The sequence below is a fragment of the Cryptomeria japonica genome, chromosome 7, assembly GCF_030272615.1.
Source record: "Cryptomeria japonica chromosome 7, Sugi_1.0, whole genome shotgun sequence".
In the NCBI taxonomy this organism is placed as follows: Eukaryota; Viridiplantae; Streptophyta; class Pinopsida; order Cupressales; family Cupressaceae; genus Cryptomeria; species Cryptomeria japonica.
Window position 1 is genome coordinate 676728248 of NC_081411.1, and position 72089 is coordinate 676800336.

Consider the following 72089-nt stretch of genomic DNA (forward strand, 5'->3'; position numbering starts at 1 on the left):
ATTTCAATAAATCAATTTGAAAAAATAATTAATTAATTTAACAAATATTAAAATTTAATGCCTGGAGGGTCATTTGAAAATTTCCCAAGTTTTAATGCTTTTACACCTTTCACGAATTTAGTTGTTCCTTGCAATTTCGGGCAAGAGGGGCGTTCGAAAAGTTTTAAAAACTTTGACATTTCACCCCTTAATGGTGAATTTTGGGATTTTGGGCACTTTTGCAAACTTTGGGATTTTGGAGTGTTTTGCCAACTTTCACTTTTTCAAATTTTCACTTAAAGGCCCAAATTCGGCCCTTTGGGCACTTTTTGCAACTTTTTCACTTTTCAAATTTTCACTTAAAGGCCCAAATTGGGCCCTTTGGGCACTTTTTGCAACTTTTTACTTTTCAAATTTTCACTTAAAGGCCCAAATTCGACCCTTTGGGCACTTTTTGCAACTTTGGACCTCTAGCCAGTTTTTGCAACTTTTAGCATTTTCGGACCTTATGGGCATTTTTGCAACTTTTTGCAATTTCGGACCTCTAGCCAATTTTTGCAACTTTTTGCAATTTCGGACCTCTAGCCAGTTTTTGCAACTTTTAGCATTTTCGGACCTCTAGCCAATTTTTGCAACTTTTTGCAATTTCGGACTTCTAGCCAGTTTTTGCAACTTTTAGCATTTTCGGACCTCTAGCCAGTTTTTGCAACTTTTTTTAACTTTTCTCTTCAAGAAGTGCAAGCTTGGGCACTTGGGCGAGTTTGTCAACGTTGGTACTTCGCATATTTTATCTCCTTTGTATCCCTTGGCGAGAATCGACATTTCAACGTCATTGCAAGCCTTAACTTTTTCTTCACATTTTAGACGATTTTGCGAGAATTGGGGAGTTTTAAGTTCGCAATATGGCCCTTTGAGGCATTTGGTTTTAGCGGCACTCGACCCTTCATATCCCCTTCCTCTTCCGCAAGGACAGAAAGGCACAAACTGGGGGATCCCTGTCCAAGACGGGGATGGGTGTGCAATTCGCACAACAAATGGCGACTCGGCTGGGAAATGTTCCTGAACATTTCAAGGATGACTATCCAGATCAAACCCGAGAATCTCTGGTATATACCCCACAAAACAACCCAAATGACAGAAGAGAGATTCAAAGTAAAAATGAGGTCGCAAACTGAATCAAGTCACCAACCTTGAGAAATCGAGTGTGTGCAGTGAAGTTCATTCAAGCCTAAAGAAGGTTGAGATATCATTGTTTAGTTAATGCAAGTTACGTAGAGCGACTCTAACTCCAAAAGCAACCTGGATAGAGCCCCGCTGCCAGCAGGCGTCTATAGCCCCGGCACAGTTATCGCCTGTAAGCTCACAGAGATTGCTCTGTTTCCGATAAATTTTCTTGTTGAAAACCGACAGAGGTGTCTGCATTCCCAAAGCCAAGCAACTTGATATTTCTTTGCTTTTCAATTTCTTTTCTTTTGATTTTTCTCTTTTATTTTCACCTTTTCACTTTGGCTGGTAAGCAATGAAGCCTACTTGGGATTGAGCGTTACAGTGGTCGCTGAAGCAGAGCTTCAAAAAATTTTCACTTGCAGTGACCTCCCTTTGATAAAACGACAGACTTAAGCATTTTTAAGTGCAATGATCACAACATTGGCGACAAGACGTAGTAAGCAACTAAATTTTTAGACTGACTAAGCCTTAAACCAAAATGGATTGACTACGGGGGCAACCGTCAATTAGGCGCTCTACCAAAGTCGTCATCCAAGAAATGAGCCGGAAAAAATTTTCCAACTTCGTACACCAGAGTTGGGAAAAGCAAACAAACCCCTTCAAAAACTGACAGGGAGACAACCCCTTCCGAAAGGACACCTACACTACGGAAAGCAAACTAAACTAAAGCAAAAAATAGGAAATCTAAGCTAAAAGAACAGAAAACGAACAAAAACCTAAACTAACTATGTACAAGAAGAGACCGATTGTACAAAAGGTGGACTATATGCATGCGTTCCTGACCCAGGGTGATTTTTCAGTATATGCAGCAGTAACAGGGCAGTGGGAACAGTTCTCAGTTTGGCTGGTTTGTCTTTATATTCTGAAAATAAAATTTTCAGTTGGCCACTCTCAGGTTTAACCAGGACGTCGGGTAGAATTATTAATTGAGGGAGTTCAGTAGGTCCGTGGTTAATCCATTTACAAGTTGTTTTTCTAGAATATTGAAATTTAAACGGAAAATTTTCAGAATTAATAGCAGGAGGGAAAGAAACAACCTGGCAGGTTTCTGAGTCATGCAGAGTTTTGTACGGTGGGTTGTGCGGCGAGAAGGCTTGAGCAGCTGTATCAAGAGGTGGCCATTGGTGGTGCAGCATCTCGATAGCGTTTGGTGTATGCAAATCAGCATCACATTCCACATTAGGCTTGAGCAGCTGTATCAAGAGGTGGCCATTGGTGGTGCAGCATCTCGATAGCGTTTGGTGTATGCAAATCAGCATCACATTCCACATTAGGTTGCGTAGGCTGAAAATTAGTCTTGAAACCGAACTCGAACTTAGGAAAGAGAGGCGCATCATCTGTCAGTGAATCCTTGGGGTGTATGAACAATGCGGCCTTATGCACTTGTATCAATATTTCCTCAAACAGCAAAGACTCTTTGATTGATTGACTCTTAAAAACATCCTCGACGGACTCTTGGACTGCATCGTCCATTTGTTGGGCTGCTGCAAACTGCTCTTCAACCTGTGGCTGATCCACAAAGCTCCCTTGATCGTCTTCCTGAACACTGTCCTCATCAGTTGCAGGGATAATAAATTCATCTGCTACCTTGGTGTGATTGACTGGTTCATCTTGCTTAGCACTTGATAGCCCCAACTTAACATCGTCAGAAGGTGTGGTGTTGTATTGATTTTGCGATCTTCTATACTCGTCTGTAGCAAGGTAGGCACTCCACACTTTGCTGGTGATGCTTTCCTCTGGTTCTTTCGGTAGTCCAAATTGGGCTTTGACGTGACTGACTGCTTCTATGCATAGCGAGCAGGTGAACTCTGAATGTGGGGTGCGGTGAATTTTGCACCACCAAGGTGACAGCACATACTCCAAGCATAACTCCTCTTCGAGACCAAACTGATTCTCAATCAAATTCTTGAATCTTGTAAATTCTTCGATGTTGGACGGAGGACTGGGGATATCCGGCTGTACAGTCGCCTCTGGTTTGGGGACATCCCAAAAGAATATCTGCCCCTGTAATGCGAGCTCGACCCTTGACAAAAATGTCAAGCAATTCAGTTCATCGTGCGTTGTGGTGTCATGAATTCTGCAGCGAGCTGAAGATGCAAATTCGAACAACTGCCTTGGATAGAATTGCAAACTTAGCTCTTGCTGGATTTGAAAAATTTCAGATTGCAGACAGTTTTTATGAAATGACTAACTCAACATACTGACTCAGAAATATTTTTGGTATTTTTAGGTTTTCTGATTTTTTGGCTTTTCTGGTTTAATAGGAATCTTGCATATCCCAAGTATAGCATTTAAAAGGTCTCAATAATCTCAACTTGCTGCCTGGATCCTGACAAAGGCCCCCCTAGCGCCAATTCTATTGTGCGCGGAGCAGGTTAAAAAAGCTATAAGGTTGCTCCTCACAAATATGGATTGATATGATCTTGAATTAGCTCTCTACACATTTCATCATACGGCCCTACTTCTAGCGCCAATTCTGTTGACGTGTCTAAAATCGCACTGCTTGCGACTTCATCCGGCCAACGCAGAATAGAATAAACTCGCTGAGTATCCTATCCTCTCTTGAGATAAGGAAATCCCTAATGTTGTTTTTTGTTTGATCAAAGGGGACGACCTCAAGGTTTCGATTGTCAGGCCTTGACTGCGGGATTACTCAATGGTCGATGTGATTTGCTAGGAGCACAAGGGGACTTACGATTTGCAACAAGCTGGTCTGCTGTGATTCTCGAATTACGTAATAAAGAGCAAAGGAAAGAGTTAGGAGATCTAAAACTAACAAAACGGGTATGCGAGTAGACGGATTCAACATAACCAATTCCTGCTTGGCCAGAATAGCTCACAACCTTGCAGGAACGGTGCAATCTTCAAAGGGACTTGGAAGATTTTCAGACTGGAGACGCACAGCTAAGCACCCAATTCTGGCGCAACTCAGACGGACACCTACAATTGAACTAAGCACAATTAAAGGCTCAGGTTAACCATACAAAAGGATACACAATCAGTATATCCTCAATGGTATGAGTCTGAATCTAATCAAATACCTGCACACCCAAAATAGAAAGATCTATCTAAAATGCTGAGAGAAACCATGCAAACAGGATGAAAACAAGACAATAAACACCAAATCAATGTCTATATATTGATTTCAGCTGCCTATTACAACAATTTCTGCAACATCTCTATGCTATTGCTTAAAATCTAACCTATTCTAACTCTAAAATCTAACTCTCACCAGAGTCTAACTATTTAACAAAAATCTCTAACTATCTAACCCTCTCACCAAAGAAAGGCCTCTGCCTTTTATATATATTACAATTTTGAATCGAAGGCTAGGATGGACTGCATCCAAGGGCTGCAACTTGCCATCCAAAAGCTGGCAGCCTTAACCACAATTTTACGATAAAACATCCATTAAATTCTCACTCATCCATTCAACCACAATTTCAACTACCTGCCACTATTTGGCTTCAATTTGAGTCTATCCGGTAGTTGGACATAACTGTCCACAACTAAATTGAGTGGGACCTACAAGCAGTTTTACGATAAAACAATTTCAGATTTTTAGAAATTGAATTCTTGGAATTAAATCCAGCTGTGTGCTTTTTCTTGAGAAGGCATGAACTTGCAGCATTTAGAGTGTTCTTTGGTCTTTGGTCCTGGTGGTGGACTTCATCTTTGTTCAGCGGCACGGTTCCCAATGTTTAGTTGCTCTCGCGCTCCTGCAGCACGTTCCCACATCTTTTTCTTTTTCAGTTTTCAGCGCCTGACCTTGATTGCGATCCTTCTTCGATTTGCGTTTCAGGTCTTTCTCCTGGTTCTTTAATGACGTCCTGCGACCTGCAAACGATCAATTTCATTTCAATAAATCAATTTGAAAAATTAATTAATTAATTTAACAAATATTAAAATTTAACACTTGGAGGGTCATTTGAAAATTTCCCAAGTTTTAATGCTTTTACACCTTTCGCGAATTTAGTTGTTCCTGGCAATTTCGGGCAAGAGGGACGTTTGAAAAGTTTTAAAAACTTTGACATTTCACCCCTTAATAGTGAATTTCGGGATTTTGGGCACTTTTGCAAACTTTGGGATTTTGGAGTGTTTTGCCAACTTTCACTTTTTCAAATTTTCACTTAAAAGGCCCAAATTTGGCCCTTTGGGCACTTTTGCAACTTTTTACTTTTCAAATTTTCACTTAAAGGCCCAAATTTCGGCCCTTTGGGCACTTTTTGCAACTTTGGACCTCTAGCCAGTTTTTGCAACTTTTAGCATTTTCGGACCTTATGGGCATTTTTGCAACTTTTTGCAATTTCCGACTCTCGCCAGTTTTTGCAACTTTTAGCATTTTCGGACCTCTAGCCAGTTTTTGCAACTTTTTTTAACTTTTCTCTTCAAGAAGTGCAAGCTTGGGCACTTGGGCGAGTTTCTCAACACGTTGGTACTTTGAATATTTTATCTCCTTTGTATCCCTTGGCGAGAATCGGCATTTCAACGTCATTGCAGGCCTTAACTCTTTCTTCACATTTTAGACGATTTTGCAAGAATTGGGGAGTTTTAAGTTCGCAATATGGCCCTTTGAGGCATTTGGTTTTAGCGGCACTCAACCCTTCATATCCCCTTCCTCTTCCGCAAGGACAGAAAGGCACAAACTGGGGGGTCCCTGTCCAAGACAGGGATGGGTGTGCGATTCGCACAACAAGTTCCAAAGAGCATTGTGTCGTCTACGAATTGCTAGTGTGACAACTGGGGTGAAGAACTCGTGATTTCCATACCTTGAATGAGGCCTCTACCAACATCTTTGGTAAAGGCTCTTCCCAAATATTTGGCCATTATGATGAACAGGAAGGGAGATAGGGTGTCCCCTTGATGAAGACCACGAGAGACTTCAAAAAATCCCTTAGGTGAATCATTAATTAAAATTGAAAACCTTGGAGTGGAGATGTACATGAAGCCAAATGCTTCCATGGTTTTAAGAAGGAACCTCCAATCCACCTTTTCATATTCTTTCTTGATATCCAATTTGATTATCATCCTTGGTTTTTTTACTATCTTGACAGAGTGTTAGAGCCTCTTGAGAAATAATTACCCTATCCATAATGAATCTACCATGCACAACACTTGTTTGTTCTTTGGAAATGATATCAAGAAGGATTTGCTTCATACTGTTTGCAATAGTATTTTTCATCATCTTAAACTCTATTGCAGAGAAAAATGGGGCGAAAGTCATCAAGTGATTCAGCTACATTCTTTTTAGGAATAAGTGACCTGATTGCCAATAAGCATTGATGGCTTCATCAAGATCCTGACCAAAGATATCCCAACATTTCTAGAAAAAACTTGTCGACAACTCATCTGATCTAGGGGTTTTCTCTGAATGAAGTTGGAATAGTGTAGCTTACACTTCTAATAGGGAGAAGTCCTCATTGAGAAGGTTGTTTTGAGGTTTTGTGACCAAGCATGGAATGTTTTGTAACAGCTCTCTTTGTGCTAACATGCTTGAACCATCTTGATTATTGAAAAAGTAGATAGCCTCTTATGCTATAATCTCTAGATCCTCAATTCTTGAGCCATCTAACAATTTGAGGATAGCAATGTGTTTTGTCATTCTTCTTTGCTTGGTGATGTTGTGGAAATATTTAGTATTTCTATCACTAATCCATGTTTACCTTGAATTTTGTTTCTAGAATATTTCTTCTTTGGCCAAGATGTCCTCATATGTAGACATGAGCTCTTTCAAGGTTTTGCAAATCTTCCTCAAGCTCACATTTAGTCTCAAAAATGTCTTTAAAGTGTACCTTATTCCATTGTTTCATTTTTTCCTTTAGCCTTTTTAGTTTTGATATGAAGATGAACATGTGTTCAAACCTTCAATCTTATCCAAAGCTCAATCGCTTCACCATTGTGAAGAGGTTTGGATCTTTCATACAGAGGTTCTCAAATTTGAATGGACTCCTATATGACCAAGAAACAATTGTCTAGGTCATTGTAAGGATCATCGTGTTGGATCCCTTAGCTAGAAGGCCGCTAGCGACATAGAAGATCGCCCATAAAAGATTAGTCGTTAAGAGAATGATAACGAGATTTAGAAAATTCAAAAACTGTTGATGGAGATTGGGCAAAAATCATTTGAAATTAAGATAAAGATAAACAATCCAGTTTCATTCGTTTAGAGACATTCATTCCTTCTCTAATTACCCCTCTCTATTGATATTTTGTTCTATAGTTGTCTCTTTTCAATATTTTGTTCTTTCTCTTTGTCTATGTTCTATTCTGTGATTGTCTCTTTTCAATGTTTTGTTCTTTCTCTTGGTTTTTTTCAAATTTTAAAGCCCTTGCTTCATTTAAATATTTCACTTTTCTTGTGTACAGCGTGCATGCTGGTTTGTTTGTCATTTTTTTTGGTGTCACATTTTTGTGACAAAGCAGAGGAAAGGCAAAGGAGAGGAAGATAGAGAAACTAAGGGCAAAATCTTCTTCCAGGTAATTATTGTTTGTTTGTTGCAAATCTAATAAATTCAAGTTGGCGTGATAAACTTTGTAAGGAACTTTCACTGTAGATTAATATTATTTAGTCTCAGTAGTTTTCTTACTCTTAATAACAACTTCCTCATCTTGTTGTTACTCACCTTTTTTCACCACTCACACCATTTTCATCCTTAATTTCATTATATGTGAAATCCCCTTTGAAGGAACAAAATTATTATGGTTTGTAAGGAAACCCAACACATATTTGTTTCTTTCATCCTTACTACATTTTCACCCTCACATTCAATCTCAATGCTATTAGGTGGAGGAAATGATGAAACAACCACCATGACCAAAGTAACATAGAGTACCTTTAATTGGTTTTTCCACATGTTCATTTTGTGCATTTAGAGATCATGGCGTGCCATGAGACCACATTTCTTTGAGCAATTATGTCAAATAGTTCACACAGTGTCTATGGTTCCACATTCCTTCTGAGGAATTTTGTCAAACAATTCACGTGCTTAGCAAAGGGTGCCACATTCCTTTGCATACAAATCTATCATAGCATTTCCAACTATACCATTTGACACAATAATATTCACTTAAAATAATTAAATAAGTTTTATACACCCTTTTATTATTACCCTCTACCCTCAAATTTGTAAGCCCCAATTAGTATTATTAACCTTGAAGCTTTTGTTGTTGCTTGCATCATGATGACAATGGTGGCATGACATGTTTGATTTTGGAGATAATTTTAATGATTTAATGTGATTAATACATTTTCACATAATACCCATTTGTTATTTTTGCCCCTTTGGAATATTGATTTGTAGATAAAACACTTCGGATTTGGACGACTATTATTCTCTTAATCTTTTTTCTACACTGTGTTTTGATTTCTTGGGAATTTTAGTTTATTTTCACTCATTTATTTTTAATCCTTTTGGCTTGAGTAAAGGACTAACGAAGTGAGTTCCAATGTGGGCATGAGATGCAAGACCCATCAAGAGTTCATATAACCGATGAAGTTAAAAAGAGATGAGAAGTTCCTTATGACCTGCTTCCTAGATCACAAGTAGCTGCTTTAGAAGGAAACCATATTTTCAAAACAGCTAACCTAGTGTTTGAAATCTCTGTGTTCTCAGGAAATGAGTCAATCTTCATTTGCACAGCTAATCCATTTGGAGATTCTATCAAGCACAGATCCTATGCAGCGGTTTTGTTCAACTTCTAGTATGGCAGCTTGGTTTTCACTATCTGGTAATCAACACAAGCTTTCCCACGTCAGCTTCATTGTTGCTTCTGTATGAATTGATTACTAATAGGAAGGATGATTTTGGCTGGGTGAGCAGATAGGAAATTGTTGAGATCTTTACTTCTCATTTTCATTTAAGTTCTACATTTGAATTATGAGAATTCAATGTGTATATTTTGATAGAGAAGATAAACATTTTATCCATTTTGTCCTTTTTATCTTCTTGTTGGTGTTTTCATGCACTATGCAACATAGAATAAAATACCAAAGGCACTCTATCCTCTCTTGAATAAAGACTTCTCAAATGCCGAAGATTAGCAAAAAGGACCACTTGAGATGACTTCAAGGTTCTCGATGTCAGGTCTTGACGTGTTCGATAGCTTCAATGGTATGATCTGATTTGTTGTACCTGCGAGGGGACTTACGTTTATCTTGATTCAATCTCAATTGTATGATGTTTTTCAAATGATGTTGATCAATATCACTCTTTCTACTTCTACTGATTGTTGATAAAAAAGTGAAAAAAGGAGTAGGGTTTAGGAATGCTATTCTAAAACTAGGAATGCAAGATAATGGACAATCTCAAGTGAGCTCAACTAAGCTTTGCTTTGACATCTTATGAACATCTCCACAATGCTAGTGCAATCTTCTAAGGATAGCTTGGTAATTTTTAAATCACTATCTCAAACATAGAGACCTTCAAAATGAAGCATATCAATGATGAATAGTAATTGAAGTTAAGCTTTGGTTGAATGATTCCAGTTGATAATGGAGATTCACTATCAATCATGCACATGAATTTACCACTCATCTGAAACACTTAAAGCAAATTCTATTCTAATTTTTTTTTTGTATTTTCAATTATAAGCTCTCACAAAAGGGGAATGAAGAAACAAGCAAATGTCCCAAATCTCAATAAGTCACCAACACTTAAATGATTTTATTAATTTCTGAAACATCAAGCAACAATTCTTCAAAGTCTTCTGATTGATCTTCTCCTTCTAATCTCCAAGCTCTCATATCTAATGAGATACAAATGAAATGAGTTGAGCTTATATAGAGCTCCCAATTACAATGGATGACCAAGATTAAATCAGAATTGAGGGCCCAAATTTTGCCACCTAAACCCTAATTAGGGTTTGTTACAACAAAATACCTAATTTATTGCAAAATGTTAAATGCCAACCAATGGGAATGTGACATCCATTTGGCACAAAATACGAAGAAAATCCTCCAATAGGAAAATTCGATGCCACATAGGATTAAAACAAACTTTCTTCTAGAATCTTGTTGCCCTTATCCTTTTCTCTTTTTACAAATTTAACGAATCTGAACATCATTGATTCTATTTCAGTTATTGGAACTGCAAGCAGGTTCTTCAATTGCTCTTCCAGGTAGTTGATTTCATCAAATCTTGAGACGAAGGTAGTCTCCCAATCTGGTCCAAAGTCTCTCATCTTGTTGGCAAGTATGTTAAATGAATAGATAGCATCTAGCTCTCTCTCAAAAGGTGCTCCATTTGTCCCAAAGAAGATAATTTTCACTTTGTCCATCAATTCTTCAGCAACAATGTCTTTCCTTTCTCAAGAATAATCTCAACCACTTCTAATATTTTATCATGTATTGAATTGATTGCTTGATCTACTTGAGCGCATCCACTACTGATGTCTTCAAATATGAGCCTCCTCATGCAAACCAAGTTACACCACTGTTGAAAATCAGGTGATTGCCCATCTTTTAATATTCCTTCATCTATTAGTGTTTGCCTTGCATAGTCTTCATAACTTGCAAGATAGGTATGGTGAAGTCTCTAGTGTAGACCAAAGTGTCATATGCCACCTTGAGTGCTTGAGTCCTTTCAAGGATAGCCATAACTGTCAAATATCTTCACTAACTCCCTTATGAATGCCTTTGCCCTTCTATATGTCTTAGTGATCCAAGCATCCATTAGTTGTGTTGATGCCTTTATCTTTTCAAAATCATCAATTGCATCAGGAGGAAGTAATGGTGGAAGTGAGGTTGATGGATCATGTTGCCTTAGTGGAAATTTGGGTTGCTAGAGGTAACCTCTTAATATACCATTCTCCTTCTCTAACCTATTAATATACCATTCTCATTCTCTAAGCATGTCATGAACTGTCTTCACCATGTCATTCATATCTTCCAATGCCTAATCAATGGTGGTAGGACCTAGATTGTTGGTCTCCAAATCATATTCTTCAGCTGTAATTTCATCTTCAGATTTGTCTACCTTGGGAATGGCAATTTGTATTATCTTGGATCCTTCTTCATCTCTTGTCTTCTTTGACATCCTAGATGTCTTCTTTTCATGTTCTTGATTTCTATCCAAGTAGCTACCTAGATCAAAATGATTCTATCCTTCTTCTATAACCACCTTCTTTGATAATCTCTCTCTTAGCCATGCAAGTATAGTTGGTCTCTCTTCCCCAGCCTCTATCTCATTCACTTGTTCTTCTCGTAGAGGAGATGTAACTTATTTTTCCTTATCTTCAATGTTCACATATGTGTCATTGCCTGCTTTGTCATCGGCTGGCCTAGGTGATGCTATCTTGTCTTGGACCACCTGTTGTTTTCCTTTATCTATAAATTTAATGGACTCATTCATTTTGTGATCAATACTTGTTCCAACTGTCTAACTCTTTTCTACTCGGTGTACAAATGAGGTACTGGTAGAAGGACGATGTGCTAGGCTTAACTTATGTTTCTTCTTTGGATGCTCTTCTACATTGTCTTCCTTTTGCTTGGATCCTTTAGAGCGAGCTGAATGGTGGCACTTTCACTCTGACTTTTTCTTTCCATCTCTTCATCTGAATACTCTACTTCTCCCATCATTTGAAATGTCACTTGAATGCCTTGATCTTTCAAAATATAGGTTTGTGCTTCTATCCATCGCTTTGTGTTGGATAGGACCGGTTTCATGAAGTCCTTCAAGTCTGTACTTTCCATCTCAATCCAATTGACCTTCACTTGTTCTTTTCCTTTTCGAATATTGGCAAAAGATGCTTTTCACTGACATTTGTTTGATCAGGGATGTTGAAAATCTTGGTTACTCTAATGAACTCAATGGGTAGCCTTGAACACATTTTTCTCCTTATCTCCAAATCATCTAGTGCATTCATAAAATGATCTTCTAATTGCAACTTATGCCTATATTTCCTTCCACTAAATTTTTGGATGTAGGGATCAAAGTTGTCTCGAGAGTATGGCGTTAGGAGGAAAGACTTCAATTCTTCATCTATCTTCTTTGTTGCTTGCAAGGGCGGGCATACCTCCAAGGATCATCCTAATGAAATAGGAAATGAAATCTTTGTCTTCAACTTGTTTTTTTGTACTTTATTGTATGCCATTAATTGCCTCACCAACTCGAGCAATATCAATTTGTCAGTAGGATACCTTGGTAACATAAGTGGTGGACAAGAACATCCTTGAACTCTTATGCAGGTGAACTTAGGAAAATGAATGAACCATGCACCAAACTTCTCTACTAACTCTTATGCTTCTATGGACAACCTGTTCAGCAAAATGAACTGGTAAAAACTTATTTACTATTAACTGAGAAAAGGTTACAATATATAGAGATTACAAAATGTTGTAGATATTATTGAAGATGTCTAACAACCAGTTACATTATTGACCATTAACAGTAATAATATTAAATATTATTCTAAACGCCCTCCCTTAATGGTCAATCTATCAAAAACACCAAGTTGCCCCCTAAATTTTACAAACTTATCCATCCTATTCGGGATACTCAGAAAATCAGATGCGAAAAAATCACGTTTTTACAGACACAAAAATTGCGAAAAAACCATATGAGAAATCACGATTTGTTGGAAAAAAATACAGGTTTCGTACCCTAGCCGAAAACATGATTTTCTGAAAAAAAAAACAGGTTCCGTGCCCTAGCTCTGATACCATGTTCAGCAAAATGAACTAGTAAAAACTTTGTTACCATTAACTGAGAAAAGGTTACAATACATAGAGATTACAAAATGCTTTAGATATTAATGAAGACACCTACTTCTAACTACCTGTTACTATAGACATTTAAGATGTCTAATAGCCAGTTACATTATTGACCATTAATAGTAATAATATTAAATATTATTCTAACACAACCTTTGATGAATACCTCCTTGAAGTGCCCTTGTGATGTGCATAGTGAATGCATCATTCACTCTTCTAAAATGAGTCTTGTTATGGTAATGCAGCTACACATACGATTCACATGCTCTCATCCATAAATTTAAACATCCAAAACTCAAACTAGAAGGCTTGTGGAATCTCGAAGACTTGGCTAAGGAGTGTGATCAAATCTCCAAACTCTTCCTTGAAGTCAATCCTGTGGAGCTTGCCAGGAAGCTTGGATAGACGGGGTCTACTCTTTAACAACCAGTACTTGTGACGATCTCTTGGCATTTGTTGGGATCATCATCATAAACTACCTTTGTGGCATCTTTGGTTTTGTAAATCATGTTGTTGAATTCTGGTATGTGAAAGGCCTTGCTGATTGCATCTTCAGAAAGGTAGGGGAGCTCTCTACCATTAGGTGCCATGATCATTCACTTGCTTGGGTCATAGTACTTGGCACATTCAACAATGAGTTCATTGCATTGCACTGCCAAAGGGAAGCCTGCCGCCTTCACAATGCCACTGTCCATCATCATCTTGGAATATCCTGACGGTTTGGTAATGTAGAGTGACCCTTGAAACTTCTTCATGTCGATTTGTCCTAGGTTGAGATCTCCCATGTTGCCCCAAAATGATGTGATTTTGGTCTTCACGATGTCACTCTTCAAATCCTCCTTGATGAGGGCCTGCCATGCTCCAGCCATCCTTCACCTGTGAGAGATGTTCAAGTTAGTTTTATGATATGATATTCTATTTGCAAACACTCTAACTAAAACATGATCATCTGAAGTAATAAATATTTGTGAATGCACAAAAGATGATCCAAATTCATTAAAAGAGCCTCCAATGATTGAAATTGTCAAGCAATATGATATACCAGCACTAAAGTAAGGTCTGATATGACAAAACTAATTTGTCTCAGACCTGCAAACTATTCACAAATTTGCTGGTAATCAATTTTGGACAAAATTTTCTTCTTTCAAGACTTTTGCTGATGTCTAGGGCTTTGGAATTCGTCCAATTGCTGACGTAGAAACAGTGATCTTGCTTCCAAATTCGCTGTTGATGAAACAGCGATGTTTGACAAAATCGCTGGTAAATGAGTTCACTGTGGTTGATGCCTAACAAAATCGTTTTCAATTTGAAAGTCGCTATCCCAAAATGAGATCAATTCACCAATCCAAGAAGCTGATTTGTTGCAATTGATGATCAGATTTGACGCCTAGGATGTGTTTGTTGCAACCTAAGTCAAAATCGTGCTCTTAGATGAGTGCACTGTTACTGTGTATGTTTGGTGCAGCCTGGATCAAGATCGCAACCCCAAGGTGGATGCGCTGGACCTATATGTAATCCGAACTTGAACTTTTATCACTGCTGGTGTGACTCGCTCAATCACAAAGTCGCCATCTCCATTGACAAATTCGCTTGTTCTGATCAAAATCGCTGTTGAATGTGGTTCAGTGCTTTCCTTAATAGCAATTTCAATTGAAGGGGAATCGTTGTCATAAAGAGATCAATTGTAACGTTGATCTTGCATTGATCAAGTGAAATGATCAATACGAACTTATGATGGCCTAGAAGATCCAATACCTCATCACAAGTCACCTGGCATCTTTCATTAAATGTGCTGTAATTAAAACAATTGGGTGGCCTGGTTGCACACATTTAATGCTGCATAGCGATCATCTCAAATTTTAAATGGGAGCCTCCTTTTCAAAATTGTGGTACCTTTGAAATGAATTCGTTCTAAATCTCCACTCACATTAAGTGCGCTTCATGAAATGCAATCTCCATGCATTAAATATATTGCAATCGTTACTAATAAAGAACTTCAAGTTTTGCAATTCAGATCTTAAATGCAATCACCTGGCTCCATCACATTTAATACATTGTATTGACCAGATCAACTTGCTGTTATCATCTTGAATGCTTTATCTTCGTAGCAACTTCAATTAAATGCACTTCAATTGATGTTTGAAATCAGCCTTGAGCTTTAAAACACATATTAAATTCAGTTTGAGGTGGTTCCAACCATACATATATCACAAAAACTTATCAAATTGAATGTTTCACCTTGCACAAATTAAAGACGTCATCTTTCTTGTCTATTGCACTCATTGAATAGATCACTCCATATTTTAACTTCGAGGTCACATTATCTCTCAAATTTGGAATTCATTAAATGACACATCCTAAGTGAAAATTTGTCCAAGGTGCACTTGCCTTTGCCAGGAAAAGTCAATCAAATCATAGAGCTACTTGGTCAAAGGACGAAACATCCTTGGTCAAAGGACGAGACATTCCTAGCCTAGGACATGTAGCTCTGGTCAAAGGACCAGATGGTTTACTCAAGTGAAGGCATCTCTAGTCAAAGGACGAAACGTTCCTAGCCTAGGAAGGCTTGATCATGCAAGTGTGTAAACGCTCTAAGTCAAAGGATGAAATGTCCTTAGTCAAAGGATGGGATGTCCCTTGATTTCCATGCCTTAGCCAAATTTTGAAATTGAAGGTGAATCGCTCAAGTTTAACCATTGCAAATATAAACTCTCTTCTTGCTGACCTATCTAAAGGAAGACACTCAGCACTTTATTCTAAATCTAAGATGGAAGCAAAGAGGGATCCCCATTTATGATGGGGCAATGTGTGATTTCGTCACAACACTTCCTATTTTGAGATCGAATATTTCTTATAACTGATGTTTTTTTAAAGATGAATAAAATGATTATAGATTCCCTCATGTTCCATACTTTGTTCTCCATCAAAGTATTTTGTAGGTTAAAAACATGAATCAGAAAATACTGTTACAAAAGTCATTACTTAAATTATTCTGTGATTAAAGAACATTCATTTGATATTATAGATTTAGAAAGCCTCAATGTATATTATAATATATAGTTTAACTAAATGTCAATTATGGAGTTCTATTGATGAAATACTATGGCATGGATATGCGGTTCGGCAGTTCATTGACCTCATAGGACATACAGCTGCAATGCCCTATTTGGGTTTTGGTATGTCTGTAGATGCCCTACTCTGCATTTTTTTAGTGTAGCATTGTATTGTTTATTGACTTCCAAATATTTTACAGAACCTGCAAATCATCTACACTAGTAAAGTCAAAGTATCAGCTCATTGAGATTTATTGGTTATGCAATTTACCGAGTAGTGAAGTTTGTTTACCATTGGAATTCAGTAATTTTGGTTCAGGGTTTAAGTCTTTTTCAGATTCCTTGTTTTGGGAATGCTGGTAGGTTTGTTGGATTTATTCATTTTCTCTAATATTTCAAATGGAATATAGGGATATGATTTTCCTTGGCTTTGGGGTAGTAGGTTTCATAGAATAGAGATTGAAATTGCAATTTTTAGTACTGAGATGTTTGGAATGTATTGAAAATTTATTAGGTAGGTGTGGAAAAATTGCCAGGATTATTGAAGGTGAAGTTGGAAGTGCTTGATGAGGTTGACATGAACGATTAAAAATGGGATCCGGTATGTATATGTGCCTAATGTTTTAGATTGTGTTTACCACCATTTTTGTGTTACTTACTGCCTTTGTTTTTTATGTTTCGTGTATACCATTCCATTACACTTGACTAGAATCTGCTATAGTGTCAAATTGAACCAAAAGATACAGTCAGATAGTAGTTAGAATAATATGAAACAACATTTTAGTTTATATCTTAAGTTGTTTCTAGTTCAAGGGTTATACCCAATAGGCATATGACTAGCATTATGAACTTGTTCTCATCATGAGATTACTAACCTTCCTACAATGCCATGGATGCTGTCATGACATGAACCCCACGTATTGCAATACTTCTGCTTTTCACATGTTGTATAATAACAACCCCACATGTTTAAACACAAAGTTGTTTGAAGCATTATGGAACCATCTTATTTAATTGCAAATGGTTAGAGTCTAGTACCTTGTATTTATGAACAAGAAGAGCTAAATCATGTGCAAAATACAGAGATAAACTCATGTCCTGATACACATACAAATTTTGCATGATATACGATAGTTGACTCCTAAATACAAGAAAAAATTTATGTACTCCTACAGCTCTATCATCCTGATGATGAATCATGGAGTGTGATTCAAAACGTTGATGCAAAAAAAGTTCTACACAACTGAATCCAGAAGCAGAATACATGAATTTATGTACTGTTCTTTGCTAGTTGCCTTGGTTTTTTCCATGTTAGGAAATTTAGCCGATATCAATTGGCAGTGCACCTATATTGGCAGCATTCATACAATCTCATGTATGCTGCACTTTGCAAAATGAATCCACCTGTTCAAATTTTAGCATGAAAATGCCAAACGCTAAGCTCTTAAAGGCTTCTAACTATTTTATCTCCGATTCCATTAACTCCAGTCATCTTTAGATGCAAAAAGAAAGAGCTTTCACTGATACACTTTATCAAATTTATTTATGTTGTCCATAAACAATTGCATATGAATTGCATTGATACACTTTACAATTTTTTTTTTAACTCAAAACTGATCAAAGATTATCATTCATAAAGATAGATAAATAGTTAGTCTTTTATTTGGTTAATGTACTTAAAATATTAACATAAACTAACTCACAGTTCATCTATAGTATACTCTCCACAATCATATTAGAGATAGCATCTTATGTGAATCAAATTTTTTGTTTCTTTAATTCTACAAATGATGGCATGAATCCAAAATGCTCTATTCTGTGAAGCCAATAATTTCACATAGTTTCAGACATGGCAGAAGAATAGATGGTAATTGATTTAGATATACCCAAGGTGGACTTGTGGAAAGAAAAAGAATAAAAGGAAATCCGCCTCTAATTAAGTACAATAAGCACCATTACAATATCTGAATGAGGTAAATAGAATCTATGAACGTGTTGGCAATAACAATGAAGGAAAACTGAGAGGGGGGAGGTGAATCAATTTTCACCGGATCAACAAACTTAACCACAAACACAGATCTGATAAACTGCAGGAATAACAAAGATAAGCAAATTGATAGCACAACACACAACACCAAGATTTTGACGTGGAAAACCCGATTAAGGGAAAAACCACTGTGGGAACCTACCCACAATCAGATGATACTCTACAGTACTATGTGTAAATATTACAATGGGGAATGCACATGTATTCAGGCACACTGCCTAGAGCTCACTACTCAAAAGATGATAACCCGGAAGGCTACAACCCTCAGGGAAGTCTTACTGACTTACAACAAGATTCAAACTACAATCCGGAAGGAATGAACTACAATAATAGCATCTCCAAATGCCTGATGACAATTTTAGTTAAGCACAATTGTCTTCTCTACAACACCAATCTATGCTCAATCACAACGTCAAAGGATGAACCACTTGATTGCATGTACACCACTCTTTGATAATGCAGACACAACCTCGATACCTAAATTACATGACAATGTCACCTATTCATACAATTCATCAACCTTGATAACAAGGTCGGCTAAACCCTTAACTCACAATTACAAAATTACATCACACGATAGAAAGATCAACCACCAGACCAATATAATGAAATACATGACATAACATGCACCTAAATCAAATCTCCAAACACGCAACACCACCAAAAATTACGCCAAAATCAACCGCAACACGCTACACCACCAAGAAAACCGCATAACACGAAGAACATCACTAGTTTAGCAAAACCGCCAAAAACTCGCACAATGATTAATGCGAATCATCAAAACGAATAGAACACAATTAGGAAACACCAACAAGCATGTTAGAATCATCAACAACAGCTGCATCAACACCACTTATCAAATCTTCATCGATCAACATCTGAACTTCAAGAACACTCAAACAACAGCAACTATCACAAAGAAAGATAACTTGCAGAACACCAAATCATGAACCATCTGAAATGAAGATACACAAGATCACCCCAAACAATCTCCCAAAAACTCAACTCAAGATCTGATCACACCAGTATATACCAAAGGAAATACTGAACTCTACAAAGCACTGATCTGAAAAACAAACTGCAAAACTGGATCATCAATCACAGGAGCAGGAATATGTTGACATCAATGACAACAACACATCCTAGCAGCAACAATGTCCAACAATCTCTCACTTTGGCATTGATGGCAACATATGAATGTGAAAAACAATCAATGCAAGGAAAAAAAATAATTCCAACAAACTCCCCCTAAGATCAAAACAGTTTTTCACATGCTTATCTTCCCCGTTGACAAAAATGTCAAAGATAGAAAACCAAATACACTCTCTCCCTTAGAATATAAAACATGAATCTCCCCCCCTAAAACACATAACCAGATTACTCCACCAAAGGAGCAACACCAACTCATCAATCAGAATAAAGAAATAAGACTGTGAAGTCCACCGGATTGATACAACTCAATGCATCTAGTTCTCATCAGGAGGGGTGGATACCCCTAACTTGTCTCTCAAATAGATAAATGTCTCTATAGGCAAAAGCTTAGTGAAAATATCAACAATTTGTTCCTTTGTAGACACATATTCTAGCTTCGCTTCTTCATTGACTTTTTCTAACTTGTCTCTCAAATAGATAAATGTCTCTATAGGCAAAGGCTTAGTGAAAATATCAACAATTTGTTCCTTTGTAGACACATATTCTAGCTTCGCTTCTTCATTGACTTTTTCTTTCAAGTAATGATATTTGATCGACACATGTTTGGTCTTTGAATGTTGCACTAGATTCTTTGACATGTTAATAGCATTGGAATTATCACAGCATATGATAGTAGGCTCATCATAGATAACTCTGATATCCTTCAACATTTGCTTCATCCAAACCACCTGAGTGCAACTACTAGCAGCAGCAATATACTCAACTTTAGCAATAGATAATGACACTAAATCTTGTTTCTTGCTAGCCCATGAAACCAATTTCTTACCTAAAAAGAAAGCACCACCGAAGGTACTCTTTCGGTCATCAACATCACCAGCCCAATCAACATCAGTGTAAGCACATAACATGAAATCATCATTCCTCGAATACCATAAGCCATAATCCACAGTTCCCTTCAAATATCTGAATATTCTCTTTACATCATTGACATGACTTTCTTTCGGATCAGCTTGATATCTAGCAGCCATGCAGACAGCATTAATAATGTCCGGCCTAGTCTGAGTAACATATAGCAGTCCACTAACCATAGATCTATACAAACTTTGATTAGCTTTCGGAGATTCATCATTCTTAGACATTTTGCAGCCAGTCACCATAGGAGTTCCAACCGGTTTGGAGTCATCTAACCCAAACTTCTTCAGCAATTCCTTCACATATTTAGTTTGAGATATAAAAATACCTTTTCCAGTCTATGAAATCTGCAAACCTAAAAAAAAAATCATCTCAAATTCTTTCTATATATCACTGACAAACTTCATGCTCAAGTCATCATCTCCTCCAAAGATTATATCATCAACAAAGACTTTAACAATCAAGATGTTATCATTCTCAATCTGAAAGTACATATAACTATCAGCAGTCCCTTTATTGAATCCTACTTTCAGCAAATATTTATCCAATCTAGCATACTAGGCTCTAGGGGCTTGTTTCAATCCTTAAAGAGCTTTCTTCAGTTTACATACCATGTCACCATCATCTGATAATGAAAATCCATCAAGTTGCTCAATGTAGACTTCTTCCTCAAGACCACCATTCAGAAAAGTTGACTTGACATCCATCTGATACACTTTGAAATCTTTATAGGCATCATATGCAAGCAGCAATCTAACAGCTTCAAGTCTAGCTACCGGAGCAAAAGTCTCCTCATAATCAATTCCTTCTTGCTGTGAATATCCTTTCTATACCAGTCTTGATTTATTCCTCACAACTTCACCGGCTTCATTCAATTTATTCTTGTATACCCATTTAGTACCTATAACATTCTTATCCATAGGTCTAGGCACAAGCTCCCATGTGTTATTCTTTTCAATCGGATCTAATTCTTTTTTTCATAGCTCTCATCTAATTTTCATCTTTTCAAGCCTCAACATCACCTTTAGGTTCAATTTTAGAAATCAAACATACCTTTTCAGCAGCTAGCCTTCTTCTAGTCATCACACCTTTATTTTTATCTCCAATAATTTGATTTTCTGAATGATTCAATCTTACATACCTCGAAGTCTTCTGATTGTTCTAATTTTCAAGTTCTTGCACCTCTCCACCGGCAGTAGCAACATCCGGATTAACTATCTCTACCAGATCATTCTACTTCAATTCTTCAGTTTGAATAGGATTCAGAACAATGTGCTAACCATCATCATATCCGCAAGATCTGATTTTTTTCCATGATTCTCATCCACTTTCACATTTGCACTTTCCACTATCTTTCTCAGTATTTGCTCTTTGTTGAATATCCCAAGAAAATTCCTTCATCACTTCTTGCATCAAACTTTCCTATGTCATCATATCTCTTGATATAACATTTGCTACCAAATACTCTGAAATATCTCACAGTAGGAACATGACCAAACCATAGCTCATAAGGAGTCTTACCGGTATCACACCAACAACATTGTTAATAGCTTCTCTCCAATAGATCTTCGGAACATTCCTTTCAATCAGCATCCAAAACAGTTTCGTTCTTCCTTTCAACAACTCTATTTTGTTGAGGGGTTCTAGGAGAAGATAATTGTCTTCTAATCCCATGCTTCTCATAGAATGAATCAAACTCACCGGAACTAAATTCTCCTCCCCTTTTAGATCTCAACCTTCAATCTTGACTCAGTCTCAACCTTTGCTTTGAATATCTTGAATTTGTTTAATGCTTCAGATTGCTCCTTAAAAAAGACAACCCACATTATCTTGGAATAATCATCAATTAGCAACATAAAATATCTATCACCCTGCACACTTCTAACATTTGTAGGTCCACATAGGTCAATATGCACAAGATCTAGCAACCCATCAGATGTATACTGTTTGCTCTTGAAATAAATTCTTGTTTGCTTACCCAATTGACTTTCCTTACATATCGAATTAGCAAGCTTAACAATTTTAGGCAGATCTCTAACAACTCGAGTAGAACTGATCTTAATCATTAAATCAAAATTAACATGACACATTCTCCTATGCCACGACCAACTTTCATCAATCTGAGCAATCAAACAACTTTTCTCACCAGCATTCAAGTGAAAAATATTACCTTCAGTCTTAGTTCCAGATGCAATCTCTATACCGGAGGCATTTAGGATCTTACATTTGCCATTCTTGAATTGCAAATAATAACTTATGTCAACCATCTGTCCAACACTTAAAAGGTTATGCTTCAAACCTTCAACATACAGAACATCATCAATATTATGTTTACCATCAAAGGAAATAGAACCTCTACCACAGATCACACAGGCTTTGTCATCTCCAAATCTCACTATTCCACCATCATACCTTTCCATACTCACAAATTTGTTTTTATCACCGGTCATATGATGTGAACAACCACTATCAATCACCCATTCATCTTTTTCCTCAACTTTAGTAGCTAAAGCTTTCTCCTCAATAGTGCAGCTTGTGGAATCAATAGGTACCCATCCATCTTCTTTAATGGGAAGGAACGCAACTTCATCTCCTTCTGATTCTTCATCTATAACACCTTCATCAGCAACATAATAGCAGTTCTTTTGATGCTTATACTTCTAGTTAGACTTGTAAGGCTTATCGTATCTATCATTTTTGTCATGTTTATCAAATTTATCATGCCTATCATACTTAGCCATTCTCTTCGGGCACCTAGAAGCAAAATGTCCTACCATATTGCAAAAGAAACATTTCAAGGGCAATTTTCCATCATACTTACCAACTCCCTTAGGCAATCTTCAAGCAATCAATGCTTCAAGCTCATCCAATTTTCCATCATACTTACCAACATATCTCTTGTTACTGTAGTCACACTCCGAATCTCATCAATAGCAGCTACCTTATGTTTATAAGCAGGAAGCAAAGATCTCAGCACCTTAGCAACAATTTCATCTTCTTCAAGGGTTCCACCGGCACATCTGATACCTAGGACAAAGTCATTCACCTTAGCTATAAAGGTATTTATGTTCTCATCTTCTCCCATCTTCAGCATCTCATATTTCCCTTTCAAACTCTGCAACTTAGTAACTTTCACTTGTTTATCTCCTTCATACAAGGTCTCAAGCTTCTCCCATATCTCATGTGCGGTTTGAAGTTCCATCACATTTGTCATCTTTGAATCAATCAGAGCATTCAACAATGCTTCCTTTGCTCTAATGTTATGTTCAGCTTCCTTGATCTCATCAGCAGTAACTGGTTCATTCGGAGGAGCAAAATAGGTATTCTTTGTAATTTTCCAGTAATCTTCTCCAAGACATCTCAAGTGCACTTCCATCTGGTTATTCCATATAGCATAGTTACTTTTATCAAATCTCAGACTCTCCTTCTTAAAGATAACACCTCCAGTTTCAGTTGCCATCTCGGATCTCCTCAAGCAATGAAGCTTCTTTTGGAGGATCTAGCTCTGATACCAATTGTTGGCAATAACAATGAAGGAAAACTGAAAGGGGGGGTGAATCAAAACAAACTTAACCACAAATATAGATCTGATAAACTGCAGCAATAAAAAAGATAAGCAAATTGATAGAACAACATACAACACCAAGATTTTGACGTGGAAAATACAGTTAAGGGAAAAATCACGGTGGGAACCTACCCACAATAAGATGATACTCAGCAGTAGTATGTGTAAATATTACAATGGGGAATGCACATGCATTCAGACACACTGCCTAGAGCTCACTGCTCAAAAGATTTTAACCCGGAAGGCTACAACCCTCAGGGAAGTCTCAATGACTTACAACAAGATTCAGACTACAATCCGGAAGGAATGAACTGCAATAATAGCATCTTCAAATGCCTAATGACAAATCTAGTTAAGCACAATTGTCTTCTCTACAACACCAATCTCTACTCAATCACAATGCCGAAAGATGATTCACTTGATCGCACATAGACCACTCTCTAATAATGCAGACACAACCTTGATACCTAAATTATATGACAATATCACCTATTTATACAATTCATCAACCTTGATAACAAGGTTGGCTAAACCCTCAACTCACAATTACAAAATTACATCACGTGATACAAAGATCAACCATCGGACCAATATAATGACATACATGACATAACATGGACCTAAATCAAATCTCCAAATATGCAACACCATCGGAAATTACGCCAAGATCAACCGCAACACGCTACACCACCAGGAAAACCGCATAACATGAAGAACATCACCGGTTCAACAAAATCACCAAAAACTCACACAACAATCAATGTGAATCGTCAAAACAAATAGAACACAATTAGGAAACACTAGCAAGCACGTTAGAATCATCAGCAACAACTGCACCAACACCACTTATCAAATCTTCATCGATCAACATCTGAACTTCAAGAACACTCAAACAGCAACAACTGTCACGAAGAAAGATAACTTGTAGAGAACCAAATCATGAACCATCTGAAATGAAGATACACATGATCACCCCAAACAATCTCCTAGAAACTTAGCTCAAGATCTGATCACACCGAAATATACCTAAGGAAATATTGAACTCTGCAAAGCTGCAGAACCGGATCATCAATCATCGGAGCAGGAATATGTTGACATCAATGACAACAACATATCCTAGCAGCAGCAATGTCCAACAGAACGTAGGCATAGAGAATTATATATACATCAATGGAACAAAGAATGTAGAAGAATTTATTAATAACATAGAATTGTCTGCTCACAATGGCAACCAAGGTTGTAACCTGCTTGAGACATTCAAATCTTCTACCATGCCAAATTCAATTTTCTTTCTGCACTTACTGTCTACTTCATCTTCTATAGACAACAGAGCATGATTATTATATAAGAAATGTCCTTGTTTTGGGTAGTTGCCCATCCACCAAGTCTGGGAAAATACTCAAAAAAAAGGTAGGCTTATTTTGTTGTGAGTTTCAGCAGTGGAAGGCTCATGAGAATTTTAATATTCACACCTAAAACATTGAGTTGTCTAACTTGAGAGTTATCATCCAGTGAATCAAAGTAATTTCACATCACTGCACTGGGGAGTGCAAAATTGATTGATCTGTCTAATTTCAGTGGTGTCTACGTTGATTGATATCATTTAGATCATATCTTAGTTAATATAAATATAGATCATAGCATAGGTTTGGAGTAAAGAAAATTGGTGAGTAGGATATATGCATTATCCACCATCATGCACTGGATCCATATTATAAGATTTTATGTCAAATAGTTTGTTTGTCTTAGCTATGAACCAAAAGTCAAATCATAGGGAAATTGAGTTTGATATCAAGTTGAATTCTTTGTAGCACTGCCCTTTGTGTGTGAAACCATTTTTGGAAGCCCATTTGGAGTTGTCTTTACCTAATCATCTTGAAGACTGTAGTGTCCTACCCTGTTCTGCACTAAATTTTTTGCACTTTCAAACTTCTTAGCTGATGCTCATTTCATCAAACAATTTGCATGATATCTTGAGTGTATTGTTTTAGTTTGCATGTGCAAGGAAATGTTCTGAGATATACTCAGACAGAGTGCTTTTACCAAGAATGTAAATAATGATTGAACAACAAATAATATTGCGACTTGAGCAACTTGAAAGGGACAAGGTTCTTTATTAATCAAAGTGATACGCAATAACAGAAATATGATTTGCTGACATCCCAAGCAGATTCCAAATGCTCAGAATTACTTTTTATAATCAGGTAATGAAGTTGCAGCAGTTCATATATACACAGCAGTAATTCTTGATGCACAAACAAAGTCAGAATTATACAATTCTGGTTCACTGCCCTGTCCAAGAGTGTTTAGAAATTAGAATGAGCTGCTTCTCAACATACACAATATGCACCATTATCCTTGACAAGATCAGCAAGGCAACAATAGATCATGTGCAGGTCTGTCAGAGGCTATCAATCTCAGATTGCAAGGCTGCAATTGCTTAGGAAGCCTTACTCCCTCCAGTTGGGACTTCCCAACAAAACAAACTAGATATAATATTGCAGCATTCAGAATATAGCAACAGTGGAGAAACAACAACAAGGTACAAGCTAATCAGATCTACAATTACTCAATCTTGCTCACAAAATTCATAACATCTTCCGGAAAACTCAGACTATTTTGTCCATGTCCAAGCTACAGCTGAGTCGATTCCCAAGGAATGGAATTAGCAAGGAACATTCCGAGCATAAGTGGCTAAGCAACAAACTCCCTTCTGTTATCGGGTCTACCTCAAGTTCTTAATTTCCATGCTCAGCAAGAAAACATTGAATCGACCCCTTGTGATTTGGCGTCCAAGCTGAAAAGATATCCAAAACCACTACTCCCCTGTAATAGAGATTTCCTCCTCTTGTCACCTAGTGAAACGCAGCTCCACAACTTGCATATACAAATTAATATACAAATCGTGCAGCATGACGATGTTCGGCTGATGGATAGTATGTAAGCCCTGGTTGTTTACCCTTTGTATTATTCCCTTAGTTACCCTCTGTCTAAAGTCTTGAGACCACATTCTATTGAGACATTGTATCAAATAGTTTTATACACCCTCGGTAGTATTACCCTTTACCCTTGAAGCTTTTGTTATTGCTTGCATGACGATGACAGTGGTGGGCATGACATTTGATTCTGGACATAATTCAACGCTTCAATGTGTGATTAACATTTTCACCTAATACCCATCAGTTATTTTTGCCCCTTTGTAATATAGATCTATGGATAAAACACTTCAAATTTGGACGCCTTTTTTCTCTTAATATTTCAGTTTTTGCACGGTGTTTTGATTTTATTGAGAATGAATATTTTGGTTTGTCTTCACTGATGTTTATTCTAATGTTCTTGCATCAAAATGCTGGAAGGTAAATAAGGCTTGTTTTCTTGTTCTTTTAAATCCTTTCAACTTGAGTAAAGCACTTTGATGAAGTGAGATTCTAATGCAGACATAAGACGCAAGACCTGGCCAGAGTTCTCACCACCAGATTACTAACCTTCCTACAATGCCATGGATTCTGTCATGACATGAACCCCACGTATTGCAATTCTTCTGCTTTTCACATGTTGTAAAATAGCAACCCCACATGTTTAAACACAAAGTTGTTTCAAGCATTATGGGACTATCTTATTCAATTGCAAATTATTAGAGTCCAGTACCTAGTACTTATGAACAAGAAGAGAAAAGTCTTGTGCAAAATAGAGAGAAACTCCTGTCCTGATACACATCCAAATTTGCATGATATACAATAGTTGAAACTGCTAAATACAAGAAAATTCTTATGGACTATTTTTTGCTTGTTGCCTTGGTTTTTTCATGTTTTTAAAAGGGGTAAGTTACCCAAATATCAATTGGCAGTGCACCTATATTGGCAGCATTCATACAATCTCATGTATGCTGCACTTTGCAAAATGAATCCGTCTGTTCAAATTTTAGCACGAAAATGTCAAACCCTAAACTCTTAAAGACTTCTAAAGACCTAACTGATGCAGAGGAGAAGAGAAACTCCTGTCCTGATACACATCCAAATTTGCATGACATACAATAGTTGAAACTGCTAAATACAAGAAAATTCTTATGGACTATTTTTTGCTTTTTGCCTTGGTTTTTTCATGTTTTTAGAAGGGGTAAGTTACCCAAATATCAATTGGCAGTGCACCTATATTGGCAGCATTCATACAATCTCATGTATGCTGCACTTTGCAAAATGAATCCGCCTGTTCAGATTTTAGCACGAAAATGTCAAACCCTAAACTCTTAAAGACTTCTAAAGACCTAACTGATGCAGAGGAGAAGAGATGGGAAGTTCATTATGACCTGCTTTCAAGATGACAAGTAGCTGCTCTAGAAGTAAGCCATATTTCCAAAACTGCTAACTCAGTATTTGAATTCTCCGTGTTTTCAGGGAATGGGTTGATCTTCTCCATGTTTGAATTCTATATGAGTTCGATTAATAATAGGAAGGGTGATTTTGTTTAGGTGAGCAGATATTATATTGTTGAGGAAATGACTGTGCTAACTACACCTTTTATACATTCTGTCTTTTTTGTCTTTATTTATTATAGAATTCCCTGTGTTCCATACTTTGTTGCCCATCAAAATATTTTGTAGGCTAAAAAAATATAAATCACAAAATACTGTTTAAAAATTTGTTACTTGAAATTATTGTGTGATTAAAAAATGTTAATTTGATATTATGGATTTAGAAAGCCTAAATTTTTATTATCATATATATTCTAACTAAATGTTTATTATAGAGTTCTATTGGTGAACTACAATGGGATGGATGTTTTTTTATACTACCAGTAAGCTGACCTACAAGGTTATTGGGAGTTTGCTGGACTTCTTCTTTGCAGGTTCGTCTCCATTAAGATGTTGTTCAGCAGTTCACTGACCTCAGGATGAGCACATGGTTATATTGAGAGGGGGTGAATCAATATAACAAACTTTTTTACCAATTTAACTTTATTAATCACAATAGCATTATTCACTAACTTTCAACACTCATGCACATAAGAACACAATAACACAATGTTTTACGTGGAAACCTAAATGAAACAAAACCACGACAAATCAATACTTTTATATAATTCTTCTTTTAAAATGTTTGTAGGCACCAACCTACTAGAAGCACCAACCCACTAGAAGCACAAACTCCCACAATTGAACACTAACTCAGCAAGAGACTCCAATCTGTTATTTGATATGCACCAACCTATGAATTCTTTAATGGATGATACCATTCTCCCTTCCTTACTCACAAATCTGATTACAACTTCCGATCTTGAATGATATATATCTTTCCTTTACAAATCTGATCCAAACTTATGTGCTTTTTTTTCTTCAAAAATCTGATCATAACTCAAATAATAATCTTCCTTCAACTCTTCTCACAAATCTGCCTGCAACCCTTATTACAAATTTGCCATCAACTTTCTCACAAAACTTTTCTTCAATATACTTCATGATGTTGCTCCAAAGTCTTATTTATCTGCATGAAACCCTCTTCCAAAAAGTCTCCACGATTGGATTTATGGATTCTTCACAATATCCTCATATGATCTGCCATAAAACTCTTCGTAATCTCCTTCAAATAATTTTCTTATAATTCTCTTCATCTGCTGGTGTATATATATTATATTTAATTTTTCTTTTGTTCACAACACAACTCTTCCATCATTCAACCTCTATATATATAAAGAGGTAGGTCTTTTCACAAACGAGGAATCCTTTGAAAGTTTATTAAGAATGTAACTTAAATCTACGTCCTTTTGTGTATTAATCATATCGCTGTTTTTAATGTTTATTGGTCGCTGCCCATCTCAAATGTAAATTTATTCATCACTGCTGCATCTATATGAATAGCTGTCTTTAACATGATTGTCGCTGTATGCACTCCCTTACCAGAATCCATGACAAAATAAAATCTTTTGTCTTTAATCAAAATCATATTTATTCGGTCGATGATCAAGTGACTTAGCTTGCGCATTTCTCTCTGCCAGATCGTGATAACTTATGTCATGTTTCTTTTTACGTATTGATTGCTATTACTTAGCCATATTGTATGAAGTCGCTTTTTAAAATTTCCTAGCATATGAACTGATCAATGTCCTTGATTTGCTGTTATTATTACTGGCCATATGTAAAGCTATTCACGTCTTCGTGACATCCATCTGATGAAGTATCGCATCTCAGTCTGTTGCTTTGTCCTGTCTATAGTGTCATTTTGTAGTATTGAGCTGCATATCAATGTAGTTGTGTAGCTTTACAATATATGACTTATTATCACTTATAGTAATCACTGTCATTTTTGTTCATTTAATCATTGTATCTTTGCTTTATTGTCTTTTAGTTGGCTATGTCTAACCAATGTTTAAATCTTTATTTTAAACATTATCTTCCCTATCAATCTTTGTTCAACAATTGATGCAATTTGTCTTAGACATTCCTTTTGTAGCTGTACTTGGCTGCTCTCGGAACAAGTGGGTTGAAGGTCACTCTTCCAAGAATGGTTGTGCAACAGTTTGATAAAAGGAGATCTCAAAGAGAGCTGGACAGCTTTTTGAACTAGTTATTTTTCATAGTTATGGTGGGAGATAGCCTAAGCGAGACATTTATGGTGTATTCAGAAAAACAAATTGACCATTTCTTTAATAATATTTTGGTCAAGTGCATTGACCTAATACCATTGTAACATTTACAAATATGATGTTCAATAATGATAAAAAAATATTAAAACGGGCTAAAGGCTTGCCCCTTCTAAAGATCAAAGGGAATAACTAGTGGTCATGGTGTGTTTGTCTGACAGCTTAAAGAATGGTCAAGAGGCCTAGGCCATTCTTTAAGCTATGCATCTCGTAAACTAACAAACAAACAAACAGGCGAAAAGAAAAAACCTGTCATGCCCACAACCCAAAACCTACTCAAGGAGGGATAGAGGCACCCAAGCTTTGACAAGGAGGAGTTTGGGGGAGAGGGGAAGACTTCCCCTTTCGCCTACAACAAACCACAGTCCAGGCGATATTGTCATTAGGATCATCAAGAGAGACATCATTTGGGAGGGATCTCGTAGGGTTACAATCAGTAGTGTTAGCCACGTGTTGCTGCAGAACAACGATAGGTTGCTACAAAACAACAGTAGTCTGTTGCAGAGGAACATTATCTGGAGCATAATTAACAGGAGTAGGGTGGAGCTGCACAATAGTGGCAATAGGAGTTGAATCCTCAAGGATAGAAGGAGTCACAATAGACTCCTCATCATCCTAAGAGGAGCTAACCAAATCAAAGTCATAAGCATAGATAGTGAAGTGATCAGTAGTAGAATCTTTCCATCAAGTAGTAGCACCTTTATGACTCATCAATGGGCCATTCCACCTTTGCTCGCATCTTAGTCGATATCGACATCTCTTCGCCTCTTTTGGGGGATGTGGTTCTCATAGTGGGGGATAGGCCTTGGACACAACCATTGAATTTTGAGGGCCTCCCCTTTTGTTGTCGGAAATGCTTCTCTACGAGTCATAAAGGTGCTACTACTTGGTGGAAAGATTCGAAAGGCGAACCCAAACTAGTTGCACATTATAAGAGGGTTAAAAGAAGTTGTCTAGGGCTTAACAGTGAGAGAATGAACTCCCCAAGCCCACAACTTGTCCAAAACCAAATCCTAATCATCCGAAGATGTGAAAGAAGCAATGAAAAAGCCTTTAGCATAAGGAAAGAGCTCAATATTATGAGCAATCAAAGGCTTCCAGGAATCACTTACCCAGTTGATGGAGATCTGGTAGCAAAAGCTAGAGTCCAGAGAATCTGCACACCAAGGCAAGGTGGTAGAACCCAATGTTATCCACAACATGCTTTCCACAAACCACCATAGGGGAGGACTTGGCACAGGGAAGCTGACGAACCCTCTGGAGGGTTGGGCAATAGATCTGGCAACACGAGCAAAGATGCGTTTACTAGCAAGAGGACTCATTGAGACTTTAGCACCCATAGTAGGGTCACCATCGGTAGCAGCATTACTAGATTGAGAGGCAGCCCCGTGTGCTAAAGATTCAACAGCAATAATACCCACTTGAGGGGCATCTACATGAGGGGGAGGGCACAAACTATCCGTCGACAAGATAGGAGCACTACTGATGAGCACAGAGGGACCCAAGTCACCCAACGTCAAGGGCAAAGTCCCAGCGGCAAGAACATCTGGGAGAACAGTAGGGCATGGGCATGCAGAGCCATCGCTAGCCACTTTGCAGGTGGGAGTCTTTGCATTAGAACCAAAACGAGCATGCAAAGTCATTGCATTTGACACAACAGTGCCAATGGAAGCCACGTGAGGACCTACATCAACAGTATTAGCACCGAAAGGAGCATCCACAACCCCTTACCTGCCAACAGCCTATGCAGTAGATGCAGGGACAGTGGACGCAGAGGCAACAATGGAGAAGTTTGAACGAGGAAGAGTGGGAGGATTGTTGGAAGCCATATTGCCCATGTGATAAGGATAGGTGCAATTGTTCTTAGAGGTATTGTTAAATGATAAGCTCATTAAGTTTTCTTAATGATGTAGTTTAAATTTTTGGAACCTCTAAGGTAGTCTCTTTATTTTGCCTTACTTTTGAGAATAAAAACATTTTCAACAATAGATAATTATGAAAGCATATATACAACACTCAATAACCAAAAGAAGTGTTTGCTTAGTAGTTCTATAAAATAGTTGTAGGATTGAAAAGTTGTTAGCAGTAACTTAAGCTAAAAATATTTTTTGATCCGTATTTCCTTTAAAGCTTGACTCTTCAATCCTACAAACTCCCGTTGATTACACATCTCACTAGAGATTCCAATCTCTCTCTCTCTCTCCTTTAAAGCTTGACTCTTCAATCCTACAAACTCCCTTTGATTACACATCTCACTAGAGATTCCAAACTCTCTCTCTCTCTCTCTCTCTCTCTCGTTTATATTAAGAGACAGTAAAATTAAAACAAGGTAGGTAGTTTATCTCCCTCTCTCTAGTTTATATTTCCATTAGTGATCCCTCAACCGTCAATGCTAATATTGAGAGACATCATAAAATGTAATGTAGGGTAGGTATCGAAAAGATTGGATAGATTTCTTGTAGGGCCCTACTGGATGGATTTTGCTTTCAACTTGGACTCCTGTATCCTCCCATTATCGTTATTAGATCATTTCTCGGTCCAATTAAGATCCCAAGAAGCCAATAAGAATTACAAAGAGAGTTTTAGGTTCCAAAGTATGTGGTGGAGAGATAAGGATTTCCTGCCAAATGTGGAAGCATGGGGGATAGAAAGTGATATTTTTTCAGGCACCCTGAGCTTCTGCTTCGTTAAAAGGCTCGAGATGGTTAAGCAGAAAATTAGAGAGTGGAACAAGGTTTTGTTCAATAATATTTTTGCAGAGAAGATTAGAGTGGAATCAAAGTTAGACAATCTAAACAAAATTATCATCTCAGTAGGAATGTCCAATGATGAGTTTGTCAAAGCAAAACAACTAAAAAGTGAATTGTCGGAACTTTTGCTCAGAGAGGAAATTTTCTGGCAGGATAAATCAAGGGAGCACTGGATCAATGAAGGAGATTTGAAAACAAAAAAATTTCATGCTTCTGTCAAGACCAATAGAGCTTACAACCGGATTGCTCGTATTCAGGATGGGGTCTGAGTTTGGCAGGATGAGGCGGAGGTCATAGAAGACATAGCAGTTAATCATTTCAAAGCTCTCCTAGGGGATTGCCATGCAGACCAACTTCCTTATCCCATGTTAGATGACATCCCCATATTAGTTTCAGAAGAAGATAATGCACAGTTAATGCGACCCTTCTCATTTCAGGATCCTAATCCCCCATTCAAAGCTCCTGGGCCCGATGGTGTTACTATGGAATTCTTCCAAAAATGTTGGGGATTCATGGGAGAAGATATTTTCAAGGTGGCGGAAGAATTCAGGAGAAAGGGTAAGTTTGTCAAAGAATTGAACAACACGGTCATAGTCTTGATCCCCAAAAAGAAAGATTGTTCGACCATGATGGATTTCCACCCGATATCTTTGTGCAATTCTTTGTACAAGATAGTGTCAAAGGCTTTGGTTAACAGATTGAAACCCCTGCTTAATAAGATCATCTCTACTGAACAACATGGGTTCATTCCAAGTAGGGAAATTATTGATAGCATTTTGATGGCGAGGGAGACCATCCATTCTATGCAATCAGCCAAGAGCCCAAGTATGATTATTAGATTAGATGTCAACAAGGCATATGACAGGGTTAGGTGGTCCTTTCTACTGGATGTTCTTCTCCGGTTCGGCTTTGATAAAAATTGGGTGCAATGCATTAAGCACTGCGTGTTTACAGTCAATTTCTCTATTCTTGTGAATGGTTTGGTGTGTAGATTTTTCCAGGCTACTAATGGGTTGAGACAAGGTGATCCCATGTCCCCCTTTTTATTTTTTCTTATGGCAAAAGTATTGGGGAGAAACATTAAAAAGCAGGTTAGTCTGGGCCTCTGGAGAGGGATCTCCATTAATGAAAATTTGGAGCATGTCTCTCATTCCAAATTTGGTGATGATACAATCCTCTTCGGGGAGGCTTCAGAAAGGGAGGCAAAATCTATCAGAAGGGTGCTCGATTCCTATGAGCTATGCTCCGGCCAATGCTTGAATAAGAACAAGTCTTTGGTTTTCCTCCTAAATACCAATAGAAGGTGCATGTCTAAAATTGCAGAAATTTTGGAGTTTGAGCTAGGAGAATTTCCGATTACCTATCTTGGTGTCTCACTCTATGCTGGAAGAGTCGACAACAAATTGTGGGAGGAGGTGATCAGCAAATGTCAACACAAAGCGGCGTCCTGGAAAAACAGGTGGTTGTTGCAGGCCGAGAGAATTCAAATGATCAAGGCAGTCTTATCTGCCATCCCCACTTATTACATGTCTTGCTATAGGTTAAGTAATAGAGCTTCCCTGGCTTTGGACAGTTTTCTTAAGAAATTCATGTGGGATGGATTGAAGGAAACCAGAAGGATCCCATTGATTAATTGGGACAGTGCCTGTATGATCAAGGATGAAGAAGGGGCAGGCCTTAGAAAGATGAATTTACAAAATCTGGCTTTAGGAGTTAAGCTGGCTTGGAAGATGTTCAAATATCCTCAAAAACTGTGGTGCAGAATTCTGGTAGCGAAATACCTTGACTCCAATTATCCCGACAGAATCCTGACAGTGGCCAATTCAGTAAGAGGTTCTCCATTCTGGAAATTCATTTGGGAAAGTTGTAAGCTGCTCACGGAACACCTTACCTGGAAGATTGGCAATGGTAAAAGAGCGAGATTTTGGCGTGATTCTTGGAATGGGGATGAGCCAATAGCAGACAATTTTGAGGATAAGATTGGGTCAACCAAGTTGAAGCATTTGTTGGGTCGTGGGTGGCTGATTATTTCCAAAGTCTTCCCAACCTATCCTTTGTAAAATGAAAGAGTGTGGGGGAATGGCATCAAGCAAACCACAAGCGGCTCTCAGATGTTCTCCTATCTAAAAAGGTGTTCCCCTCAGAGGAGGAAGATAGCCTGCTATGGAGTGCATCCAAATCGGGGGACTACAGAGTGAATCTTGGTTATGAGCTTCAGAGGAAGAGAGAGAGGAATGGTAATTGGCCTTCAACCTTGTGTTAGAGCAAGTGGCCTCTACCAAAAGCGAGGGCCTTCTTATGGATTGCTATCCACAGTAGAATTCTCACTGGCAGTAGATTGAAATCGATTGGGATCTCGGGGCCAAATTGGTGCATCTTGTGTAAACAGGAGGAGGAAACGACAAATCGTCTCCTTTACTGGTGCCCATTTGCCAGTCAATATTGGGATTCGCTCCTAGACTTGTTGCACTTCCCCACCGCTAAAAAATTAACCTTGAAGGACTAAATTAGGGAATGAAGATTTAGTCTCTTTCGGCAAGCAATTAGGCTTTAGACAGATGACAAGGGCCCCAGCCAATGGGGCCTCTGGAGGATTTGCCATAATCTGAGATCCACGCAGTATCCTTTTTTCATTTTTGGAATCTCACAATAATTGGATGAGCGGGAGGGTAACTAGCCTCAAAAATAATCTAGATTTTGTCATTATTAATGTGCATGGGCCTATCCTTAATGAGGATTAAAAAAGAGTATGGGAGGAAATTGAGAATTTCACAAATACCCTTAATTAGATATGTATCTTAGGTGGGGACTTCAATGCAATTTTGCATCAGCATGAGAAGCGAGGAGGCTTATGTATAAATGCTTGTTCTTCTCTTGACTTTGCAGATTGGATCCATCGTAGTGGCATGAGTGAGATTATTATTGTTAAGGAAGCCTTTACCTGGAACAATCGTAGGCTAGAGTTTAGTAACATTGCAGAGAAACTAGATAGATTCTTTGTTTTGGGCAGTCTCATCAACTTTCCGTATACCTTGGATGCCTCTATTCTACATTTCTCAAGATCGGATCACTTTCCTATTCAACCTGACATTCAAGGCGAAGATGGTCCAAAACAATGCCCTTTTAAATTTGACAATATGTGGTTGAAAGATGATAACATCCTCGAGCTTCTAAAGGAGTGGTTGAATGTGGCCAAGGTCTTTGGGTCTGGGATCTTTAAGATTGTTAACAAACTTAAGATTATTGAGCAAAAGCTCATTCATTGGAATAAAGAACACCTTCGCAATATTTTTGACAATAAAGCCCAAGTGGAATTTGAGTTGGTAGAAGTTAATGAGAAAGTGTTGAGACATGAGATGGATGAGACCCTGTTTCTCAAAGAAAAGAAACTCCTTGCCAATCATGAATCAATTTTGCCAAAGTCTTCTGGAAACAAAAATCTAGAGAGACGTGGCTAGAAGAGGGTGATAAGAACACCAAATTCTTTCATAATAGTGTGAGGATGAGAAGAGTTATAAATCATATCTCCAAGATTAAGTTAAGTGGTGGCTTTGAGGTGGTTAATCCTAAATCCATTGCGACAGACGTTGTAGACTTCTTTTCTCTTATCCTCAATTCTGATTGGAGCCCTCATGGCTCTATTTAGGACAAGTTTATCACGTGTATCCCAAAGCTTTTGAGTAAGGACCAAACTGATTCTCTTACTGCTAAATTTTCTTTAGCAGAAGCAGCTCTTATGCAGATGAGCCCAGATAAATCCCCTAGGCCAGATGGCTTTTCGACTAGTTTCTTTCAAAAATGTTGGCCCTTCTTAGGTGAGGAAGTAACGACAGCTCTGGAAGGAATGAGGAACATGGGTAATATCCTCAAATAAATTAACAATACTTTTTTGGCCCTTATCCCTAAAAAGGGTAAACCTAAGCGTTTTGATGAGTTTTGACCCATTGTCTTGTGCAATACTATCTATAATTTTTTTTCTAAAACTCTAGCTAATAGGCTTCAAAAATTCCTTCCCCTATTGATTAGTGAGGAACAAACGGGTTTTGTTCCTGGAAGATCTATTTCTAATGGGGTTATTATAGCTCAGGAGGCAATACACTATGTCTAGAAGAATGGCAATCCCAATATGCTCTTAAAGATTGACATTAGGAAAGCATATGATAAGGTGAATTGGAGATTTCTATGCAGATGCTTAGAAGCTTTTGGATTCCCCCCTCTGTGGATTAATTTGATTTTTTAATGTATCTCTACGCCTAAATTCTCAGTACTGGTTAATGGCACTCCTGGAGGATTTTTTAGTTCCTCTAGGGGTTTGAGGCAGGGACATCCTCTATCCCCTTTTCTCTTCATTATTATGGTTGAAGCCTTGGGGAGATTGATTTCTAGGGCCAGGGAGGTGTCAAGTATTAGAATCACTAGCAACCTTGACCCTATAACGCATTAGCAATTTGTGGATGACACTATGCTATATGGGCTTAGCAATCTAGGTGAGGTTCGGGGTTTTAAGAAAATCTTGGACTCTTACTCTGGGGCTTCAAGTCAAGAAATCAATCCAGCTAAATCAGAAGTCTTCTTTTTTAACATTAAGTTAAGTATACAAAAAGGCATCTGTGGTATTCTGAATTTCAATCTAGGAAGCCTTCCCGGTAAGTATGTAGGCTTGCCTTTGGATAAGGGCTATGGGTCATCTAATCTGCTGGATGGAGTAGTAGAAAAGATTAAAAGTAGGGTAGCAACCTGGAAGGGTAAGGGGCCATCCTCTGCAGGCAAAGCTACTCTGTTCAAATCGGTTTTGGCTGCTATGCCTATCTACTAGCTTTCATGTTTCAACTTGCCCCAGTCCAAAAAGGAAATACTAAACAGACATCTAAGATCTTTCTTTTGGCAAGGGGCGGAAGAGAAGAAACGAATCTCCCTAATGGCTTGGGACAAGATTTGTAGGCCTAAGTCAGCAGGGGGTATTGGGATTAAGGACATTAAGGTCCGAGCAGGGCGTTAGGGGCCAAATTAGTATGGAGAATGTTCAGATCTCCTCATCTTAAGTGGGCCCAAATCCTCTACCATAAATATCTCTGTGGTAGGGATCATATGAGTCTCTTCAGGGACTCCTTCCCTCCGAGAGGCTCACGTATATGGAACTTTATGCTGGACTGTAGGAAAATCATCTTAGACAAATTATCATGGAATTTGGGAAAGAGGGGTAAAGCCCTCTTCTAGTTGAACTCTTGGGGAGGTTTTCCAGTCCTTCAACAAAAAGTTAACCTGGAATCATCTAGAGAAGTGCTTGAATCTGTGTGGGGTAGGAATGTCAAGGACTACATCACGCCTTCTGCGGGGGACTTAGCTAAGGATTGGTCTTGGAGATCCATTGATTAGGTAAACATCCCTTCCAGGGAGAAATTGTTGCTTCAAGACATCCTTAAGAATAGGATGCTTACCTTCAACTTAGGGTCAGATTCTTTTGTTTGGGATGAGTCGAAATCAGGAGAATATACCTCAAAAGATGGTTACAATCTCCTCTTGAGTCAGCAACTTTCCTCTTCCACCTCTGTCCCTGCAACCTTGTGTTGGGACAAGATGTGTCTACCAAAGGCAAGATTGTTCTCATAGTTAGCCCTCCAGAATAAGATTTTAACAGTAGATAGATTCAGAAAGATGGGCTATGCAGGGCCTAGCAGATGTCCCTTGTGTGAAGAGGTTGAAGAAGACAAAGACCACATCCTTCTAAATTGTAATTATGCCTCTAAGTGTTGGATATGGTTGTGCAACAAATTAGGGCGGTCCTCTGCCTTTCCCAATACCATCCTTGGGATGTTTCAGGCATGACCAATTCTTTTAAAGAATTCCCTTTATGGGGGACTTTGGAACCTTGCCCCCTATTTGGTTATCTGGGAACTCTGGAAGGAATGCAATAGGAGGCTCTTTAAGGAGCAAAAGATGGAATGGACTGTTTTGGTGAATAAAATAGAAGCCTCAATAGTGGAGACTTTAAATAGTAGAACCTCTAAATTTCCTAGTAATCTCTCAGAGATGAACTACTAGGATGAGAAGACGAGGGGGAGGTGGTTTGGTTTGAGGATCCCACCCTTTATTGGAATTGGAAACTCTAACAATCAGGAGTTGAGAAAGGCCTGCAAGTGGCGAGCCCCTAAAAAGAGCTTGTTTAAACTAAACTTCAATGGTGCTTCCCGTGAGAATCTAGGTCTTGTAGGCATTGGATGTTGTCTGCATGATGAGGGTGGGAGGGAATTGGCCAGGGTAGCAAAACCCATAGGGTTTGAATCCAACAACAAGGCTGAAATCTTAGCCCTAATTGAAGGTCTCCTTCTTTGTCAAAATAGAGGTATCCGCAAACTGGCCATTGAAGGAGACTCGGCCATTATTATCAATGGCCTTAGTAAAGGTTCTCTGACTGATTGGAAGCTGAATGAGCTCTTATCTAGATCTCTTTGTCTCCTTAAAAATTTCAAGAAAACGACCTTCAACCATATATACAGAGAAGGAAACTCCAGAGCGGATGAATTAGCTAATGTTGGAGCTGATGGGCAGATCATTAGTTAGGAGGGGCTAACCCCAGATCGAAGAATTTATTAAGAATTTATTTTTGGCTCTCTGGTCTTAGACAGAAAGCTTAATTTCTTCTTAAGATCATCTGTTAGAGCCTCTTGAGATTTTATTTCTATCAGTATGCATATGTATATATGGATATGCATATATATATATAGACACACACACACACACACAAAATATGTGTGTGTGTGTGTGTGTGTGTGTGTGTGTGTATTAATATTCATATAGATATAGTGTATACTAATAGGAATAAGAGATTACGGTGCTTCAAGAGTCAGCTTTATTTCTATAAACTCCAGAGTGGATTTAGCTAATGATGGAACTGATGGGTAGTTCATTAGTTAGGAGGGGCTATCACGGGATCGAAGATATATATATAAAATACAATATCAAGCAAGCAAGGCTAATCTCTTCTTGGACACACACACACACACACACACACACACACACACACAGAGACATATATATACATACATACATACATATATATATATACATATAAATGTGTATATGAAATGAAAAAGATATAATATTATATATATAAATTTAAAATTTTATATAAAAGCATATTGCATTATTAAAAGGAATTTAAAGTAAATTTTAGATCTTATTTTTAAAATTTAATAGTTTACCATTTATGATTTTAAATGAGAAAACCATTATACATATATAATAATTTGAGTGATTTTATAAAGTTTAAAAGATTATCTTTATATATATATATATATATATATATATATATATATATATATATATATATATATATATATATATATATATATATATATATATATATATATATATATATATATATATATATATATATAATTTATGAATACAAGATGAAGTATTGATTTTATTTTCATTGAAAGCTTTGAAGGTGGAAAACAAATTATATTGGATTAATTATGCTACATATAACAACTTGAAAGATAGATTGATCAAATTAATTTATATATTTAAAATAATGTTAAAAAGTAAATATTGGGGATAGATGTTATACTCCAAGTAAATAATTTTAGACATATTATTTTATAAATAGTCCATCAAATAAAGGATATAATGGAATTTATGATGTTAACTTCTTAGAAACTTATTATAATTAATTTATCACTATGATGATTAGATAAAAGCTTAATTCTTCCATAAGAAAATTAGTTTATTTTATTTGTTAAGTATACTTATTCTTAAAATGATTTTAAAAATTAGACTAAATCCAAGCATAATTGAGCTTAGCTTTGAAAATTAGTTCTATTTAGTCCAAAGTAATTTAATTATTTTCATTTTCATTTCAAACACTTATCATCAATTTCATACACCTGATCTTTTGATTCAATAGTAGTTAATTTTCCCCTTTAAGCAGTTAGTATTAATAATTTCATTTTAACACTAGATCCATTTCTAAAACAATTATTATTGTCCTTTCAAAAGTGTATTTGAGTATTATCCAAGATAATTAGATAAACTATCCATATATTTCAAACTATTAGGCAATTACTTTGGGAATGAGTTTTATTCTTCAAACAAATAATATTGAGCTATTCATGCTATTTGAAAGTGTTTTAAGGATGTGTGACATAAAATGAAGTAGATCATCTATTTTCATAAGCTTTTTATGGTTAAATTATTTTAGTCTTATAGTGTTCGCAATAGTAGTTAAATTTATATAAGACTGGTTTAATTTACTTAAAAGGATTGGACAATTCTGTTAGAATAAATAATATGGATCTCTCTAAGAAATAAGTTATTATTGGAATTAACTAAATCTCTTGAGTAATTCAAGCTTAGCAGAACTAATCCCAAGTGGTTGATTCATTTAAAGAAAATAGTATCGATTAAATTTAAATAAACCTTCAAGTATTTAGCAATAATCTTCAAAGGTAGTAGATTATTAATAGTTGGGTTCCTTCAGCACAATTCTTTGTTAGGCTTGTTTTAAAGTCTTATCTCAACTAAGTAGTGTTATTTATAGTAATTAGATTAATTTCAAATTTTAGTATTAAATAGATTTTATTTCAAGGAACTACTACTCTACAACTATAGTTTTTCTTTCAAAATATTTAGTATCTTACAAGTATTATATTTACTACTAAAGATTCATTCTTGGTGCAATTAGTACCTTTCAAGCATTTAGACTCATTTCCTTTTTGAAGCAAATGGTACTATGGATTTTAATTTCAAGTTCCATTATTTTATTGCTTTCATTGCAAGTAACAATTAGTTTATTTCTTTATAATTTTGCAAAGGATTTAGCATTAGTCTAAGAGCAACTAGAAATAGATTGATTAAAAATTATTTATTAGGATCCTTATTATTATTTACATTGGTTAACTAGCAAGTGTTTAGACTCTTTTCTAATCTTATTTTCAAACATTGTGGTTATTTTGAAGCTTACTGTTACAATAGTTTTTCCCCTTCAAATAAGGGTCATTTGGAAGTAAATTCCAAGGGGCGGATAATCCCCCTTGGATCGATAATCTAAAAAGATAAATTTTGAAATGAATTTGCATCCACTAAGTTAAACCTTAGAAAACCCCATTAGGGTTTGGTTGTGTGTGATATTTTGAAATTTATTTATCTTGATGAAAATTCAACGAATGATAATAGGTCAAGGTAGACATATATAATAGGAAATGGGACTTTGTTGTTTTAGGCCACAAGCAGAAGGCTACCTTGAGCCTTAATGCTAAAGAGCTACCATCGTGGGTAGCAACTGCAGAGAAACTGTTTGGGACTTTTACCCTAGAAAGGGTTGTGTACCCACCAAATAGTTTACATTAAACCATAGCTAGAAACCAAAACTACATATTCTACATCTTGATCCTGTACCGAAACGGGTATGGGGATTAAGATTTGGTTAAGAGTGATTAGTTGGTTTTTGGATCTATTTAGTCCCTCATTCAAAGGGTGTAGATAATATAAATGAAAGATTAAAATTAAATCAATGCATACTTAGAAGGAATCCTGTATGGATTCGCTTGACTTCTTGAGGCTTTAGGCCAAATTCCGAGGCGAAACTCAAGCTTGTTTATATAATTATTTTAATATACTCCTAAGGACGACAACCTCAATGCACTCCTAGTAGGGGAGTGTAGTCTTTAGAGAGTGACTCGGGACTCAGATGGTCCTGATGAGTCTAAAGTCTCTAGCCAGAGCATTTCCTATTCTTATGAATAGATGCCTACTCTGTTTGGGTAGATGCCTATCCTGAATTGGATAGATGAAACCCCTTGTCCTGTATGGTTAGATGCCTATCCTGATTTGATGGATGTTTATCTCGTTTGGATAGATGTACCTGAGTATGCAATTGAATCAAACATAATTAAATAAATAGATTAAAAAAAAATCCGTCAAAAAATTTGGGTTAAGTTAAGTGGGTCATTACATTACTTGGTGACAACAATGAGCAATACAAAATATATGTATGGCCAAGTGCCAAATTAATAAACTATTGGTCAATATTAGTATATTGCAATAAAAAATTGTCTTTAGATGTTAATATTTTTTGATCTACTACACAATTAGAAATGATTATGTGTGTATGCAATTGGGATAATAGGGGTTTGGGGAATAATTTCAAAACCCATTTGAGTATTTTATGGATTTAATCCTCTTTTCATCAAATTGGATGCTCCTTGAGGCAAGGGATGTGGATCTCATGAATGTAATCCAAAAGCATGGGGCCTATACATGGACTGATAAGCATGGAAGGTTTATTTACTAAAACTCTTGATTGGTTCTTATTTGCCATCAATTGGTCACAATCCCCTCAATTTTTTAGATACCCAATTTCAAGCTCTAATCATTTTCTTTTGTTGAAAAAATGCTTTACATAAAAATAAAGCTCAATTTTGGAATAAAAAATCTTTCAAATATGTTTTTAAGGAGAAGACTATAATACAAAAGGAACTAAAATAATTAAACCAAAATTTTATTTCCTCTTGTATCTTTAATTGGATTGCATATAAGAAAAATATTCAATGTCTCAACAAGCATAAATTTTATCTAGAGAAGAGATTTTCTAGAAATCCAAATTTAGAGAAACCCAGTTGGCTGCGGTAGATTTAAACACAAAAGGATTCCACAATACTTCAAAAGTTAGGAGAAGCCAAATAGAATCAACAACATTTCATAAACAGACAATCATCATGTAACAAAATGTGAATGTATCCATCTTGAATTCACTTCCTTTTTTCAAAACATGGCGGTGAGTTGTCATCTGGTGAATCAAAGTCATTTTGCATCACAACATTGGGGAATACGAGACTGGTCGATTTGTCTAATTTCTTTGACATTTTCTATGTTGATTGATGTCATTTAGATCATGCCTTAGTTAATATAAATATAGATCACATAACATAGGTTTCGAGTAAAGAAAAATGGTGACAGGTATATAGGCATTATCCACCATTGTGGATTGAATCTATATTAAAAGAATTTATTTCAAATAGTTTGCTTATCTTATCTATTCACTAAAGTCAATTCTTAGGGAAATTGAGTGGGGTATCGAGTTGAATTCTTTGTAATATTGTCCTTTGTGTGAGAAACCTTTTGTGGAAAATCTTTGGAGTTGTCTTTACCTAATCTGTAGTACCCCTGCCCTAATCAAATTTTTAAACCCGATTTGATCTTGGTTGACTTTTTAAGTGGCTTTCTTGGATGGTTGATTTACCATGTTGTAATGTTATAGTCAGGTATTATGCTTAATGGTAAATGTTGATTTCGCATCGATTCTTAATATATATGTATGCATGTGTGGTTTATTGTTGCAGGAGATTGCAGGTACAGTACCTTTTAGGTACGAGGTTTCATTGCCACCTGGCTTCGCAGGTCTGAATGTACCTTTTTAGTCCAGAGGAAGTGGTTTAGGTTGTCGTAAGGCCCCACGTTTTACCCTAGTCGTGCTCAAGTGAGCGTCGTCAGTCGTCCGTCAATTTTCCCTTTCGTTGGGTATGCGGGTCATGTATCTGTTTGGTTTTCTTGAGTTACGTGTTGTGTGTTTGGTAAAAAAAAATGATTATTAAATCCCAAGTATTTAATTAGATTAAATGTGTTTTTACGCATTCGTAAATTAAAGGGAGTAAATTAAATAGGACCCCTCTGTGTGATTAATCAATTATTAGATTGCTAAATTCATATTTGTAGCAAGTTGGTTAAATGCTTATTTTTAAATGATGAATTAATTAAGTATGTGCATTTTAAAAAGAAAGGTTAAATAGTATTGGAAAATTAATATCTTACCCTCATTGTCATTTTGGAAAACAGAAATGTTAGTTTTAATTTGTTTGAGAAAATCAATTTTGACAAGAAAAGCAATTTTTGCATATTAAATTTATTGGGAAATGATTTTCATTTGGGTGGAAAATAATTTCAACCTAAAAAATAGACTTTTGGTCAAAAATTTCCTTTTAACCTAGGTTTTCAGAAAATTTTTAGGGAGTTGTTTTTGGAATGGAAAATGGTTGGGCATTTTTGGTTGGAAGATATTCTTGAGCTTGCGGGTTGGGGCTCTTCATCAAACCACTTCCAGGATTGCATATGGAGGTAGGATTATTGTTAATCTCTTTTGTTGTAAAAAAATTACTGATTTGTTTTTGAAGAAATATGTGTCTGTTTGTTGAAAAATCTTTCAGATTTGTGGAATAAGGAAGAGTAGTAGTTAAATCTCGAATTTGAATCCTCCTTGCTTTCATTTCCAACCTCCAGATCAATTCTTGTTTGTTCAAATTGATTTTTATACTGAAAATGGGTGTGGTTGTTCTCAGTAGGTTTTGTTAAGAAATTTCATTTTGAATCTCTTATTTTAGTTCATAAATTGTGAAATTAGTTTGTGTCTGGCAAAATTGGTTGGATGAACGTGTGTAATTGGTTCCATTTGCCCAAATATGGAATTTTCTTGGTGAAATTTTTCCAGTTTAAGGTTTCTGGGACTGGTTATTTTATAAAAAAAAAATAGTATATGGAAATCATTAGTAATCTGGAAAATTAATTCTCATAATTTTTGTCTCAGTCTAAGATTGTGCAGTAAATTGCAGGTTTTCTAATTTAATATATATATATATATTTCTGTGTGTGTGTGTGTGTGTTAACCCCCCTCACGTGGCAGGGTATACCCCACCACGTGGAATGGTAGCTTCTGCTACCATAGGGTAGCAACGCTACCGCTCGGTAGCGGCTGAGTGCTACCAAAGGTAGCAACCATTGCCATAACCCTTCCTTTTTCGGTGTATAATTTGGACCACCGTATAAATTGGTTTGTTGTTCTATAACAGCATGGTTATTAATTTATGCTTTCGTTTCATTTTTTAATATAGCTCGTTAAAAGTAAAATAATATATATGTTTTTGGTAAATTCTAGAAAGTGAAATAATATATATATGTATATATTTGAAAAATCTTAAGAAATGAAATAATATATCTTATCTGAGAATTTTAGAAAGGAAATAATATAGTATTTGAATATTGGTGAAAGAAATATTATATTATTTGTTAATTCTTAGAAATTAAACAATCTATTAGTTGGAAATTTTTGAAATTAAATAATATGTTAATTGGGGAATTGGAAGATGGATAGATATAGTTAGAAATTTGATAATAGTTTCTCTTAATGAAATATGGATATTAGATGAGAAAATACATTTATTAATGTTTTGTTTTTATGTATTGGAATATAGGCACAATCATATAATTGCAATTTTGGTATTGAAATTATTATGTAATGGTTATTTTGTTCAAATATTGTATTTGGAAATTTAGATCAATTAGAAAACTTGATCGATTTGTATGTTTAGCGATATGGAAAAACGATTGTCATTACATATCTATGTCAATGAGTGTTTAAATTTTTATATTCGCATCTGATTAAAGAATGGCAAGTCCTTGATTATGAGTGTTGGATATTGTCATATGGTTATTTTGTATCTGGTTATGTCCTTGATCTCGAGTATTGACTGTTTTCATGTGATGTTTTGTATCTGGTCATGTCCTTAAATGCAAGTGTTGGATGTTTTTATGTGGTTGACTGTCGCTGGTCATGTCTCTAGTCAAAGAATCGTCAATCAGTACACCTCATGTAAGGATTGGTTTGGCCAAGTGGGTATTCCTACCATATTAAACTTTGTAAACTAGTCCTTGTGTATACCTTGGTTTTAGGAGTTTAAATTGATTGCGGTTTAGTGTCATATGGGAGAGTGGCTTTCGAGTGGGGGTTGTGCCCAAAGTGGTAGCAGGCTAACCCATCGAAAGTGTCTAAATAAGTGATAACTTAATAGTTTATTTGGAAGTTTAGTAGATAAAAACACTAAGTAAGATAATTGTGTCTCATGCATGGGATGAGTGCTAGTATAGACTTGAAATGCAGTGAGAAGGCCTGGAATGACAAACCAACAATCTTGTCTTCACGAAAGGATGTGTTGGGTCCACATGAGACTTGGATGGGCCGGAGGTTCGGGAAAGGTTGCCAAGGTAACCCAGTGGATGGGGTTGGGACCTATGGAGACCTGCCAGGATAACCATACCAAGCTATGTGATGACACTCGTCCCTTATGTTCACTAGTGTGCAATTTGTGTTGTCTTGTTAGGAGCACTATTGTGGAGTCATATCTGGTTGTTTATGCCTTTGAGAGTACCCAATATTCATGTTAGACCATGGGTTGCTTATGATGGATTGCAAGGACTTAGTGTCGCGGGTGCTCCAGTTGTACTTTTGTATTTGTTTTTTATCATGTTTCCTTCTTTTGGGATCATTCATGTATCTTTTGACCGGTATGGTCATATGTATCATTTGTATGTACGCCTTATTGGCAGCTTGTAATGGATGTGAACCTTATGTATTCTTCACCCTATTATTTATTAGAGGGGTCTTGTAGTTGAGCAGACCCAGAGATGTAGCCCATTATGGGTGAACTTCGATATCAATTTGGTGTTATGTGGTGTATGTGTTCATCTGGCTCTTTTTTATTTTGCTTGTATGGATGGCATTATGGTTAAAATGTATAATGTGGATTAGATGATATTAATCTTAAATATATGCATGAAGTTATTAAATGCAGTAATATGGATCATGAAGAATGTAGGTTAGCATAATGGAAAGTATTCATTAGCTTTTAATGCTATTAAAGTATGTACGGAAATTAGATGCATGGGATATGTTTTAATTTAAGGTTGGATGTAATGTATGGTTAAATTGTAATGGATGAACTTAATCATGTTACCCATATTCTAACCTATTGAATGAATTTAACCATTGTTTAAGTATATTTATGTCATTAAGTTAATCAATTTAATTGGATTAATTAGCGTGATTTGAGTTAGTGTTGAACCAAGTAATCACGTTGGGAAACCCTTTAGGTGTTAGTTAAGTCTTCCATTGTGTAATTTGAACTTAATGTTATCTCAATATATCATTATTTTGTTTTAACTTTAAAAAAAAAAAAATTGCACTCTATTCTTGTGTTAGTGTTATCCCTTCAGGGTTTCCTGGCAAGGCATTACATAATCATCTTGAACTCTTTGGAGAAAGTAACAACGGACACACATATATTACGTAACAAAAAAAATACAGAGATATCAACTAAGTATAACGATCATAGATTCCTAGAAATACTAAAAGACCATGTAGGTTATGCTAAACTAGTTATATAGTGTAAGAGATCTTTACAAAAGGGGGGCACAATTACATAAATTTGCATTTTTTTTAAAAAGAGTTTTCAGATTTATACTATTTGTTGTATATATTATTAACCAATATAAAGTAATAATCATGTTTTTAATAACATCAATAATTTCTTCTACCACAAATTGAGTTTGTCTCATTAAGAGTTTAACATTGGAAATTTGATTAGACTCACTTACTAGTTTACTATACTCCCAAACAACGATGATTCTCTCTTTAAAATTCTTACTCTTTAACAATTTTAAGAAGAAACTAGATATTTTATTTGTTTTTTTTTAACCATTCCATCTATGATCAAACCCTAAGGCCTTCAACTCTATATATATAGAATTTTCTTGATTGAAGGGATCAATTTGAAGCTTAGATTGAACAGAGAAAAGTTCTTGTAGTTTACCCTTTTTTCTCCTATTATCAATAGATTTATTTTTCCCCATAATTTTAAATAGACATATCCATCTATTTACATTAACATTCAGCCTATCAATAGCAACTTCCCTTTTCAATAGAGTTGTGTTGATCTTTTTTAGTGTGAACATGGCAAAATTGTTGTAATCTTTGTTTGAAATTAAGCTTGACTTTATTATTCCTCTTGATATCATCAGGCTACTTCTTATAGTGGAGAAATATATTACACTCAATAGGCTAGTGGTCAAAAAGAGTGCATGGGTGGACTTGGACATAATTTCCTTGATCAACTGATCAAGACTAAAGAATTCACTATTTGCATAAAACATTGTCCAGCCTATAGTTAATTATTTTAGGATATATTATTTACAATCACACCATTAGAAGTAGATACTTACGTTTTCTCTTTTATGACCTTTAAGGGGGTCCAAAAGCTTGAGACTTTTTTCATCCCGATCCAAAAAAAAAACTTCTCATTACGTTTCCAACCCATCTCCATTCCACCAATTTTGTCTTCAATACTTTCAATCATATTGAAATCTCCTCCTTGAATATAGGAGATATTAAGGAGGCTACAGAACCAATTCCATAGATTTATTGTGGTGCGGTCACGACAAGAGTGTCCTTAAAGAGAATAGTCTGGACTATTCAACAAAAGTTACACAATAGAAACAACTCAAAGTGATGGAGGCAATGCAAAAACAAACTATATTAAATCATGAAAATCAGTTACAAATTATCGGCAACATGTGAGCTCCAAGATTCGGCCCACATGCCTGAATACAAAACATGTGTGCTATGCAACATTTAGCTCAAGCAAGAATGCAAGCCAACTTTGGACCTCCTAACCTACAGAACTATCTCCTATCCTCAAAAACTTGATTCTAAATGCTTCGTTACATTGATGTATATGATCAAGGATGATCTGCTTCGGCCCAAGGTGAAACAATCCCTGATGAACAAGATGAAACGTGTAAAACAACATGGCCGGCCTCTGCCAAGGAGATCCATCCGAAAAATCCATAAGATGAAGTGCAAACCTAAGGGAAGGTCGTCCACACGCCAAGGAACATTGGAAACAATGAATTGAAGCTCTGCAAGCTATGGAAATGATCCGCAAGATTCACCAATAGCAAAATAGGTCCAAGAGGTTCTGGTGTTCTCAGCCAGAAAATAGTCTCGAATTTCGGAAGCAATAAATTGTCGAGAAAAGATCCAAACATTCCACAAACTTAGGATAAGTCAAATGAACATTTCCACAATCAAAATATAGCTCCACAAGATCTTGGGAGAAAATGAAAAGAAACACAATGAAATGTTGAACTACAAAACATGAACAAACTAAAAGAATTTTTTTTTGGTTGATGCAAGGTTGCCAAGAACCAGGGATGCTCCTGCATCAGACATCTGGGCTTGTTGAAAAAGTGAGTCCCTCACTTTTCTAGGGTTAGAGGAAAACCAAGGCAGTCTACCTCTGCTTGAGAAATCCATGATGAATCTTCAACTAGTTTGTCCTTCTACTTCTATATTGGTTGCTCTGGGTGCTACGCCCAATACTATTATCTGAAATATCTTCAATCTGATCTGGTATTTGTTGAGGCATCTTCTTCTTCAAGTCTTCTATATTGTACTCACTAAATTTTGTCTCATGATACTGATGTAGATCTATACTATTGAATATAGGTGAAATGCCCAAACTATCTGGTAACTCCAGTTCATATGCATTTCCAGAACTGAATTTCCTCAAGATCTTACAAGGCCCAAAATTTCTCATCTTCGTCTTGTTATAAGTTCCAACTGGAAATCTCTATTTTCTCAGATACACCATCACTTCATCCACTACTTCAAATTCCTTATGTCTTCTCTTCTCATCCACTCTCTCCTTATACTTACTGTTCATGTCCTCCAGATGTTATTTAACATGTATATGTATTGTCTTCATATGCTTTGCAAATTCTTCTGCTTCTACACTCCTCTTGTCTTCATTACTAATGTCTCTCAATTTTGATATGCCTCTAGGGTGTACTCCGATAACAATCTCAAAAGGTGTTCTTTGGGTACTCTTGTTCACTGAATTATTGTAGGCAATTTATTCTTGTGCAATAATCAAATCCCAACTTCCAATTTTCTCTCCCACTAAGAACCTCAGCAAATTTCCCAAGCTCCTATTCACTACCTCTATTTTGTGAAAAGTAGAACTAAACTTTAAATCTGTCTTCATCTTCTTCCAAAGTGTTCTCCAGAAATATCCAACAAACTTAGTGTCTCTGTCTGAAACTATGCTCTTAGGTAATCCATGCAATCTCACCACTTCTTTGAAGAATTGGTCTGTAACATGTACTGCATCTGTTGTCTTTTTACAAGGTATTAAATGCACCATCTTTGAGAATCCATCCACCACCACAAATATAGAATCATTTCCTCTCTGTGTTTTAAGCAATCCAAGTATAAAATCTATGCTTATGTCCTCCCAAGGTCTCCTTGAAATTGTCAAAGGCTTATACAATCCCACATTCTAACTACTACCTTTTCCAAGTTGACAAATCCTACATCTCTACACAAATTTCCTAACATCATTATGAATCTAAGGCCAAAATTTGTTCTCATTCACCAATGATATTGTCTTATGAACTTCAAAGTGTCTGGATAATCCTCCACTATGCTTCAACTTTATTAGATTTTCTCTCATAGAACTTCTAGGTATGCACAACTAAACTCCTCTAAACAACATCTCATCTTTAATGAAATACTGCCATTGACTCTTTTGAGAGGTATGTCAATCCTCTCATCCTTTGACACTTTTGAGAGGTTTTCACCATTGGATACACCCTTTCTTTTTACTTTTTCATGATCTAATATTGTCATTGCATGGTTTCCACCATTAGATCTATTATTTGTTTTATTCATTTTACGAATAAGAGAATTGGCACTCCCTTAATTGTGAGCTTTGTATTTGAAATCACTAGTGGAACTTGTTTTGAGATTTACCAAACAGAGGTAGTGAACAATATCATCATCATTTGGAAATATGGGTATATTAGGAGGTTATTTTTGTTCCCAATCAATGAGTTCTGGGTGTTCCAAGGGTAGGGAATTGTTTGGTTGGTCAAGGTCGAAAGCTATAATGGTCATGATAGAAACATTGTCACGGGGCTTACCAGAAAAGTCGAGATCTATGATGTTACTCTCCTCGAGATTGTCTGTCTCACTCGGTATCTAATCATCCTCACTAGAGTCATCGTCAATATGTTGTGATCCAAATTCAAATGGTCGATACCCTGAGCTTTGTCCCTCATAGAGTATAGGTGTATATGTTTGTACCACATCAATATCTTTATCTTTACAAGACCATTCAGAAGGTGAATCCCATTCCCTTTCATTTGAGTCTATTTCAGAACTAGCTTGCAATCTGTGGATTTGTTCATAAAGATTTTGAGTGGCTTTTTCTTTTATATCTTCTAGGTATCCCAGTCTTGTCTTATCCCTTGTATTAGAGGAAGTAGGTTGTATTAGTTCTCCAATGTCTTATTTTCATTTTCCAATAGGACCTTTTCCATCATATCCCATCCTTGGCATCATCTTGAATTTGTTATCATATTGATCTATTGGTAATCTGATATTTAAGGCCTCCTCCTTAGATTCATCTTCATCTTTGTAAAGCCATTGTAGGACGTCTTTGTCATCATTTTAATCAACTAGAGTACCTTCTTTTACAAATGAACCATCAAAAATCTTGATTGGTTGTGAAGATTGTTGTTTGGATGTTGATGGTTGTCCATATGATCCTAGAGAAATTGGTAGGTTTGAGAGACATAATGAATGCTCAAAGGACTACTCTCCAATCCCTTTATCTTTCAATTGAATCTTTTTCTCAAAACTCTTTGATAACTAGGCGGATATACTCTAATTACATGAGGAACTAGAAGCAAGAGCCTCCCTGTTATGTGGTAAAATAACATCTTGGACTAGTTTGAGTTTCATGCAATATTGAAAGGGATTGGAGTCTGCTAAAATTGTAGTTTCCTATCCATTGTAGGGAAACTTCAAACATTGATGATATGTTGATGGTACTGCTTGCATTTCATGAGTCCAAGGTCTACCCATGAGTATGATGTAGGATAAATCTATAGCTACGACTTGACAGATTGTATCCTTTTGGATTGGTCCCACTCTAATTAGTAACACCACTAGTCCTTTAGAAGATATTTCTTCATCATCATAAGCCTATATGGTGATTTTTATTTTTGGATTTATTGCATTTTCTGAAAATCCTAATGCACGAATGAGAGTTAAGGTACATATATTTAAACTGGATCTTCCATCTATTAGAACACATTTGACTCGGTGCTTATAGATTAGGACCTCAATATGAAGCAGAGCATTATGTGGATGACTCGAGGATACACCATCTTTCTCAAAAATGATAGATAGAGAGGTGTGGTTAAATGTCCCACCATGGCTTGGAATTGAGTGGTATATAAATTGGTAGGTACTATGGTATCCAATAGAGCCTTCTCTAGAATTTATTTGTGTGTAGGTGAGATTTTCAGAAGCTCTAATATGGATATATGTGTTGGAGTCTTTTGTAATTGATCCATTGTGCTATAATGATTTGGAGAAGGAGACATTTTGGATGTAGTACCTTACAAAATGACTTTAGCTTGGCCTCTTGTAGTCACATTTACAGGGGGGTTTCTATTTTTTCTATGATTTTGATAACATTTACTTGTGAATCAGATGTTGAAAGGTGGTTAATCACATTGTCATAGACATAGTTTACCTTGGCCCCTTTGTTGTTTGATGAAGAACATTCTCCTTTTTCATAATTTGAAAGAGGATCTTTAAAAGCTCCATGTGTATCATTTGTATTATGTCCCTCAATAGTTATATCACCTTTATCTATCAAATCATGTACCAAATGTTTTAATCTTTGACAATCATTTGTTCTATGCCCCTTACTTCTATGATAATCACAATAGTGTGCGTCATTGCACCATGATGGTTTGACTCTTGGTTCAAAATCTCCTGTATCAGGCAGTGTTATGAGATTATTTGCAAGGAGTTATTTAAAAGATGATTCAAGTGATTTTTCAAAAGGTGTGAATTTCCTTCACGATGGATTCGGGGGTGGTTTTGGTCGATTGTTCTCTTGATTGTTCATGGGTGTGGTACTCGATTGATTTAGGATGGGTTGTTTTGGTTTCACGTTGTGTGCATCAACCACACTGTCATTAACAATGTTTTTGTTCCTTGTCCAGAATTTTTATTTATCATTGTTGTTAGGAAGATTAGAAGAGTTTTCCCCTTCTTTGTAAATGTTTATTTCCCCTTTCTTCACCAAATCTTCATCAATTTTGATTTCATTTTTAATGAGTTTGTTAAAATTAGGTGGACGTTGCAATTGAATTGCATATTTCATCTCATCCTTTAGGCTATGCATAAAAATATCCATCTTCTTTTGTTCTGGTATGGGTCGTGGGTATTTGGTAGATAATTGTCTCCATCTCTACAAGAAATTGAGGAGGCTCTCCACTTTTCTATTTAGTATTGCATAAATAAAGTATGGTCACTTCATTTTCAATGTTGTATGAGTAGTGAGTAACAAATTTATCCACTAATTATGTAAATGATTTGATACCAAGAGTAAGTTTTGAGAACCATTCCATGGCTTGTCCTCCTAGACATGTGATACCTCCATGCTTGCTGCAAAAAAAAAATTAACATGATCTTGTGGATTTGTTTTGTCTCTATACTTGTCATACTTGGGGATTTCAAAGTTAGGAGGAAATGGAATCATTAGTAAGCTCCTAACAAAAGGGTATGGGCATGTGTCCTCCAATGAGTATGTATTTGTTGTTCCTCTTTGCATGTCAAGCATTTTTTGTTGAAGGGCTTGAATTTATTGAGTTAGTGCATCTAACAACTTGTTTTCTTTATTCCTTGAGTCGTCATCCTTTTTCTTTGGACCCTCTTTCAATTTGGTTACATTGAAATCAATAGGTAGTTTAAAACCTTGATGTGCCAACATGAGGAAGTACTTTTCTCTGTTAGATTGTAGAACCTTCTCCATGAATTTATGAATTTTAGGATCTTGTTGAGCTTCTTGGATCAATTCATTAATTATCTCCTGTACCTCCACGTCTTGATATTTGTGAAGAGGATTCTCTTCTCTACCTTCCATGGTTGGTTGTGTTTCTCTTTCCTTCTCTTTGATGTTTTGCTTCTGAGATATGGTCAATACAGGCATACAAGTGATTTAATTATGAATCTCTAAAAAAAAATTATTGCAAATACTTGTTTGTATCAAGTTTAAAAAGTCGAAATAGGAAATTGTGATGTTTCCCTATTGATATGACTATGTCTGTCAAGATATGAATGAAGTTTCCTGATTTAGGATGATAGATCTTTATTTTGAAACTTGGTTGATTTGACTAAGTTGAGTGGATAAACAAAGTATTTGGTTTATATGTTTTGAAATGAGTAATTGTGTCACTTGTTAAAATTTGGTCTGTTTTGCTCAAAGAATAATTTTGTAATGATATGAACCAAAAGAGGACTGAAAAGGGTATCTGAAACAAGTTTTGAATTTTGTGTACAGAATGTCAGGAAATGTCTTCTATCTCAAATGCACCAGAGTATATGCGCTAATAGAATTTGTAAATGTGCCACAAGATTTGTCAAATGCACTAAAGAAGGGATCACATGCATTAGAACAGAGGTCAAATGCGCTACAATAGAGATCATATGTGCTACAATATTGGTCAAATGAATTATAAGACGGGTCAAATGTGTTAGAATAAAGTTTTAATGCGCTATCGAAATGATTAAATTCACTAATCTGCTATTTTCTGAGAGTTTTCTAGATTTTTTCAAATTTTTCGTAGAGTTTTCTAATTTTTTGGTCTTTTAGCAAGATGATTTTATGATTTATGATGAAACACAACAAGTATACATGAACATCAGTGTGTCTTTTACTATTCTAAGCATTAAGTGTATGTTCTAGGATCTTTTCAAATCCCATTGATTTCTATAGGTTTTGCACAATTGAAGACGCGTCAATCAAATTGTCTTATTCTCAAGGGTCATCATAATATCACAGCTCACAACCTAGAATCTCTGTCGGCTCAAACAACCTTGTCACATCCTAGGGTGCACCTATTTTTTTTCCTTTTTCCAGAAGTTGATCCAAAGATAATTTCTCTTCAATTGGATCGTTTTCTTGGGAGCCTTATGGTGAGTATCTTGGGGGCAGATTCTTCCCCACCCTTGCACTATGATATTACAATGTTTGGATATTGATTATTACAATGTTTGGCTACTAATTTGGATGGATTATATGCTTATGGTTTGTAGTAAGCATTTCCATTCAGTGCGTCAATGATAAACTCCCTCAAGAGGCTTCCCAACCTTTAGAACAAAGGCTTTACACATCACAAGGATACTTGGGGGGGGGGGGGGGGGGGGTATTAATTAACACTACCATTGGAGGTGATTTTCATCACCACCACATTTGATTGTAGTGGGTTGGAATAACTTGGCTTTAGCCATTCCCACTTAGGTCGTTCCCCTCTCACCTAGCCTTGGCCTACTCGAGAGGACAGATCTTCTAAAAGGTGATATTCTAATGCAATAAATTGAAAGACTGAGTCTATCTTTTTGGTCACCCAATTAAGAGGAGAGCATATGCCTATCACTTAACCCTCTACTTAAACTATGTGTCTGTTTTAAGCATGTAGATAAAAGAAGTAAGCATTTATTCAAAATATCTCAATGCTAGGTCCTGCAACATACTGTCAATAGTTTGATTTATTCTCTATCTGGTCTTCAATTGTCAGAACTTCACCTACAAAACAAACAAAGACACTGTTCAAAAAATATTCTGGTTTTTGTTTCAAATGTGCTAAAATAGAAATTGAATATGGTAAAATAATTGTTAAATGCGCTACAAGATGAATCAAAAACACTACACTAACTATCAAATGTGCAAAAATAACAGTTAAATGCACTAAAATAATAGTTAAATGCACTAAAAGAACTATCAAATGTGCTATAATAGAGGTCAAATGCACCATAAGTTATGTTCAATGCGCTAACCTATGTGTTAAATGTGTCGAAACGAAACTTCAAATCTGTATATGGCAAAAACCTACAATAAAATGTTAAAAGCGGGGCAAGGCCCCACAGTGTGCACCAGGAATATGTGTACTAGAATTATGTGTCAATCTAATTAAATCCTAAAACACATCAATGAGACTAAATGTTGAAAGAAAATTAAGAAAATGAAACTCAAAGTTAGCCTTCTTATGAGTGTCCCATTGACCTCTATCTCTAAGGATTTATTCAGCCATGCTTGCTCTCAAATTTATGCACTTGTGGCTTTCTAAATGACAACTTAGAGAATGAAATTTAATTTAAATGCAAGAAACTTTCCTACAATGCTAGATGAGATTAACCTAGATGAGATGCATGCTTGATTCTATATGACATTGAAATGTTCAATTGATCTAATGCTAAATGCTAATGTTGTGCTAAATGTTATGCTAAATGATTCAAAGATTGCTAAAATACTTAAATGAGAAATACTTGTGCAATATGAAATTCTAGATATCAAACCTTGATTTGTGCAAATGAGAGGTTATTTATAGATTTTCCAAGGTTCATGTCCTAGGTGGCAAAGATGAATGGATGGGATTCAATCTGAGCATATGAATGGCTAGAGATGGATCAGTTGGAGATAAAAGTGTATCATGTTTCCTTAAAGGGCAAAAAAAGGCTATGTGGATGATGGAGATGCAAAATGAATGCCAAGTGTCTTCAGTTAATTACAAATGCCAAGTGTCTCTCCAAATTTGTTGAAGATATTTTATCAATCAAATATTTGAGAATATTTGATTCATGAGACTTATATTGATATGTCAATTCTGTTGAGAATGAATGTCTTAGTTGTTGGTTGAAATCTCAATCGGATTGCATTTAGACTCTGTAATGATCATTTCGATGAGACTCTGATCTTGTCTGGACAACATTTATGATTAGTTCGGCGAGACTCTGAAGCAGTCTGGGCGACATTAGATAAAGAATTGCTCTCTGTGAAGTCAAATTTGTGTCTCACCGAACTCACATGTCACAATGATAAAGGTTTTGGGTTTCGGTGAGACATCGAAGTAGTTTTGGCAAAAATAATGGATTTCGATGTGATATTTATGCTTGGTAAGACTCCTCGAGCCGGTAACCGATCATGTTGTCATAGCGATGAGATAGGTTTTGATGAGATTTTGCATTGGTCTTGGCAAAAAAGACCATTTCGATGTGATGATTGATTGATCTTGTTGATAAGCTAAAAAGATTTCGATGAGACTTGGGGTTTCGATAAGATGTCTGAATGAGTTCACATAAGCCTCATTTTGTGGCGATACGACTATTTCAATGAGACTTTCACGTGGTCCTATTGACAAAAGTCTCTTGTCGCTGTGATATTAGAGTTCACTGAGATAGGTTGAGCAGATGGTCGAAGTTGAGGATCTCTCTGATATCGGTAAGACAATTGTGAAGTCTTGGCTACTTGATAGGATTTCAGTAAGACAGCGGATGAGTCTTGGCGACATGATCTGATTTCGGCATGACATTATTGTTTGATGTGACACTCAAAGGGGCTAGCCAAAGTGATGTTCTTAGGCTAATAAGACAATTTCGATGAGAGATTGGGTCGGTCTTGGCCACATAGTTGCTTTTTGGTGTGAGATTGCAGTTTGGTGAGACATTCCAATGAGCCAGTTGAAGACATGTTCTTAAGCCGATAAGACCATATTAGTGAGACTATTGTTTGGTCTTGGCAACAAGAAGATTTCGCTGAGACTTTTTAGTTCGATGAGACATCTTAAGGAGATTGCAGAAGTCTTAATTATTGTCGATAAGCCATGAGATGAAGAGGTGGGGACCCATTTGACCCATGTTGACCTTGCTAAGATGTCTAATGATGATTAATCAAATTGTATGATTGGTCCAAACTGGAGCTTCATTGTGAAATTCTCTCAAGTTGATTTTAGGTGTATACACCTCCAATCATAGATCTATACTTCTTCTAATTAACTTTTAGAGATACATCATCTTTACATAATTTACAACCAACAATTAAAAGGGTAGCAACCAATTTACAATTTTACATTTTGAACTTCTTTAGTATCTCTTTGACATATTTAGCTTGATAAATAAAGATCCCATTCTCTAACTGAGTAACTTGTAGACCAAGAAAGAATGACAACTCACCAATCATTGACATTTCAAATTCCTTTTGCATCTCTTCTGCAAACTCTTTACATAGACTATTACTTCCTCCAAATATAATATCATCAACATAGACAACAACAATCAATAACTTGTTACCTTCAAACTTAAAATAAAGATTGTTGTCAACAATACCTTTCCTAAAATTTTGTTGTAATAGATATCTTATCCAATCTAGCATACCAAGCTCTAGGTGCTTGTTTAAGTCCATACAATACCTTTTTTAATTTGCAAACTATGCTCGGATCTTTTGACAATCTAAATCTATCCAAATGTTCAATATATATTTCTTCCTTAAGTTCTTGATTTAGAAAAGCTAACTTAACATCCATTTGATACACCTTGAAATTCTTATAAGAAGAGAAAGCAAGAAACATTCTTATAGCTTCCATCCTAGCTACTGGAGCAAAAGTTTCCTTAAGAGTATGCACATGGATTTTAAAATCTTTTGAAATTTTTAATTGCTATTTTCATCCATTTGTCATCAAAATTATCAAGAAAAGAAATAGTGAGCATAAGCACAGTTGAATCCAAAATAATTTTGCATTTCTAAAATTGTATTATGTGCTATTTGAATTAATAGGAATATTTGCCTAAGTTTCCTTCCATTGTGTACTTGTGGATATTGTTTGTTGATTTTATTTTATTTGGACGGGATACTATTGAAAATAGTTCCAATAGTAGATGTTTTGATTGATAACTCTAAATGAATAAGTCTTTGCCCACTTGTGTAGTTGTAGCATATCACTAGACCTAAATGATGGGGTATACCCACTCACCACCAATGATAATTCCATCAAGCCATAGAGAATCAATCTTACCATCATGTATTACTTTTAAGATTTAGTATTTCCCAACCTTTATGGGTTTATAACTCGTGTCCTCCTTAATACACATTTTAAATGAATATTTAAATATTTTTTTTCTATGACTCATAGATGTATAATGATTTCTAATCATTCATATAAACATTTATGTAAAATATATTTTTTTATGACAAATGTATTGTATATATATAAAAATAAAAGTACTAATTAAATTATTTAAGATTGAGAGTTATGAAAATGCCCTCCTCTGCTCTGCTTTGTCCAACTTTGGATTTTGCAAAAAAATATTGGTGAGTTTGTTTCATGTGTTTTTGGTGTCGTTCTATCTGCAGCTAGGGTTCATTGTGTTTTCATGATCTCTTCTGACTAATAATGCAAGCAGATATCATTTGACCTAGCACCCAAGGACAACTAGGTTTATGTTCACAATGCTTTGGTTTCCTAGTCATTTATAGTTTTGGCTTATGGAAGGCTAGCTTTGAAGACTCTAGATAATGATAATTCGGCCTCGGGTGCTTTGCACTATGGAAGTAAGTTTGATTGGATTTCTCTCAATGGTTGTGCTCATTGCTCGGATGGCAAATATTGAGGATTTCTGCATTTATCAATCACAAGATCACAAAAATGAACTTTATGATTGCTTTATGCCTAGGGAATCTGAGTAGGCTTGTCTACCCTCCAAAATGTTTTTCCCAACCTAGAACTACTTCTCCCCACTACCCTAAAATCTAAATCCCCCTTTCTCAATTTTGCATTCTAATTTTGTGCCCGAGATTAATGTGGGCAACATCATTAGCAAAAAAGAGGAAATTCTTCAAAGTAATGCCCTTATCTACCTTTATGCGAGGACTTGGCCAAACCTAAGAGATCTCCATAAGTAGATCTATGAAAAGTGGAAGGAATTTCTATTGGATGAGATTAGCATATATCCCTGTGCCAAGGGGATTTTCATCTTGGAATTCCAATCCGAGGAGGAAAAAGATTTGGTCCTCAATGTTGGGCCTTATTTTTTGGTGGGAGTTTCCTTGCCATGAAATTGTGGTTCCCTTCCTTTGACCCTCAAATGAAGATTTTCTCTTATGATTTTCTCTAGGTTCAACTTCCATATCTCCCCTTAAAAATATCTTCGGAAAGTGTCAATGTATATCAAAAGAGACGATCAATAATGAATGATCCACTTATGCGCAACTTTGCATGGAAATGAACCTATTGAAAGAGTCGCCAACTGAGATTTCATTGAGGGTTGGTAATATTATTAGATGTTGTAGAAAACCAATTGACTATGAGAAATTTTTATGTAGATGTCACCTATGCTTTTAAATAGAACATCTTTCATCTTATTACAGTAAGAAGCACTCTCATTCTCAAGCTCAACCTACTTGATGAAAGGGGATGAATTCCAATTACTATGTTGGTCCTCCAAACGATTTAGTTGTATTTGTAGCCCAGCCCCAAGTCCTCTACATGTCAAAAGTTCTTTGTCTGGAATTCCCCCTTCATATGGTCTGAATGATTCAATTCCTAAGAACGAAATGGTATTTGATTATGGTAAAAATGATAAAACTTATATTTCAAAGGTGAAATATAAATATTAGTCAATAGAGTGATTTGAAAATTAGGGTTTCACCAATGAAGACAATAAAATGACTAATCTCATCAAATCAACCATTAAAAGGGAGAGGAAATTTAATAGATCTAACCATAATTCAATTAGGAAAAAGGGTTGAGATGTCAATTAAATTCACCTATAGGTTGTCTCCCATTTTGAGTTGAAATCGGATGTGAATTGTAAGGTTTAGGGTAAAGTAATAGATAATTGAAGTGAATCAAGTGTATACAACTAAAAATGGTTTGAAGATAGTTAATTAAATACGCAGTTATTTAATTAATCCCCCTTCCCAATTAATTGAATTCACAAGCAATTTGATTAATTTCTCTATTCATCTACTAGTAAATAAATCTACATGATTGATTTATATAGTTCATTTCATATCCCCTTTTGATTAATTAATATAAATTAATTAATCCTCCTCCCATTTAAAATCAATTCTTCTAATCCCTAATTAAAATTAACAAACCCAAGTTTGTTGAGATTAATTACCATTTTTCAATTATTTGAATTTCTAAATTCAAATAAGCACATGGCTCCTAATTTTTAACCACCTAACCTAACCACCCCCTAACCTAACCCATTCAACCTAATCCTGGGTTTAACTAACCCTATCCAATCTTGCACATCCCAACCTCCTTATCCTAACCTCTTATGGGTTGGATATTCTCCCCTTGAGACACATGGCACTTTTGCCACATGTCTCCTTCATTGGACACTTGCCCTCTCATGAGAAAGGCTCTTAAAAACTTGTCACCACAGAGATGACAAGTGTCCCTTCTTCCAACCTCTTCTCCAACTTCCTCAATCTTGACCCTTGATATCTTCAGATCAAATCTGGACCATCAATTCCTGCCACCTCAGCTTTGGCCTTGGAATTTCTATAAAGACCCCTCATTTTGGAGAAATAAGGATCCCTTGCATTCATAGTTTTAGCATCATTACTATAGACATTTTCATTATCTAGTAATTAGCATTTTGGATTAATCATAGCATATTAATCTAGTTTCTTAGATCATGCATTTCATATCATTTGCACAACCAATCATGAATTAGCTACTCAACTCTTGAGTTGCCACTTGGGAGGTCATTGCTCCGCTGAGGGTCAAACAATCCAGCACCTTCAAGGTCCTCATGAATAGAGGAAAATGGGACATCTCAAAGGAGCTTTTGGTTTGCTTGTGTTTAGCTTTCAATTTGCTTCGTAATTCCATTTATGTTGTCTCATTATATGTGTATGCCTATTCAATTTACCACATATTTAGCATCACATTAATTGGCGCCCACTGTGGGGCATGGCCCCTTTGATCTTTAACAAGTTTTCTTGCAAGAAATCCCATTGACAGGTTCATTAGCTCTTTCGGTGTGTAGATTAGCTCTCTCGGGCTCCCACATCATGTTCTTGGTCTCTATTGTAGCGTCCCAACACCTCAAATGGCATTTATGAGAGATTTATCAACTTTGTTTTTTATGTTTTTCCATACTTTAGCGTTTTCAATCTATACCTTAGTGTTTTTGGTATGTCTTGTAGTGTTTGTGGTATATTTGATAGCGTTCTCAGTCTGTTTAACGTTTCTGGTCAATTATGCAACGCTTTTGGTCAATTATGCAGCACTTTTGGTCAGTTCAGCAGCGTTTTTGGTGTTCAGATTTGCGTTTTGGGTTACTTTGATAGTGTTCTTGGCACATTTGATGGTGTTCTTAGTCAATTTGATAGCGTTTTCAGTTTTTCATTGATTTTTCTAATGTTGTATTCTGCATTTCTTATTCTGCTTCTGGACTGTCATTTTCCCGAAGCTAAGTTGCAATTTGTTGGTTTTGCAGGTACTTATTTCACTATGAAAGACTGGAGTCATAAACCATTTCACCGTCAAAGATTGTAATATAAACTACTAACTTAATTTGTTTGCAGTCGTGAGATTCTGCACTTTTTTTTGATAAATTAGGCACATAGACTAATTACAATGGAAATGAATAAACATGTCTTATGTGTTTTGATGATAGGCGAGTATTCTCTCACCTTTCTTAGGTTATTAGAAAGCTAGACTCATCTTTTCTTTTCAATAGTGCATATCTTTAGCGGGCCTGCCCTACCGAGGAGCCTATAAGGCCAAAGCCATTAAGGCTGGTGAGAGGGAAATGACCCAAGTGGGAACGGCTAATGCCAAGTAATCCAACCCACTATAAAATAAATATGATTTGATGAAAATCAAGTCAACAGCAATGCTCGAGAATACCTCTCTTTCGTACCTTCGGGTATATCAAACCTTGATTTTCAAGGCTGGGAGACCTCTTAATTGAGTTTATACCCTGACACGCTAAACAGATCCCTTACTAGTTCCAATTAAAATTAGAAGCTACGCAGTTTACCTCCGAACATTATAAAATTCTTAGTGCATGGAGAGGGAATAATCTCTCCTTAAGACACTCACCATATGTCCCTCTTGAGTGTATGTGTGAACTCCCCTTTTGAGACCTTATTGCTAGGCTCATATTGGGACTCCACTAGCTCTCACAAAGGCAAAAACACGGGCGCCCTTTAGGGGGTGACAAGGTTGTGTGAGCTAACAAGGTACCAAGTGTGGGCTAAGAACTAATAATGAAGCCAATCTCCTTAGGATAGACTGAATGATGTGTTTTTAATTGTTCAAAACCCGTGAAAACTTGGGCTTTCTTTAAATCTTCTTGAACATACAGTTTATGTGTCCTTTGGGACAAAAATACAATCTGAATTCTATGTTTGTAAGTCAAGTCAAGATATTATCCATTGAAATACAACAAAAATTGCAAACTCAAACTTCAAGTTGTCAAATTTACAAGTTTCACAACAGATTAGCTCTTTCGGTCCAAACAATCGCTCTTTCAGTCCAAACAGTAGCTCTCGCAGTCCAAACAGTATCTCTTTCGGTCCAAATAGTCACTCTCACAGTCCAAACAGTATCTCTTTTAGTCCAAATAGTAGCTCTTTCGGTTCAAACAGTCGCTCTTTCAGTCCAAACAGTAGCTCTCACTGTCCAAACAGTCACGTTTTTTGTTCAAACGGTAGCTATCATGGTCCAAATGTCATCTCTCTTGGTATGAATGTTATCTTTCTCATATTTCAGCATTAACTCTCCAAGGTTGAGCTTGCTAGGTAAAAACTTCAATTTTCTCAGTCTACACATCAACTCTTGGAGTCAAAACAACCATTTTTTAAGTTCAAACATCTTAATTTTAAACAGTAGAGTTTCTGGTTTAAACAACAGAGTTTCTAGTCCAAACAACTCGTTTGGTCTCAACAATAGAGTTTTTGGTCTAAACAACAGATTTTTTAGTCCAAACAGCAACTCTCTCGGTCTCAACAGTAGAGTTCCTGGTCTAAACAGTAGAGTTTCTAGTCTAAACAACAAAGTTTCTAGTCCAAACAACAACTCTTGGTCTAAACAATAGAGTTTTTGGTATAAACAATAGAGTTCTTAGTCTAAACGGTTGCTCTCTTGGTCTAAGCAATAACTCTTTTGGGTTGAATATCAAATTGCTCATGTTTCAACACTAGATCTCATAGTTTGCACTTGCTAGGTTTAAATATCAGTTATCTGAGTCTGAAAATCAAAAAGTTGGGTCAAAATAACAATCTCCTAAGTTCAAACACCCAATTTGCTGAGTCTAAACATCATTGTTTTGAACTTTAGAATCATTGCATTGCAGCATAGTATTTCTGGTCAGTATAGCACCATTTCTGGTCTGTTCCTCAGTATTTTTGGTCAGTATAGCAGCGTTTCTAGTATGTTCCTCAGCATTTCTGGTCCGTTTGTCAATGTTTCTGGTCAGTATAGCAGCGTTTCTGGTCATTTTGTTAGCGTTTCTGGTAAACTGCACAAAAATCAGAAAACAAAAACAACCCATTTCTCAAACAGTCAAACATAGAGACTAAGTCATCTTCTTGGGTTACTCAATCAAGTTATCTTCTATTAAAATAGATTCAAGACTAGACATGCTAAAGGTTCTCAAGTATTCATCTCCAACAAGTTCAAGATCTAACATCTTAAAGTGCAACATCATATTTTCTTTGATAAATTGATCATTCAAACATAGTTTTTCATCAGGAACTATCATCCTTTATCACAAAACTACAACGCTTGATCAAATTAACCTCATTCTCTATCATAAGATATATCATTCCTATTGAACCTGGTCATATCAAAAATCACAAATTTTGCACTCCAAAACTAAGATCGAAAAACTTGCAAATAAGCAAATACTTGAAAAGATCATTTCGTGTCTTATCAATCTATCATATTTACCTCAATAATTGATCACTTATTACGATACATTATAGACAATTTACACCTTGCAAAAGCATTTAGAACATGTGTATGCCCGTTTTAACTAGGGCTCAGAGACGAAAGATCGAAGAAACAAAATAGAAACATTTGAAATGACTGAAGATTATAGGGACATGGCATACCAAAACAAAATACAAGAAGAGGAAGAGATAACTGATCAACACATCATATAAATCAAGAAAGATCCTAAATTTGATAAATTTATGGAGCAAATATTGGAGGGAGTAAAACAAAAATGCTTTCTAATGTTAGCAAAATTTGGTGCTACACTCCCCCAAGATTTTGATGTGAGCAATTTAGGACAAAGGAGAAGTAACCTTTTTCCATGATAACGAACAACAAGTGGAGATTTTTGGTCACAAAAAGGATGACACATCAATTCCTGATAACACAAGAACTAATGAGAAAACTTCAATTCCCAAAAAGGATGACATAGAAATTCTCAACAATGCCAAATCTAATGAGGACACAAGAAAGAGTCGGGATGATATGAGAAGAGACCAAGATCATACTAGAGTGCGAACTCATGGTTATGCAAGAATATATCATGTGGATAATCCTCTAACAACTCTTACACAACAAATACAAACGCTACAAACACAGATTCAAGATATGCAGAGAGGAACTGTTAGAAGATATTTGCTTCAGTAAATATGTCATTACCCATTCGACGAAAATCTAAACATGATACCATTTCCTACATGTTGTGAAACTCTGAGATATGATAAATATAATGGAAGCACTGCTCCCCAAGATCATATTGGACACAATGGATCACTGAGAGGGGGCGAATCAGTGATTTAAACACTCTTTCTCAAACAGGGATATACCGGTATAATATAAAACAAACAGAGTGTTGACCGGTAGACAAAACAATGCAAACTAAGTGTGTGAAAGGATTTGCTATAAAATCAATTTAACTCATACACAAGAATGCATCACATAACACCAGATATACGAGGAAAAACCAATGTGGGAAAAACCTCGATGAGAATAGTTGTTGGAGATCTTTTGCTCCAATCCAGCCTCACAATGTAAATTATTTGATTACAATTTTAGGGTACCAACCCTTGATTTATGAGCACCGACTCAAAGGAGCACCAACCCCTGAATAATTTATAGGCTACAACCTAAAGGAGCTACAACCCCTGCACTAAGAACCTACTCAATGAAAACAATATGATGATTCAAATACAAAAATAACTTCCCTTTTGCAAATGAAGTTTTGCAACCCTTAAATACACAGCTCTATCGGTTTCAATCTTACCGGTTTGTGAAACCTCCACACTCACTGCAACATTGCCTTTTGTTGATTCTTCCTCTGTAAAAACTTCCCTTCCTTTGTTTGTTGGATTCACCTCACACCTACTCACACTCTGACAGGTTCTGTCTTTGTTGGTTTTTCTCTATCGGTTCACACCTTATGGGTTTCTCCTTCAATACACAGTCACTTGAGATTTTTCTTGTTTTTCACTTAAGCAATCTTTTCTATCTCTCTTTCATTCACCGGCATAATCACATATAATTCCTCAGTAGCAACCTTATTGATTTTAGACTTGTATATTTAAAAATAAGTTTTCCCGCCAAAAATAAATTTAAATATTAGACAGTTAGGGTTTCTTTCCTTCAACAAAATCTGCATCAAATCTTGTTTGATCCACCTTGGATCATTCACCTACTTTTGGGGAGAAGCATCTATACACGTTTTTATTCATCTGATGCATGTTTTCTAAAAATAGTAAACCTTACCCTTCTTTTTGGCCTTGATCTTGGTCGACCTCATTTCATCCAGTTGTTTCTAACTGGAGGTAAATCTGCAATCAGTTTTCGTTCCCCGATCACCATGCCAAGAACTACATGATCATTCTTTGTCGTTCATTCTTACTCGAGCCACAATTGTTAGATGAACATTTTATCATTACGTGATCTCATGATTTTTGGATTTATCATTTAATGACCACCAACTGCACGGATAGCCATGTCAATGAACATTTTATCAACCTCTGCATGTTTGCCACCCCAGCTCCCCATGGCACACATCAACATTTAATCAACTCATCGACTAGGAATCGGTTCAACCTTGAACATCTCTGTTGGTACAAACCCTTCTACCGGTATGCCAAATACACAAGACAACCACTTTTATCGACAGTACACAATATAGTCAGTTCATCTAATCTTCTGGTATGTCTTCATGCCATTCATTCAGTTTAGCTCACCGGGTGTTGTTGTGATTAATCTAACATTCCGCCTCTTCATCACAAACAAACAACCGACCTTCATACTGGTTTACCAGTTAATACTCAGGCATGCCAACTCACTCCTGCATCTCACCTTATACCGGTGATATCATTTGTCAACACATAATCATACTTCTCTTCTATATGCCAAATCAAACTTCTTGATACCGGGTTGACACACGCTACCGGTAGCTTGCAATACCGGTTGACATCAATGACAACTCAATGCCAACAAATCATATATGAGAATTTTGCATGATGAGTATGGATTTTTCACATGAGGATACATATCCGATGAGATTATTTCCAAAGATCTTAAGTGGACTAGCTATGGAATGGTTCTCCAAACTTCCACCTAGAATTGGATCATTCGCAGAATTGGTGGATAAGTTTGTTTCACAAATACTCTTACAACATACAACATGAGGTCACAATGCTAGACCTATGTAATACTAAAACCTTTCATGACATTTCTATAGAGATGGAGATGGTTAGCTTCACGATATCCTCGTACAATGCCAGAATACGAGAAAATGGATATATTCATCGACAACCTAAATGATCAAATGAATTATAATCTGAAAAATGCAATGTCATAAAAATTTTGAAGAAATGATTGATAATAGAATCAGAATGGAAGAAGCTATGGTAAAGAAGGATGAGTTGAAGCTATACAAAGGAGTTCATCCTCCTAATAACAATAACAACAACAACAATGATAAGCCAAAATTTTAGAATAAAAATCGAAATATTGTCAATGATGGGATAGTGGATAACAACAATGTAAAATCAAAGCAACCGGTTTTTAATTTATCCAATCACTCAGCAGTGGCTCAACAAAACAACAATCATCAAAAATCAACTTTCAACAATTTCTTTCGAAGGAAATTTACAAACATTGGTGAACCACTTGGGTCAACATTAAAGACACTTCTTGCAAACAAGTTGATTACCTTGCCACAAGCAATAAACTTTGAACCCAAGGTAAAACCTGCTTGGTGGAACGACAACCATTATTGTGTTTCCATTGAAACAAAGGACACCAAATAGATGCTTGTCAATGGTTAAAACATGTCATCCAAGATTTGATTGATAATGGAGTGAAAACTGTGAATGGACATACGACAAATGAATCTCACGCAGCTTTCAAAACTCCGCTTCCTAACTATGAGAAGGGTGAATCATCAACAGTGCATAAAGGTAAAGGTAAAGAAAAGGTGAACTATGCTCATGCATATGACAATGTGGTAAATGTAATTGTGGCTAAAGAGAAACATCATCAAGAGCCTTCTCATGCTATCACAAGAAGCAAAGCCAAAGTTGTTTTGTCAGGTCCTACAACTAACACGTCATCCACTTCAAAACAATACATTCTAGTGGATCAACTACAGAAAAATCCCATGCAAATATCCATCTTAGAACTTTTAAAGCTTTCACATGCACACAAAGAAATTCTAGAAAGAGCATTAGTAGATAGAACAATGTCCAAAGATCATGATATAGATCAATTCCAAACTATGGGGGGACACCTCACAACCCCTCACTGCATATCATTTACCGAAGAAGATGACATGTCCTTGCAACATCCCCATAACACTCCCTTGCATATTGAAGTTCTCATTCACAAGACTTGTGTTAAACGTGTCCTAATAGATGGTGGAGTTGGCTTAAACATTTTCTCATTGAGTCTTGTTCATGCTCTAGGTTATTGAGAAGATGCAGTTGATCCCAAGAAAAAGATCACCATCAAAGCATATGATGAAGAAGAGTGTTCCTCTAAAGGAATTGTGAAATTACCCATCAAATTGGGACCTTTGCAGAAAGACACAGCATGCCAAGTTCTAGACTTGGACTTATCATACAACATACTCTTGGGAAGACCCTGGATACGTGACATACAAGTTGTTCCATCAACATATCATCAGTGCCTAAAATTTCCCTACAATGGGTAGGAAATCACGATCTCAGCAGATTCAAATCCATTTCAATACTATAGTAATCTAAAACCAGCTCAAGAGGTCATTGATCCTCATAATAGGGAGGCACCATCTTCGAACACACAATCCAAAGAAAAATCATTTGCCTCAATTTTGTCAAGTATGGAAAAACAAATGTAGCTAAGAGATCGAGGGAATGGAGAATATTTGCTATCACAATTACCACTTTCTCCTAAATCCTATAGAAAACCATCAAACTCTAAACAACAACCAATTGTGAAACATCTTCCAATATTTGATGGAGCATTTGTTAGTGTTGGGACCTTATCAGAGGAAACTAAAGATAAAGATGTGCTACAGTGGCTATACAAGGATGAAGATGTCCAACAAAAGATCAACAATGTCATAATACCTACAAAAAAGTATGGAAAGGGATTTAAAATCCTTCAAAAAATGGGATACACTAGAACAGGTCCTGTAGGAAAAAGAAAAGAAGGTATCTTAGAACCTATCCAACCTCATACTCAGCAGGCTATAGACAAATCAAACTTAGGGTATGGACAAGTTACTCTACCAGAGAGCACATCTCCTAGCCAACAACAAGATGAATATGAAAATAGACAAGAACAACTTGCAATTGAAAGGGAAGAAACAACTGTCAAACAACGAGAACAAACAAACATGAAATGGCAAAAGAAGAAAGCTTCTGATCAACAATAAAAATAAACTTCCCAAGCAGCATTAACTCTCACTCAAAACAAGAAAGAAGCTAGTACAAATCAAGGAGAGTTGATAGCAAGGTTGACAAAACTCAATCTCAGTCTAGAAGAAGCTGAATATGAGAGAAGAAATGATATAGCAAGAAAAAAAAAAAGAAACAAATCAAACGCTATATGAACAAATCTGTAGATTGCAAGCAGCAAGTGAGACAGATTCTAATGAATGGGAATGGCATTCCTATCAACCTAGGAAACCTAGGAAACCTGTGTGCAATAAAATATACAACGTACTCATCTGTCATTCCATTATCTATCATACTTGATAGATAATCCCAATTCAGTGCCCCAATGATCGGTACTCTACACACACCTACTCATATGAAATAGAGGGCCCGCAAGTAGCCACATCCAGTCTCCTACGAGCATAATGAGTTGTACCATGTGGTATCCCCTGTATCTTGCCATACCATCTCAGTACCCTCATGCAAAGGAATCACTCGATAACATAAGGTGTCGATCCGATCAAGTATCTAGTCGAGAATATATACGGCATCTCCACTAAATCCTCAAGCCAGATCTTACAATCTCTGTACGGTCTCCATATCACGGTATCCAGATCATCTAGTGTTCATCGCTAATACTCCAATTTGCCCAGATTTCGTTGGACAATGGTGTCTGGATACTTGTCAGCATAGGACCTACCTACAGGTCTATCTCTGTCAGCCAATGGTCATGTGATAGGTAGGTGCTCCCAGGCCCATATCTGGAGAACTGTCACCCCTATTGATAATCCGATCAATCTCTAGTACACTACTCGATGCAAGTCATAATACAAATGAGCCAACATGCATGACCCCCATGGAAATCGGGTCCCCTGTGTCACCAACTTCTCAAGAAGGCGACCCCATCCAACAGATAATCCCTTTGACCTGTGATCAGGACAAAGGAAACCCCCAATGAATCCAGCAAGAATAGTGGATAATGTGGCATAACCTAGCTCTAACATCTCCTGCCACACAATGTCATATCCACCAATCTCATCATCATAAAAAACTCGGCAAAGTGCATCTGTCCCACCCTACTCACTAAGATCGTAATACACTATCTCGCCCATCACAGGGATGCGCAGTATACGGTAAACATCCTCGGGTGTCACTGTCATCTCACTCGTTGGTAAGGGAAAAGTATCGTGCTCACTATGCCAACGCTCTGCTAAGGCTGTCAATAATCCCCAGTTAATCAAAGGTCAGGGCATGTCAAGAAGAGAAGATAAACCACACCTATCAATGTGGTCTCACTCCGCCTGGTTAAGGCGGGGTATTAGCATCCATTTCTTCGGGAAGCACTCTTGAGACTAGAGGACACTAAAGTGCTCTTGCAATCAAATCATCTCATCATATCAGTATCTCGATTTATCTATCTATCAGTCTATCTTGCTCACTTGAGATTTCTATCAAATCTCATT

General features: G+C 36.3%; 1 long non-coding RNA gene across 2 annotated transcripts; it reads left to right on the forward strand.

Annotated features, from left to right (window-relative positions):
- Positions 1-7608: 7608 nt before the first annotated feature.
- LOC131040399 (uncharacterized) lies at positions 7609-44680 on the forward strand. Of its 2 annotated transcripts, none has more exons than XR_009104839.2 (4): positions 7609-7683; positions 8820-8934; positions 16484-16570; positions 44377-44680. It is a non-coding gene; the product is annotated as an uncharacterized LOC131040399 (long non-coding RNA). The 2 variants fall into 2 exon arrangements; XR_009104838.2 differs by lacking the exon at positions 44377-44680 and adding an exon at positions 27086-27404.
- The last annotated feature ends 27409 nt before the right edge of the window (positions 44681-72089 follow it).